Here is a 72,089-nt window from a genome sequence, read left to right as displayed (position 1 = left end):
CGCTAACGATCAGCCAACTATGCAAAATATCAGCTAAATAAAATATGACACTGGAAAAAGAATTCGGAGGACAATTCGGAATTTCGTGAAATTCCACTTGTATATTAACAGCAATTTTTACTGTGTAATTACATTCAGAAAATGTGTCCTTTTTAAATTTTATGTTATACTAAATAAAAAAATATGTCTTTCTGGTAGTGGCGTTAGTTGCAAGACGAAATTTTAATTGCATGTATTGAATAAGAGCTATTGAAAGTGACTCAACCTTTTTAATACAAACTTTCCTCAACTGACGGTTTCACAGAGGTTTATACACATAGGAAACTAGTACAAATTTGATATTCAAATTTTTTCTCTACTCCTAATGGTGACAAGTCAAGGGCAGTTACATTTTATTAGTCCTCATGTTTATATCTAAGGATCCAATTTATTATGTATATTTCTATCAGTGACCTGATAAAAGGATTAAATTAATGAAGAAAAACTTGTCATATACAGGTCAGATTTTCAGTAAATGACCTTAGTACTGCAAGTTTTCCCAATAAGTGTATTTAAGTGCATGGGTGCTTATATAGATTCACATAATAAAACACTGAGAGAAGGTACATGAGAGAAGCCTGGGGATGCGAATAGGTTGACTTTTGCCGTTGTGAAAGCCCCAAGCCTCTGTGCCAACAAAGCCTTTGCTGTTGATGCCACTTAACAATGGATGGAAACTCGTCTAAGATCAATACAACAGATGGCGAGTCGAGTTGTCTTTGTGAATTATTTACAGATGGGCTGGAAGAGCTATTCTAGCCATTTAACGTTTACAGTTTACTTGGTGTTTTTTAGTTCTACAGTTATAACCATAACTTCTTAAATTGAACTGCACTCTAAACAGGATTTTAGAACTCTTGATGAATATTGTATGCATTGTTTTGCTACATAAAATCCATTCAGAAAATGTAACATTAAATGTCCATCAAATTTTATGTATAATAATGCAGAGTTACCAGAATCGTTCACTTTATGCCCCTTTTGTAATATTTACTCACAAAATATAGGGTAATATAAATTTAAGCGCTGTTTTTTTAACACTTTGACAGCAATCCAATATTATGAAGTTGTTATATGAAGAAAAACGAAAGGATAGAAAGATTTCTGATTTTTGCCATTTTTAAATGTACAAAAAAGTATAACCATAAGGTGCGAGGATTGAAATCTACCCACGTCTTTAGGTGTAAATAAGATTTTAAGACATTAAACACTAAAATATTGGAAATGGGAGCAAGGGACTGCCATTTTAAGTTAAAATTAAGTGATTCGTGACGAGCTATATGAAGTCCAGACTGGAGAGAATGAACCCAAGCGATTTCACTGAACGGGAACCATTAGCACAAACACCTCACACCCGAACTAAAGAAGCTTAAGCAATCAAGAGAAACTCAATATCTATAAAATATAACAATGGCAAATATAAGAAATCATATTGTCCTTTTAAACTTTCCATCGTCAGTAGCAAATTTCAAAAAAGAAAAAAAATGGTTTAATGAACAGTATCTAACATTACTTAGTAAAATCAAAATAGTTAAACAGAAGTATAAATATAACTATATCAGAATTTCAAGGCATTCTAGGATAAGTACGGAAAAATATTCGTTTAAACCTTGTATCTAGACACATTAACTCCACTGGATAAATAATCAAACATAACACTTATAGTCAACATGCGGCGAGTGCCGCTATAGATTTGAATTTGGCGCGCGTAATCCTTCAGTAACCGCGAACGCGATTGCCAGCTGCGCCGACCTCTAGCTCTTAGCTTGAACAATAGGAGCCTCCTACCATCCGGAATTCTTCTGGACAGGTTCTGGTAGGGGGATTCCTGCTAGGTTAGCAAGCTGAGACCGGAGGTTGTGCGGGAGTCGTTGTGCAGCGATCGGGTGGAGTGGACGGTAGAAGTGAGTGTACGTGGCCTGGGACTTGGTATAATTGTTAGGGAACCTTTCGGAACTATATCCAAATTCCGTTAATCTTTAGTTATCAAAGCTGGTTAGGTTTTGGATAGAGGGAATCTAGTGGCGGATCCACGGTTATTATTCCTCTGGAAGGTGCCCCCTTCCGGTCGCGACGACACGAGGTTGCAAACAATAATTTTTAATTTCCTTCTACAGATTTATTATAATTACTACATGAAATTAAATTGTGGCTTCATAAACCTGTAAAATGGTCTAGTTTTCTAATAACTGGTACGTACATCAACAGCTACAAAAATGTTTGCGAAGTAACCGGTATTGTTAATAGTTCAACATATTCATAAACAAATACACAAACTTGTACAGTTTTATACGCAATGGCGATGTGCACATCAACGTCGTTTTGTTGGGAGGTTACCGCACATTGCTCAGCAAACAGGCACGGTCAGAACACCTATTCTTGTGGTAACTTAAACTACCTCGACCCTATGAAAGGAAAGGAACTATCGTTTAATTTAAAACGCAGCTTATTAGGGTGTTTGATTGTTCCATACAAACGTGAAACGTCCACAGGTTTATCGTGTTAGTTAAAATAGCTCATCCGGATCGGTTGGATAGTTTCATGATGTATTCAAAAATGTAAAATTTAATCTTATGTATCTGAAACCTTTGGAATTAACAAGAAACATAATTTTATTGTAAAAGTATAAAGAATAATGTATATATCAATTACGTGAAGCATGCGGCTGTAAAAGAGTAGTCAAGACAACGAATTTTGATTATATTTGAGAAACATGAAGAACAACTTTTTTATGGAGCTGCCAAAAAATCCTTTTGGGACTTTCTTTAGAATTTCACAGAGGACAAAAAAGGATTAAAAGCTCTAACTATTTCCTAATATGAAATTAGTTATGTTTTTGAGGAATCAAGATTCTGCCAAAATATTTAGGGTGTTTCATGTGAAATTGGCACTACAACAGGAAATGACATTAGACTTAGAAACTAGTAACGAATTGATATGAACATATCTTCTATCTAGTTTCGTTTAGTGTTATATTTCAATATGCGTTAAAAAATACATTTTTATAATAAATATCAAAAACACTTAATGCGAATACCTACAGCAAATACCTTTCCGTTTTCAAAATGGCGACATCAAATGCAGCGACATCCTCTTTGTTTAAATTAGTTCAAACACAAATAAAGTACGTCTATTTTAGTTGTTGATTGTTTATTGTCTTAGTGATTTCGAAAGGGTACTATTATATACGTATTTTTTACAAACATTAAACTGTGAAATTATCAATTTTCCTTAATGCGTGGTTTACTTTTTTCATTATAAAATTTATCAGATATAACGCGTTACGAGATCAAGAGGAAAACTGTTTATTTAAAGTATTAATAATAATAAGTTTAATAATTAATGTAACATTAAATAACAGTGGTAACACATTAATTAACAGTATTATTAAATAACATTGTTTTCACAGACAGTTAATTGGCAATGTAAACCGACACCACTATTAATCTGATGTTAGCCCTCACTGGATGAGAGAAGAATGCAGTATACGCAATATCCAGAAAATTTTAACATTTAGCGGTGTACTATAGGAGGTCTATTTGCTGGACACTTACGTTATTTATCGAGGAATGAAACTGCTATTTGCCTAAACAGTTATATTCACACAAAAAAGTACATTTTCCCTCGTCTTTCAGCCCTCTGGCGTGTAATTACTCACATAGGAACGCAGTAATCCTAAAGGTACGAGGAATCGTAAAAGCAATTAACTTGACTCATATATTTTAAAGCCGTATAGGGAACAGAAACATTCAGTTAAACACAATAGATTTCCTGCTTTACAAGTGTTTGCAAGCATATGATTTTAGATATCTGTATTCTGTTGTTAATACACTTATATATAGAACTTTTGTTATTCCATAAATTATAGGTTTTATATTTTCATAAATGTGTCATTTATTTAGAACTTAAAATTAATTTCACAATTATTTTTTTCATTCCTTTAATTTTCATTGGTCTAGTTTCTATTTCAAAACAAACAAATCACTACCCGTATTTGTGATATTCCCATCCACAAGCCACTTAAGTTACGTGTAAGAATATTTGTACGAAGCGATATAAATAAAGCGAGGGTTTAGATCCGTAGAAGAATGTTTCTATAAAGTGGTATAAATAAAGCGAGGGTTTAAATACATATAGAATATTTCTATAAACGATTTAAATAGACAAAAGGTTACGATCTATGTATGAATATTTTTATAAAGCAACATAAATAAACCGAGGGTTGAAAACGATGTGAGAATATGTCCATAAAGCGATATAAATAAACCGAGGTTTAAGATTCCTGTAAGAATATTTCTATAAATGAGATAAATAAACCGTGAGTTAAGATATATGTAAGAATATTTATATATAAACTATATAAATAAACCGAGGGTTGAAACCGATGTGAGAATATGTCCATAAAGCGATATAAATAAACGAGGTTTAAGATTCCTGTAAGAATATTTCTATAAATGAGATAAATAAACCGAGTGAGTTAAGTTTCCTGTAAGAATATTTATATAAACTATATAAATAAACCGAGATTTAAGATTCCGATGTAGGAATATTTCTATAAATGAGATAAATAAACCGTGAGGTTTAAGATATATGTAAGAATATTTATATAAACTATATAAATAAACCGAGGTTCAAAATTCAAGTGAGGACATTTCTATATTTCTTAGTGATATAAATAAACATAGAGCTGAGATCCATGTGAGAATAATCCATTAAAGTTTCATAAATCAAAATAACTGTAGAATACGGATTTAATGTAAGTCAATGATTTTTAATATCGGTGTTTCAAACACCGCTTATAAAGTTCCCCAATAATTAATGAAGATATAGAGCTGTTTAAGTAACTTGAGTAAATAAGTGATTGATATAAAATCAATTTTTAGTGGTATTATTATCTTGGTATCTAAACATATACAATTTTATAAAACTAATGATACACTATAGACGTAAAGAACAACTGTGCGGTAAAAACAACAGTTTTTGGCGAAAATGTAACAGACGTGAGTTGAGATAAACCAGAACAGTGCTCAGGAAAATTGGCAGAAGCCTCTACTCCTCAGTACTTTAGCTTTTCCTATCTCCATAAATACTAATATTTCTGCAGTGGACAAGCCAAAGCTAAGCACTTGGAAATAATACAATAAAAAGTCAGAATTGGTAGCCATTTTTAAATATATGTAATTCGTATTTTCCCTAAATTAAACTGCTATTTCAGATATATCTTTCAATCCAAATCGGTCTATTACAGTTGTCTCATGGTTGCACTTGTGGTTAAATTCAAGGTAACTACACCGAATATAAACCCCAAAGCACAAAACAACCTCCAGTTCACATGAGAACTATCCCATAAAAAGTACAAATAAATTGAAAATTGGTACAATAAGCGATTTTTTAATATTTCAGCTAAGTTAATTGGACAGCTTGGCACGAAATTTCGTTCCAGTATGGTTTTTATGTGAAATTTAAAAACTTCTCAACGCCGTTTTGAGCTTACATAAAAAATTAATTTGTACAAAATACATAGTAGGAGTCCTGTTTTTCTAAATTGATATATTTATAATTATTATATTTTCGTGTTTTAGTATATTTCACCGTATTAATAATACAGTTTTTACAAAATAATATTTTTTAGACAGAGCCGGAACACCTATTTTTATAATGTATTCATTCACTTGAGGCAATTATAAGTAACTGAAGATTGTTCCACAGAAAGATGCAAGAGAAAATTATAATTAAATTGTGTCGTGATTAACTCTTACATCCTTTGATTGTGTCAAAGGGAACGAAATATTCTGTAGGAGTCACCTTTGTGACTGGAATTTAAATTAGAATCCCGAAATTTACCTTACTCTATGCAGTCTCTAGAGTAATAAGAACTGTTATTAAAAAGAACAGTAGGAGTGAAATTAGATCTTATAGAATAAAATAAGTGTGGAGCATTTTCAATATATGCACCATGTATCCAGCGTAATTTATAAACCTTTCAATTTATAAAATCTGTGCGTCAATTGATTGCATTTTATCTGTAGCCTATATAGTATTAGTGGCCTTAGTCTAATATTTAAATTTATCAAAACACTAATTGACTTTCTGTTTCAATTCAAGACCTCCTAACCATATTGGTAGCATGCATACATGGTTTTTCTGATTGGAATGGACCACTGATACCATATGGAGAGGCACGTTTTTAGGATTATATTATGATAGAATGGTGCGTGAAATTATTGTATGGAGTGTTATAATAAAACTATATTATACGATATAAAACTTGAGAACAGTCCCGGTTTCATCTATAGTTCTAAGGGGCAATGTACTGTGTCAGATGGACCATCTGGAAATACATGCGATCGTTTACGAAAATTAAATTGGATCGGGTCAGTGTTTTTCAATGAAGATATTGAAAAATAAATTTAAAGAAATAATAAAAGAAAAAATGTATTGACAATCATCAGTCTTCTGTAGGATTACGTTGATTTAAAAGAAAAAATTCCAATCTGAATCTCCGAAGCTAATTTTGAATTAATTGTCTTCACAAATAAACTTGTATACATTATGCAATAATTAAACATGAGGTCATTAAAAGTCTGAATTAATTACGGAAAATTAACACAGCCTTATAAGTTTACAGAACCTGTAGGCGGTTTTTGATTAAGCACATTTTATGGCTTTGATTACTTTTTAAAGAATATTACTGCCAATAAAACTTTAACACCAGAAAAACGTAGTTTTGAATATATTTTAAACATTTAGCGTTTATGTGCTTTGATTATCTTGGGTGTGAAGCTATACAAAATGGCATCGAAATCTCACTTTTTAAATTTGTATCATCTCAAATGATACAACTTTGGCTTGTCCACTCCAGAAATATGGGTATTTACAGAGATAGGGAAAAGCTAATGTACGGAGGCTAATGTAATGAGGAGGATAGACACATCTGCCAAGTTTCCGAGTAGAGTTCTGGTTTATCTCACCTCACGTCTCTTGCATTTTTCACGAAAAACTGTTCTACCGCACAGTTTTTCTTCACGACAGAACCTTATAATCGGTTTTATAAAATTATAAGTGTTCAAACACCAAGGATATAAAACCACTATAAATTGAGTTTACGTGAATCACTTATAAAAAATGCTAAAGATACATAAAGCAGCCCTATATCTTCATAAATTATTAGGTAGCTGCTATGCGGCATTTGAATCACCGAGATCCGAAATAATGGACTCGCAATGAAATCCATTTAGTACAGTTATTTTAATTTAAACGCTTTATGGTGCCTTTCTTACATGGATCCTAGCTTTATGTTTATTTAAACCCCTTTATTAAAATATTCTCACATGTAGGTTTACTGTACAATAGGTAAAGTAAAGAATGTCTTATTTTATTAGGCAAAGTTACTACTAAGATGCACTGTCTAACACTTAATCTGAGTACCAAGGGCTTGCAAGTGACTTCTGACCTACCACCAATGGCCGGGCAGCAGAGCTGCTTGCGAGAACAGGATCGCTCATCGATCACTACTCTCAGCAGCAGCCACGCTCGACGTTGCTTAATTCGGTTATCTTGCGATAACCGCTGTATCCATCACACTCCGTCGTTATACACTGATTTGTGCATAGGAATAAGTCACTTGTAGATGGTTATTTTTCGGAAACGTAAATTCAACCACAAAAAATTAGAATAAATACATTTTGAAAATTAATAAAATTGAAAATTATTGACGCAAAAAAATTTAATAAATATAAAAACTATAATTATGCAATCAATATAGTTAATACAATATATTATATAATACAACAGAATTTCTATAAATAAAATTTGTTTGTTAACACTTGTGAAGCTCGGAGCCTATTTCCTTAGCTTGAATGTTTCTGTTTTCGGGGCGGGATTTTAAATATTATAGTCAGGTTAACTGCTTTTACGATTCCTCGTCCTTTAAAATTACTACGTTGCTACTTAAGAAATTACATGTTTAGACTTAAGAGCCTATTATTTATGTTTCTGTTCATGGTTCGGGATTTTAAATATATGAGTCAGGTTATTTGCTTTCACGATTCCTCGTACCTTAAAATTACTACGTTGCTACTTAAGAAATTACATGTTTACACTTAAGAGCCTATTATTTATGTTTCTGTTCATGGTTCAGGATTTTAAATATATGAGTCAGGTTAATTGCTTTCACGATTCCTCGTACCTTAAAATTACTACGTTGCTACTTAAGAAATTAGATGTTTACACTTAAGAGCCTATTACTTATGTTTCTATTCATGGTTCGGGATTTTAAATATATGAGTCAGGTTAATTGCTTTCACGATTCCTCGTCCCTTAAAATTACTACGTTGCTACTTAAGAAATTACATGTTTACACTTAAGAGATTATTATTTATGTTTCTGTTCATGGTTCGTGATTTTAAATATATGAGTCAGGTTAATTGCTTTCACGATTCCTCGTCCCTTAAAATTACTACGTTGCTACTTAAGAAATTACATGTTTACACTTAAGAGATTATTATTTATGTTTCTGTTCATGGTTCGTGATTTTAAATACATGAGTCAGGTTAATTGCTTTCACGATTCCTCGTCCCTTAAAATTACTACGTTGCTACTTAAGAAATTAGATGTTTACACTTAAGAGATTATTATTTATGTTTCTGTTCATGGTTCGTGATTTTAAATACATGAGTCAGGTTAATTGCTTTCACGATTCCTCGTACCTTAAAATTACTACGTTGCTACTTAAGAAATTACATGTTTACACTTAAGAGATTATTATTTATGTTTCTGTTCATGGTTCGGGATTTTAAATACATGAGTCAGGTTAATTGCTTTCACGATTCCTCGTACCTTAAAATTACTACGTTGCTACTTAAGAAATTACATGTTTACGCTTAAGAGCCTATTATTTATGTTTCTGTTCATGGTTCGGGATTTTAAATACATGAGTCAGGTTAATTGCTTTCACGATTCCTCGTACCTTAAAATTACTACGTTGCTACTTAAGAAATTACATGTTTACGCTTAAGAGATTATTGTTTATGTTTCTGTTCATGGTTCGGGATTTTAAATATATGAGTCAGGTTAATTACTTTGACGATTCTTCGTCTCTTAAAATTACTACGTTGCTACTTAAGAAATTACATGTTTTAGACTTAAGAGCCTATTATTTATGTTTCTGTTCATGGTTCAGGATTTTAAATATATGAGTCAGGTTAATTGCTTTCACGATTCCTCGTACCTTAAAATTACTACGTTGCTACTTAAGAAATTACATGTTTACACTTAAGAGATTATTGTTTATGTTTCTGTTCATGGTTCGGGATTTTAAATATATGAGTCAGGTTAATTACTTTGACGATTCTTCGTCTCTTAAAATTACTACGTTGCTACTTAAGAAATTACATGTTTAGACTTAAGAGCCTATTATTTATGTTTCTGTTCATGGTTCAGGATTTTAAATATATGAGTCAGGTTAATTGCTTTCACGATTCCTCGTACCTTAAAATTACTACGTTGCTACTTAAGAAATTACATGTTTACACTTAAGAGATTATTGTTTATGTTTCTGTTCATGGTTCGGGATTTTAAATATATGAGTCAGGTTAATTGCTTTCACGATTCTTCGTCTCTTAAAATTACTACGTTGCTACTTAAGAAATTACATGTTTAGACTTAAGAGCCTATTATTTATGTTTCTGTTCATGGTTCAGGATTTTAAATATATGAGTCAGGTTAATTGCTTTCACGATTCCTCGTACCTTAAAATTACTACGTTGCTACTTAAGAAATTACATGTTTACACTTAAGAGATTATTGTTTATGTTTCTGTTCATGGTTCGGGATTTTAAATATATGAGTCAGGTTAATTGCTTTCACGATTCTTTGTACCTTAAAATTACTACGTTGCTACTTAAGAAATTACATGTTTACACTTATGAGATTATTGTTTATGTTTCTGTTCATGGTTCGGGATTTTAAATATATGAGTCAGGTTAATTGCTTTCACGATTCTTTGTACCTTAAGGATTACTGTGTGGCTACTTAAGTAAAATCGTACCTGAGTAGAAAATGTACTACTTTCTCGAAAAAACACACATTGCAAATCTTAAGGTATGAATAACAATTAATCTATACATGTTTTTTGACTAAATATTACTAAAATAGGCTATTGTTTTAATATTTGATGAAATTTGAGAAATGTGTATATGAAAAGAAATATTTGAAAAGTTACCTAGAATAATTTAGAATTCGGAAAAAGTTATATTATTTATCAATCATAATTTTAATTTAACTAACTCTAAACATCTGTTAAAACTTCCAGTTGAAATTCGTTAAAAAGGCAGGTATGAGTAAATGGACAGAAATAGAGCTTAGTGTAAAATATCACTATATTTATATAGGTCTTTAGGACAGTCCTTAATCTAGAAATCATACAGATAGACGGACAGACACAAATAAATAGTCCCAGCTGCCCAAATTGCATAACGCTCAACAAATAAGTTATTTTTGATAAAAAATACCGGTACTAAACACAAATTTAACTAAAATGTAATTATTCTAAATGAGAAACCGTTTATGAGGAAGCCAACCAATCCAATTACAGAGCGTTGACTTTGGTTACTTCTCGTTGTAATTCAATTCTTGAGACGAAGTTAGTGATGAAGAAACAATCTCAAGGCGGGCAGGAGTGAAGGCAACGTAATTGGACGTAACTCAGTTGAGCAGAGATGTTACACGTAACTTGATGGTCTTTCTAATATATATTTAAAGTATTTCTTGATACACAGGCTTCCCTTCGTGGCAATCACTATTGCTTTGCCAGTATAAACTAGTAATAGATAGTAATCAACTAATTATTTATTCAGGCAAAAAATAACTTAAACAAATATACGTTGAGATAAAAAGCACTTCTACTATAAACAGAGATGTGTAAGGGCGGAGGTGCAGTACTCGTAGTAAGTTGTAAGCGCTTTGTAGTGTAGAGCCCAGCAGGTGTTTTTTTTAATATTTTCTTGGTTACAATTTTGCTATTAGTTTATAATTTGTAAATAAATTAATTTATTACAAGGGGTAGGCAAATCACGTAGGTGTTTCCCGAATCAGGTAAATAACGTTCTTAGTCTGAAAGACCTCCTCTTCCACTTTTTGATTTAGAGGCATCTACATAAAGAAATCTTACTTACTAAGTTTAACTGTAAATACCTCATGTTTTTGAAGGATTTATTGAAAACAGATGAAAAAACAGAGAAACACGAAATTTAAGCAGTCTTTTGTACTCTTGGAACATAAACAATAGTAAGGCTCTTTTTAAAATTACTTGTAATTACTAATAAGCTTTGAATCTAGCAGAATTTTTACGGGCATAGTAAATCTTGTTGCCGGACTGGAGAAGATAAACAAGATTGCTTACTTTGCTATTCAAAACAACAAACACATACAATTTAGTATCATTAAAGAAAACAATTAAGAATAAAATAAGATTTTAAGAACTATAATGTTATACAGTTTTAAGAAATTCCCTTGTGGTGAAAATTTAAGTATTATGTATAACGGTAGCTTTAATTAATTTCCAAATAAAAACTCTAAAAAAATATTTTATGGAGGAACAGAAAAATAATTTAAATCTACTATCTGCTGGATAGCTCGTGTGATTACTAAAACAATTTAAAATAATCCGTTAAGACATTCCATTAAGGATAATTGCTCACTAATACGTATCGTTCAATAATATTTTATACAATTTTAATTTATTTCATGTCGAATACAGAAAAATAATTCCAAGTAATTACATATCATTCTATTTTTATGACTTATTCTTTAGGTTTATCTATTTTAATTAAGAATTATAAATACTCCTATATATTTAATTTTCCTAAGAAATTTTAAGTTCAACTTCATATTCATGCAACAATTCAGGAGGCTTTTCCTTTTTAGTTTAATGAAGAAGATTTTATATACAATCTGTAAACAGGTCTATATAGTTTTGTGTCATCGGTATTAAGAAGACACTATGAATAGTTTTTAATGGTTTCACATAAATAGTTCATAAAAATTATTTAAAACCTTTTTTTTTTTTAATATTTATATACATTTTATTTATACAAATTTTTTGCAAATATAAGTAATTATAGCCCCTTAAACCCGAACACAAATGTTTTATATTGAGGGCACATGCTCGCAACAAAGCTTCCAGACTGTTTACTCTGTCTCACTACAGTGACAATGAAGCAATTATCCGAGGGCCCTTCGGAAAATAACCTCCATTTTCGTTTAGTGTGAGAAGCAGGGGAGAGAGAACTAAACGGTTCCTGTATTGACGTACACAGCCCGTCAGTAGCTCGACCTGCAATCAGAGAGCCACGCCACTCCCTACTAGCTTAGAGGAGCAAGTCAAAAATAAAATATAAATAAAAATCCCGTAAAATTTGTAGTCAGCTCATTTTAAACTTTTAACCAGCGGTAACCCACTTAACACATTTTTGACCATATATGTATATAGAAGATATTTTTATGAGTTATAACATTGTGTCATCTGTGTTATTTTTTTATATTTTTAACAGGGAAGCAGATATATAGTGGTAATAACGACAGCACAGAGGTAAACCATGTTCTTTGTCAATACAATTTTGGAAACTGGTGTTTTACAATATCTGAAATCTCATGACGGTTTCCACTGATACTAACATCTGTAATATTACATATCCATGCATGCCTGCGTGCGCCTGTTTTCGTGTGCGTGTATGTGTTTGTGTGTGGGTGTGTGTGTGTGTGTGTGTGTGTGTGTGTGTGTGTGTGTGTGTGTGTGTGTGTCTTACACTGACTTGAATGTAAACCAATTCTTAGTGGATTAAAAACGTCCGAAGGTTACACGCCACACGCCAGGTGTTTTATACGTTAACACCGTATATTCGTATTCTACAGGCGCCTAAGAACCTGGAAATACAAATTTCATTAGCTGAGCGTTAGCAATGCCTTTCACCCAAAACCTACACACAAAATTTAGCATGAAGCTTTATTTCTATATAGGAGCCATCGAGTTTAATGATGGAACTGTAACTCCAAGGGGTTTACCCGAGCTTTAGTAGAAATTTTTACATTTTTCTCATAAATAATCATAATATTACTGTGAAAACCAGTTGAATAAATACACTTAACAACAGAGAACCATTATTTGAAATTTTAAAATGTGACATATTAACAGATAATGAATTAGATTGGCATTTTTGCCTACGTCTACGGCAAAGATTGTTTTTGCCACAAGTTTTGTCTTGTATTTTTCAAATTCAAATTCAAATTCCTTTAATGTCGTAAGACAACTTTTGTTGTATGACAGAGTCAAGTACATGCTGTATATACATAGGTTATAAAGTAAAACAATAAAAATACAATGGTTTATACAACAGTAAATATTATACTAAATATATTTTTTATTAGTCTACATAATTATAAATTATTGTAAAAAAAAACTTAAAATTTAAAACGAGTCACAACTTTACACTTGTTAGTTTTGTGCCCGATTAAAAATAAGTTTACAAATTCCAACTAATAGTGCAAGAAAAACAAAACAAAAAAAACAAAAACATTATTATACTAGAAACTCTCACCACCGTGTAAAAACAACCCGTCACTAAATGCTCCTTTAATTTTCTTTTAAATTCTTCCTTATTTTGGATGCACTTTAGCGGTTCAGGAAGTCTCCAAAAGCACCTGGCACCGACATTGTGCGGTAAACTCGCCGCCCAAACGGTATGGTGTGGAGTTTGGCGGAGGTTTACCTCGAGCCCGGGTGTTGTGCTCGTGTACTGCGGATCCATCAGTAACTGCTACACTGTTAAATTTTGCAAACATTATTGTTTCAAAAAATATACAATGACGGTAGCGTTAAGAGGTTCAATTCTTTAAAAGCAATTTTGCACGATTCTCGTTTTTTCAGTCCAGCGAGTACACGAACAGCACGCTTTTGCAACACAAACACTCTATTAATTTGTGCTAGTGTAGCTGAGCCCCAGACCAGCAGGCCATATCTCAAGCGAGACTCAACGAGAGAGCAGTATACAAGTTTAAGAAGAAACTTGTTACGTATTTGGCAAGTTGGGACATTAGGAATACAGTCGAAGACAGCGACTGGCATACACAGTTGATAAGAGTACGCCAGCTGAGGTCATCATCTATTTGTACCCCCAAATATTTGACACACCTTCTTTGTTGTACTACTGAATTATTAATTAGAATAATAGTGAATTATCTTTCATACGTTTTGAAAATTTCCAAAAAAACTGTCTTTTTGAAGTTCAAATGCAAATTTAAATTATTTAAAAATTGGTACAGCTGTGTCAAAACTAAATGACTATTAATTTCTAAGTCCTCGACTGTCCCGCTAGAAAACCCAAGGGCTATGTCATCAGCGTACATAACAAGCTGGTTATGTGGGATCGCTTGGGGTAAGTTGTTTACATACAGGTTGTAGAGTACTGGTCCCCAAGATCGAACCCTGAGGGACACCAAAATTGACTGGAGCCCACGATGAACGACTACCCTCGACCTGCACACACTGCTCTCTCTGAGTTAGGTAAGAGTTCAACCACTGTAGAGCCAAGCGCCCCAGACCGAGACACCTTAGACACTCAGAAGCTGTGGGTGACCGACACAGTCGAACGCTTTTGTCAAATCCATCATAACCCCCACAGTCCGCCGATTTTGATCCAGCTCGGTCACAATATCCGACACGAAAAAACTTATTGCCTCTCCGGTAACTTTTAACCCGTCGTGAATCCAAATTGTTTCTTATGTAGAAGTTCATTCGAACTCAAGAAAAAATTTAATCGGCCAAGAAAAATTAGCTCGAAGACCTTACTAAAGGTAGAAATTTGAGAAATGGGACGATAAGAATCCAGAGTATTACAATGCCCCCCCTTGTGTATTGGAATCGCAACTGTGCTCTTCAGTGCCCGAGGGAACCGGCCCTGTCCGAAAGAAGCTGAAACTATGTTAGACAAAGGTTGGCTTATGATTTGAATGCAAGATTTTATTACTTTACTTGGTATACCGTCAATACCAGAGGATGTTTTGTTTTTCAACCTCTTCACAGCAGAGACCACCTCCCCCGGAGTCACCGGGTGCATCGATACTGGATTATCATGCAGGTAGTTCTGCACCTGGAACTGTAAAGGAGGTTCGTGCCGATTTTTATTCAAATTTTTCACCCACTGTCGTGAAATGTCTATTAAATGAGTCACAAATTTCTTGCTTGTTCTTTACCACACACGTCCCTCAATCTCAATTTCAAATTCAGAATTCGAACTCAAACCATTACTTACATTCGCTTGATGAGTTTCCAAGCGTCTTTGCTTTTATTGGAAGATAATAATGAGAGTGTTTCAAACATATATTTGGACTTAGCATTTTTTATAACTTTAGAGTAAAGCTTCTTATAGCATTTATAATGATTCTTTTTCTCTTGTGTTGGGCTTATTCTTAAATTGAAATGTAAAGATTTTAGTGTTTTGCTTGAAGTTACTATACCTTTAGTAATCCACTTTTTATTATTGTGATTATGTTTTAATTTAACTAATTTCTTAGGACAAGCGACTTCAAAATTATAACTAAAAGTTTGTAAAAATCTATCAAATGTATTATCTGCTGGCAGGAACTGATTTATGTCATTCCACGGCTCCCTGGATAACATGAGGTTCAACAAGCAAATGTTATTTGAGGTTAACTGACGGTTAGGACGTGTGTTGGCAACGACCGACCCGACGGTGCCAAATACCGAGACGAGCTGAGCAAAGTGGTCAGAAAGTCCTGTTCCGAACACCTCAACAGCCACCCTCCGGGTATAACATTTCTACCTTGTATATAGTAATATTATATCCTTGGGTTTTATAATGCGTTACTTTTTATCTCTGTGTAATTTGTGTAATCTTATACATGTTTTGAAATAAATAAAAATACGTCTTTTGTAATGGTTATGAAAGTCATTGGAAAAAGCTGATTTCTATCAAATATTGTTGTAATTACCACAATTAATTACATAATAATATTAAATCTTTATTGCGTTCACAATTTAAGCAAATTTTATACAATCGTCAATATACATGTATTAAAATAAATTAAACTTTATAAAAAAATGTAAATGCAAGTCATTTCAGTCATTAAAAAGTTTTCAGCTATGCTTATTACAATTTAGAACAGATCTAAAGGACTTTTTTATTTAAATTAACTTCAAATTTAATCAGTCAAACATATATGTTCTCGGACAGAAGTGTTAAAAAATAAGGGTTTTGGAATAGGAACACCAAATATATTTAGTTTGCCCTTTCAAAAAATACAAAATAAACTGTGCCAAATTCCTATAGTAGCACAAAAATAAACAAATGTTATAGCCGTCGGCTGAAAAGCACCTATTCCAAGAAATACCACCAAATACAATTTGACGAAACTGACTGTTATCCTACTTGCCCTTTTACAGTCCATGTCTCCCTCTGAAACGCCATTTCAGTTAATCCAACCTAAATAACCAAATGAATACAAGCATAAAGGACTTTGATGTAGCCTTTAAGTCCACCGTCAGACGAAAACTAATTATGTTACATTACTCTCTAAGGTCCAGTGGTTGACTCAATTAAACCAACGTAGCAATACCAGTCGAGTCCCTGACTTAGTCCAGTTTCATAGCAGAACATAGTTATCTGGACATGACGGAACAATGCAGTTGTTTTTACGAATTACACTGGCATCGGAGGAAAGAACGTAAATACCTGTATAGATGTTTTCACAAGCAGAGTGTTTTGACTCGTTAGTAAAAGAGATCTCTCCTATATGTATATTTCTATTACAAAAAACTCATTACTGGATTAGTTTTAATTCATTGAAATTTGTTGTTTTTTTTAGTTTGATATCAATTAAATGAAAATATTATTAAAAAGTAAAAGTATTAAAAGCGAAATTAAAAATATATTTCTAATACTTAGTTACATGAACATAGCTAATACCGTAACTATCAACTATAGAGGACAACCCTGCTATCAAACCCATCTCTTACTACTCGTGAAATTTCCTCGGTTTACATTGAGGTAGCTTAGGGTAATCACTAACAGGTTTATAACTAATCACTTAATAGATAATTCCTAGTTTCTCTCGGGGCTATGTGGTCACCTCATAACAGTAGCGTAACTAGGAATAGGCTTTAAGCGGGGGGCGGGGGTTGTAGGTCACAGCACACCGAGAGGGATGGAGTAAACGTTTATAAATCTAAATAATATAAAATAAATAATAAAAGGCGTAATTCACAGTAAAACATTTAACTGCTATATTTCAACCAAGGTGTATTTTATGGTTATATTTTTTAACGTTTTAGGGCTTTTTGGGAGAGGAGGGTTAAAGAGACCTAATCACCCCTAAATACGACACTATACCAGATTGCTTGTGCGTGGCGAACACTTTTTTATACATTTATAGTGTACTTTTTATTACTAAAACGAAACTTTAATATTTTAATTATTACAATATTTTAGTCGTATGAGTTTTGTTTTACAAAGATTCTAATATAGTTTAAAATGTGTATTCATAACATATCGGATACATTAAAGCAACTTTAAACTAGAAACAGTCATTAGCCCACCTTTTAGGGACTACTCTTCTACAGCGTGTCTGTAACAAAACGTTTCGTAGTTAGCTCCTGAAATTTAGTTAGTAAAGATTGGATCCTAGGCTTAATGTTATAGCTGACATTTTTATTGTATCTTAATAGTTAAAAAAATTATGGTTGCCTGTAAAGTCGGTTTTACGGGCGAAGATTTTACGTGACAACGTCTTTTTCTCGGTAGAATATTTATTGATATGAATATTATTAAATTGCACAATAGGAACAAGGAATTGAATGAAAATAAGAATTGCACAAATTTTAACTATAGAAATATATTTTGTTTACTAAAACATTGAAATAATTTGAGTATTATTTGAAACTAATTACATAATTTGAAATTAATTAAAATTTGTTATTGTAGATGGTAAAGTTGAATAAAACATTTACTAAAATTGGAATTTGAAATTCTTGCTAAACACAGTTAAATTCTAACTCCGCGCGTGGTGATTGGTCGGTTTAGTTCGTTTGTTTGGTCGCACTGTTATGACAGGTTAGAGGTTATAATTTGTCATTTTAAATGTTTGACTAGCAATACGCGCTGTTTCTTCTCAATCGACTGAATTACGATTGATTGCAGAGTGATTTAAACTAATAATTTACTTAACACTATCAACATTTGTCAATAGTATGACATAACCTATAAACTCAGTTTCTCAACTTTTGTGTCAATCTAACAATTAATCAATCAATCATAGTTTACGATAATGAAATATCAGTGTACAATTATTTACCTTTATTGTTGTAGTTGTTGTAAATGACGAATCTAAGCACTCCACATTTTCACGAATAAACATAGTTATCTGCTTTATCCCGTGCGGCGAACCCATAGTTATCTGCTTTATCCCGTGCGGATCCCGTGCGGCGGACCCACTGGACGGGCATCGTAACGTTACCGGGCGTTACACTTTTTCATGAGTGACTCCGAGCCGCAACCTAATTTAAGACGTTGTCACGTCAAAATGCTTATTTATAATCCAATTTAAGCAATTAACTAACAATTACGTGGTGTATGATTGCTTTTTGGCTGGCTTAATGTTTTTTTAGTTTCTTATTATTTACAGCCATTTAATGGACTAGCTTCGAAGATAGTAAAAAACTTATATCACTTCACGAATAATCATATACATTTAAAGTAATCACCTAAGGCGACAAATTGTGTAACCAGGTTAAATGATAAAAACGTGGATGGCATTGCCATGATTTTTTGTGGTTGTTAAATTATTGTTCTTAATTATATTCTGTAAAATAATTACATCATCACTATCAGCCCATCGTGTCAGCTACATTGTGTAATGCCGCACTACATACACGTTACTTAGTCTTATCTGGTGGGAGGGGGTATGGACTGTTAATAGATAATGCAAATTTTATATAGCTACCAAATTAACAGAGCTAATTTTAAATTTTTCTGATATATATTTGCTGTGTCATTAAGACTTGTGACATGTAGTAAAAAAAGGAGAGATATTATTTTAAAAATTTAGTTTACGTTTAACATTTTTTATTGCATCAGAATCAGAACGTGTACGATACTCGTGCTAAATAAATCCTTTCAACATTAAAATAATTAAATAAAAGATCTAAACAAACAACTCAACTAACTTGTTTCCATCAAACAAGTTTTGGTGGAAACACCTAACATCTGCTTTTCTATTACAGTGCTATACAGTAATTATAAAATAGGTATATATATATATATATATATATATATATATATATATATATATATATATATATTGATTTTATTATTTGATGGATTCTAGTTACACAAATTCAGTACGAATAGATACCATAAATTCATATTCAGACACTTGACCCACAAAGACCTATTGTAGTAATGCAAACCCAAAGAAATCATGAACAAAATAATATATTGTGCGATGCGTAAATCTATTTTTATTGGCCTAAAACATTCCAAATTGTTGGGATAGATGCAGTAATTACATCCAATAAAGTGCGATGCGCCCTCCGAAACGTTAAATGAAAAGAGAAATGCACCCAGCTTAAATTTAACCACAGTTTTTGAGAAAGCATACAAGGAATAATCTATGCCAAACGATATATTCTTCAACTAACCAAGGAAGCAAGACATAAAAGAACAGCCTAGAAAAAGAAGAACAAGATCAGGAGTGAATGAATACACTTGTCCATGGTCCTGGTGAATTTTAAAAGGTATATTATATCCAGCTTTAACTTTCTTTTGTTCTCCTAAACTTTTAATCCTTTAAATTAATTAATTAGATCTACAGTAGAGCATTGGAGTTTTTGGCTGATATATAATAAATCGTATAAGTTTAGTAGTAAAATCAATGTATTTGGTTATCAACAATAACATAGTAAAAGTTTAATTGCTTAGCAACAAAACTTAAGAAAAAACCACATAAAAAGCACTATTTTATTTATAATAACCAATTAATTTGACTACAAGTGAACATCCATGCGTTTACAATCATGCGTAACATGTAGTAAACATTTGATGTTGATAGAAAAATCCTGAGTTGAGGAAATTGTTTCTAAAACATTACATGCAACGCTTATGGGAAGTCGTCTCATCTTAAAGTTATAGAACCTGAGAAGGAACATCAACTATTGCTTATGCCGAATATCATTGAATGTTAGTTCCATATAGGTTACATTTATCGCAATTCTCGTTGCCTAATAGCTCTAATATATATTTCGTTCATAACCACAAGCAAAGTTCCTATCGGAGAGAAATAACCTAATAACTCAAAGTTTTTGCTTTAAGTCGTTCTGGTATGCTCTGATACTCTGTATGCTTTCCAAATTGATTGTTTCTTACATACCAATCATTTCTTACAGTTTTTAGTTTTTAATAATTTTACAGTTTCGTACAAATTATTATCCTAATAAATTACAGTCTTAAATTAATTTAATTTGTATTATCCTGTTAGAAAATAAATAGGTTGGTACGTTCTGTAGAATACACAAAAGTGCGAATTTAATATGATAATTTAAATTTTACTGAATGTAAATATGATACTCATAAAAGACCTGGTATAACATCCGTAGCTATACCTGAGTGATGTTGAAAAGTGTATCAACCAAAGCTGCAATTCTGGGGTTGGTATTAATAGTTCCAATTATTAATTTCACGACAAGATTTCTTACAATGTGGCTATTATAAATTGGGAATATACGTAATGCTTTAAATACATGTGTATACCTTTTTATTTAGTGTTTATTTAATATTTTGTTACATAACTTTTTATTTTATTATTAAAACATTTGCTTTTATAACTTCACAGTTAGATAGTCTGAAAGCACAGTTCTTTGAAAATAAGTGGTATTTAAAACTTTGTATTTAAGTTACTATTTACATTTATTATAAATTTTACACTGAGAGCCTGAAGAACTCACAAGACAGGTGTTCATTTTACAAAATACGATGGACGCTCGGAGTTTTATATCGTACTTGTATACAATGATAGCGTGCAAATTACGCAAATAATTGGTTCTTACATTTCAATAGTGCCACACAATTCTTAGCTGTGGTTATTCAACATGAGGTAATTTATTTTTCAAAGCAATATGGTTTTACTAACGTTTACAGTTCGTTTGAAGTCAAAACTTAGCAGTTTCACGACGCGCAGTCACAATCTCTATAGCAGCCAAAGCACTACTTCTCGATCGATTGCTTTCCAGAAGTGATCTCAAACCTACACAGAATTTTTTCTCTTAATCGTAGCATATTGTATAGAAGATGCATCGACAACTTGCGTGTTTTCAAATTACTATACTAATACATTTTAAGTTTGAAGTTAATTTAATTTGCAATATCTCGTTAGAAAATAAAGTGGTTGGTTCGTTCAGTAGATGACACCAACGTAAAGGTAAAAAGTTACTCAAATAATCTTCCTTTTTAAATGTGTGTCATGTCCTTAGGTTAGTGCGATAACTCTTGAGAAAAAAGTGTCACAGACGTGGTAAATAAGTTGGTTTGATCCATGGAAGACCCTATTTATTTTTGGATCATGAGGTCAAATTGAAGTCTGTCTGTTTAAATATTACATCGTATGTGCAATAACTATTGACTGAAACCCCATAGAGAAATTAAACTTGATACATATTAAGTTACTCTAGGTTCAATGAGGAGCCTATTTATTTTAGGCTCTTAAGGTCAAAAAGCAGTCCGTCTGTATGTCCCACTGTGAGATAAATCTTTCGGTACGTTCTGTCATATATTTATATATATATATATATATATATAAAATATATATATATATAAAAAAATATAAAATATATATATATCAAGAATCTTTATTTCCAAAGTACATTACAATAATTTGTTCACACAAAAATTACATCAAAAATTAAATAAAAGTACAATGGATAGGCACCTCTGAGCTATTAGCTGAGTTGAGGTTGCCATCACTGATTAATTTAGGGCAGATGGGCCTGGCAGCTCCTCTTTCAGAGTAAAATACATAATTAGAGTAATGAATAAACCATACCAATATTTAAAACAAAGCACACAATTAAGTTGTATTTCATAATGATATTCAATACATTACATTACCACAACAAATAAAAAATAAAATTAATACATAAATTCACATACACATACATACATATACATAAATCCACACACATACACACATACAGATACATATACATCTATACACATTCACACATACATACAAATACACACACATAAACATAAATTTACAAACACATACATTACTGAAACATATAACACACATACAAACACACTACAAAGATACTGAGACACCATAGATAAAGATGTAACCATTACACACTCATACAATAAAACAAGTCTTCAACAAAATATCTAATTTATGAGTCGCTCTACATCAAAAATTGTAAAAAGCCATCATTTCAAACTTCGTATGAATGTACCCAATGTTTTCGACGAGGACACATCGAAAGGTAATTTGTTATAGAGCTTCGGAGCTATGAATGTATAAAAACGCTTGTAAACTTCTAATTTAGGAAAAGGAATAGTTACTCGGTTTAAAATTTGTAACCTAATCGAGTGAACATTTAAATTTCCCAGTGTGTTATATATATATTTAATGTAAATAAAAGTCGTTTGACAGGTATTTGGTTTTCCGATCATATGTTAGCTTGCTTATTTAAACGCATATGTGACAGATACGGCCAAATACAAAATAACTGAATCGGAAAAAGTAAGCGCTCTGTGGTGTAATGGTAGCACATTCACCCGGCAAGTGAGAGATCCGGGTTCGACTCCCGGCGGAGCAAGTACTTTTTGCGATTCAATGTTTATTGAAATTATATATATATATATTATATATATATATATATATATATACATATCTTGGTCTCTTTATTGGTCACTAATAAACCTTAAATTGAGCTCCAACTCTCTCGTTTATAAACTTGAAATCCATTAACTCGGAATCATTCCGGATATAGTAATGTCTTCCTAAGACCATCACGTACTTAAGGAATGCTTTAGATTTCATTCATATTGAAGCTATAGATAACAAAATGCTGTGAACCTAGTGTATTATTCACACCAATAACGTATCTTTATCTTAGTTACAACGCAATTTATTTTATATTTCAAATGCAAGATAACCCCATATATAATGTAGAAAGCACCCAACAATGGGGAGTTTCCCTTGCTAATGCAACGTGCACGTGCAGCATATAAATTAGAGAGGTAACCGCTTTTACAGTGTCCAACTGGGAAATGGTCAATGAGAAACTGACAATTTACTAGGCGAATACCCATTGTGGATTCAATTGTTTCAAAGAATAACACAATTGAGGTGAGCTGGGTTTGTTGGTATAAACACGAGGGAAAACATGAAAACTGTGTGTTTTGTTGCAACAATTATTTGTGCCAATTAGGGGACACACCAGGACGCCACGCAAGCCAACTCCAAGGAGCCACCTTTACTGAATGGGATAAACAATCGTTTCACATGTGTAAAATTTAGAAATAAAAAATGTTTTAATAATATATATATAAATTATATTTATATAATAGCAAGTATTACTTAGTTTTTAAATATATAATAATACATTTTTATTTACTGTAATGTACAGTAATTATAGTCCATAATTAATTAGCATTATAATTATTTAGAAATCTTGCTCTCAAAATTAATAACGTGCTATTAGTATATTGAAATTACTGAATGTGGGTTATTTTCTTAAATGATTGACTCAGATATGTTATTTTTTTTAATCCGTTGTATTTTATTAGGTAGGAGTATGAAACACCACATTTCGCGTAACGTAAAATAAATTGTTTCAGGCTTCTGAGAGAAAAGATTCTACAATTCAAGTTCCATGGTTGGACATGACAAAACTACGTCTTATTCTTTCCCAAGTAACATTGAAGTTTCATACAAAATTTAAAGTTAATAGATGAAATATTTGTAGTGAAATTATGCCAACGAAATACTCACAATTTTTTTTGTTACATTGGGTTTTATAACAGTGTTTAAATAGTGACATTCTACACCCCATGTCACCATAAAATGGCGTTTTATGTGTTATCATGGACGTGGGATAATTGGCCAACATTTGTTAATAAGGTTACTTTTTTAAATATCTTATGAGTATAGTAATATACCGTTAAAGAATATACTGATACTTATTATTATTATTAATTAGTTTGTTTACAACTGCATTTATTCTGATATTTTTTCGATACTTATAAGACTAACGTAAACATTCGCTCATCTAAATCCTATGGAATGACATGCGCCATGATCAAACCCTGTTTTAAATCTAGTGATCAGTTCCTCTTCTAGATATTTTGTGGATAGACAGAGATGACACTATTACAAATTCAATAACGCTCATCCAATTAATTTTAGTTTACAATCATGGCCATGTTATGCAATTAGACTATAGTTAGGATGCATGTCTTGTTCTTGATCTTACCCAGTTTGTTTACAAATTTACTTATTTTCTTATTTTTACGTTGTCATTTTGGTTACACATAAAATAAATGTAAAAATTTCGCTAACGCTCAGCCAAATCCTATTAATGGATTTTCCTTTTTCATGAATTCTATAATTTTTTTTCTTAAGTAGCCTAGGCCAGTAATACTGTATAAAGGAAATTGTGATTAAATACAATGGTAAAGTGGATAAACTGCATTATATAATTTAACTAAACATTATATATTAATTTCTCCGGATTTAAAAATTAAAATTATAAAATTAAAAATAAAACAGACTCAAAAGATTTGTAACTGCTATCATTTACAGTTGAATTGTATCACATGGCGTGTATACAAAGTCTTGGTATACAGTGGAAAGTTTCATTCAGCAAGAAATATTGCCGTACATGTACGGACTGCTAGTATTTCTCGCTTTTCCAGCAATAAGCAGTGCGGGGTTTACAGCGGCCCTGAGTGTTAGTGTTATAGCACTCCCCCTCTCCCACCCACTGCTGATGGATTACCCCTCCCCGCCATCACAACCCTCGCTTCCCTGCAATCCACCGCGGCCTGTTGAACAGACCCATGCCACTGTACTGATGGAGATATTAATCTCCGCCACATAATAGACCTCCTCGACTACGTCTCGCGAAAACATTCCTTTCTTAATGTAGCTTAAGAGTTGTAATTTCTCATCTGTGTTTTTGAAATTTGTCTCTATCATTCAATAAAAGTGACAGTTCTGGTTTATTAACTAATCCAACGCTCTATAACGATAAATAATTATTAAACAAATAGCTTCAAAAGTTCATTTAGATAACCGACGCTTTTGTACGAATACCAAGGTAACGAATAATAAATGTTGTACAAGAAACAAAAGGTTAATTTCTGGAATCAGAACCAATTCTGTGAAATGAGGAAAACTTTGGCGTGATACCAAGCTATGAGACAAAAGGTTAGCTGATGAGATAGACAATGAGTCATTTAATATTCTTTGTCAGTGGTCTTTGAATCGATCTTTCATTATGGGTTCTGTTGTCAATGAACAGGATTTCAAAGGTCTGTCCGTTTCAAACAGTTTTAATTGAGATTTGCTATTATTTTATTTATTCAGTATTGTTATCATGAATATAAAGGATCGTGTTTATATTCCAGATTGTTTGTTCTAAAATACGTATGGAAATTCAAAATACGATGGATTCTCTTTAGTGCATCTGGAGCATTTTCCCAGGTCATACGCATAAACTGCCGGCCTGTTTTTTGTATATTTGTAAGCTTTTGGGAAAAAGAATATGAATGTGAATACATGCTGTTTTTTAAGATTTTTTAATTAATATTCATAAAAAAGGCCATGACAGAGTGAACAAATTTCATCCCTTGTAAGATTTTTACTGACAATAAAACGAGTTAAAGTGACTTAACTTAAAATTATAAGGTTTAGTAAGACCGTGATTACGATAAAGGTATTCATTTTATTTTCATGGTTTATTAATAATAAATATAATATAATAAAATGTTAAACCAAATGGAAAAATCTTTCCTATTATTTCCATGGAATTTAATAATACAAAATTACGACATTTTTTGTATAAAAACAATTATCTACTTTTTAAAATAAAGGTTTAAAGTATTGTTTGTTGTATACATATGTTATATTTGTACAGTTGTAACATGATAAAAGCCATTCGGGAACCCAAATACACTTAAATGTATCTACCTAATACTTTCCTTGTTTCATAATAAAACGATAAATACCTGATGAGCCACATTAAAATCAAATAAAATTGAAAAAAAAACGCCTTTTGGTATTCCACTAGGGGATATAGAAATTAGTCAAGAGTTATAACTGTAATCATATTGTAAAAAAACCAAAAACACGTTTACTGCTCCACGTTAACAATTTAAATTTTTAATCGAAACCAAATAATCTGGTGGGTGATACCCTATTATATCCAAAATGTATAATATAAAACTAAATTAGCTACATCAAATTAATTCTTTGAGAAGAAAAGGCTACAGAAAATGTTAAACTTATAACTGGAGAAGACTGTTAATTCTAGCAAGAGCAACAGATGTCGATTGAATATTCGATGAAAATTTTCAAGTGAAGAAGAAAATCAAGGCTACGCTTCAGCAGACTAATGGTGGGACACGAACATATTGACAGCTCTCACATCTGAGTGTAAACTTGTCAGAGCTTATTAGAGTTAGCTTACTAGATTGGATTGATTGATGGATGGAGAGATGGCAACAGTTTGTGTCGTCGATTCAGAGTCTACGTGGAAGATAACAGAATAATGTATTAAACAGTAACCTTAATCAGTTTACGAGAACCTCAAAAATTTGTGACAACAAACTGTTGTTACGTCTAATTTTTTTCTGGAATTAAATTAAATAATAATTTATTGGACCAAAAAGACAATCTACAAAATATCCGTTACTCATATAAATAATGTATACGTTTGTATTATTGTCTAATGGAGGTCCTAGTTTGAATCATGTATTACAGAGTCGTTTTGTTTTAAAATTTTCATACATTATAAAATAAGTTTTCAACACGTATTTTATTTTATTTTATGTATTTTAGATGAATAAAAATTGGTTAAAGTAAAACATACAAAACACCTTTCAATAAGGACTATAACTAATAAGGACATACACATAAGGACCAATCAAAGGATCACACCTACGAGGGATATACCTATTACTTTAAAACTGATATAATCTCTACAATTGTTACCAAATTAAATAAAAGTCTAGATCATTAAAGTTATATCAATGTCAATATGCATAGATCATAACTTTGCTAACTTATAATGAATTAAAACATTAATCCTTTGAGTGCTGCAGCGTCACTAATTTTTACGGTACGAAAATTGTATAAAGTGCCGACTTTGCTTATTTTGACGTATCGTATTTCGATATTTTATATAGAACAAGGCTATTTTAGCCAAGTAACCAGGTTTATTGAATAAGTTCCAAACTATCAATAAATACGAGTTTTACGTTATTCACCTTACTCTTTTATCTATGAAACGTGTTGTCTGGGTACTTTGGTATTTTCCAGACTCCATTATTTTTGCAAACGTTTTCCTTATTGTGAAGTCCAATAAACTACAGTAGTAAAAAGAACTTTATTTAAAATATTTTGAAATTACAGGCCACTACGACAATCAATGAAAATAAAAACTAAAAGAACAAACTTTCAATTATTCGACAGTGACAGGTGACTCGTGTGTCTAGGCCTATTTGCAGGAGATTTGGTGAAAGGAAGTATGATTCATCGAATATTTTTCGATTCATTATGAAACAAGGAAAGTACTAGGAATATATAGTGAAGTTTATTTTGGTTCCCGATAAGGAAAACTCGTCCAAAAGTAGTGGGTTGCGATAATACCAAAATACCTATGCCATGAGTTTTTCTTCCAGTTATGACGTATCGGAAGAGTATCGTGTTGCGTAACGGGCATTCTTGTTGTTTATGTGCTGGTAACCAAGAATTTGTGTAAATGCAAACTACAATAGTTACTTATAAAGTGTTTTACCGTATTTCTTTATAAATGTGATGTAGTGATTTGAATTGTGTTCAAGCGGACAACATGACTTTTGTGTAATTATAATAGGATTATTTTGGCTTTTACAAAGCTGCTGACACCTATAAAAAATAAATGTAAACAATTTATTCGTCTCTACATTTATCTATCATATTATAGTGTGTTATGTTGACATTTTATTTGATTTTTATTGTACTGTAAACACTTCACTTTTACTGTGTAATTTCGAAACTGTGACAAATGAAGTACTATTTATAAACTATTGGCGGTACCGAGCAGCACTTTGCTTACGGACATAATGCTGTTTGTTTTTATTGTTAAGTCATATATTATACATGAATTTTATTTACAATTACTTGGATTTTATCATGACACAACTGGAAAAACCTAAACCTTTTATTATTAAAAAGTGTGGGATTGTTTTTCATATAAAGAAATGTTGTAATTTTCTATTATAAAAACCCGTGGAAATAATAGCCTGCAATTATTTATTTTATTTGTAACAATTTATTTCATAAGCCATGGAAATTAAATAAATAGCTTTGTCGCAATTGTGTTTTTACTGAATGCTTGTAATTTTAAGTTAAATGTTACCTTTGGTTGTCACCTTAAATGTTTTTTGTCAAGAAAAATGTTGTAATGTATGAAATTTGTTCAGAATGTTGTCATGGCCTTTCACATGGAATATAGAAAAAATCTTAAAAATGCCGTATACTCTCAAATTAGGTTCAAACTTAACTTTCTATAAGAAAGTAAAACACTCTTTTGTAAAAAAACTGAATTTTTTTATTGTTATAAAACAAATTTTGTGTGTAATGGCCTGTCTCATATTCTTCTTTTAATAAAAAAACAACAAAGTTATAAAAATATTTTCCCAAAACCAATATACACAAAAAAAATACAGGCCGGTACTTTATGCATATGACTTGAGAAAATTCCAGCGGTACTCAAATAGAATCCTTCGTATTTGAATTTCTTTAAGTATTTTGGAACAAAAATCTGGAATATAAACACGATCCTTTATAATAGTCATTATAACAAAACCGAATACATTTAAAAAATCACAATACTCTCTTAAAACTGTTTGAAGTGAACAGATCTTTGAAAGCTTGCTCACTTACAATAGGCCTCATTAAGAAAGATTGATTCAAAGAACACGGACAAAGAATATCTAATAACTTATTATCTATCTCATCAGCAAACCTTTTGTCTCATAGCTTGGTATTACGCAAAAGTTTTCCTCATTTCACAGAAGTGGGTTTGATTCCAAAAATTAACCTATTGTTTCTTACAAAACATTTATTATTCGTTACATTAGAATTCGTACAAAACCGTCTGTTAACGAAAAGAGCTTGTGAAGGTATTTGTTTAATAATTAGTATCGTTATAGAGTGTTGGATAAGTTAATAAATCAGAACTGTCACATTTATTGAATTGACAGATACAAATGCAAAGATCACAGATGAGAAAAACTGCTGTTAAGCTATATTAGAAAGGGATGTTTTCCGAGGCGTAGTCGAGGAGGTCTATTATGTGGCGGAGATTAATATCTCCATCAGTACAGTGGCATGGGGCTGTTCAACAGGCCGCGGTGGATTGCAGGGAAGCGAGGGTTGTGATGGCGGGGAGGGGTAATCCATCAGCAGTGGGTGGGAGAGGGGGAGTGCTATAACACTAACACTCAGGGCCGCTGTAAACCCCGTACTGCTTATTGCTGGAACAGCGAGAAATACCAGCAGCCCGTTTATGTACGGCACTACTCCTTGCTGAATGAAATTTTCCAGTGTATACCAAGACCTTGTATATATGCCATGGGATGCATTTCAACTTTAAATCACAGCAGCTACATATTTTAAATTTGGTTATCCACTTATTAAGTATTTATGTGTCTCACACTCCTAATAAAAAATATATCCTGAGTGCCACTGGACCGGTTTTAACAGTTAAAGTGTCACTGCGAAGCTCTCTTAAAATCCTTTCAAAGTAGAACTTTATATTCCACATGGAAAAAAAGTTTTCAGCAATAAATACAGTGAAAGCAATTGAAACATTTTTGATCGCAGAGATTGCAGTTAAATCAGATTATTTGTCCACGGATATTTTTGACTGGAGTTATCATACGAAACGTTTTTGAATTATAACAAATATCAATTGTATTATACACAAGTAAAACTCGAGCCTATATTATAAAAGTTGTATATAGCATACAAGTTGGTAAAGTTGTTTTCCTGGATCTCTGTAATACAAGACTGTAATAGAAGATGTTTAATACTAAACAGAACTAAAATGACCCCTTGTATTAACGCGGTCGCATGTCTCCCACATTGACAACTTAAATCCCGCGTAATTTGAAAAACCGAAAAGATAACCGTAATTTGGTTAAAGTTTATAACTTAATTCATCTCCTAAACCATTGTATTTACTACAATTGGCTCTACAGTATTACTAGCCTACTTAAGAAAAAATATATTTTAGGAATCATGCAATCAAATGGGAAACCCATGATACCAACTCATTGGGATTTGGCTTTGCGTTAGAAAACCTTTTTACGTTGGATTTATGCGTAACCATAAAGGAAACGTATAAATCACAAAATGCGTAAATTTGTAAACAAACTCAGTATGCTTATATAACATTTCAACGTGCAACAGAGTAGGACATGCAGCCTTACTATAAGCTAACTGCATAAAATAGCTAGCTATGATTTTAAGGTAAAATCAATTGGATGAGCGTTATTGAAGCTGAAAAATTTCATCCGTCTGTCTGTCTATCCGCACAATATCTAGAAAAGAAATTGATCTCTGCTGAGCAATACCATGAGCCGGGCACCTACAGCGCTACTCACGTGTTTACACGTTCCGATGCGTCGTGCCCTCACTGCTACTCTCGTGTTAAATCGTTTCTGAAAGACGGCTGGTTGTTGTTTATTTCTGCCTGCCTACGGAGCATTGACTGCACTCTGGCAGCTATTTTCAGTACTACAATGACTGTAGCTCCCCTTGACAAGTGTCTCTGCGTGGTTTATATTTTTGGTACTACTACGTCGGTAGCACGTGTTCACATCAACAAAATATTAGTTTGTGTCTAACCACACTTTATAAACGTAGTGAGTTTTGGGTTGTGACTGTACATAGTGTAAATAAACAATAATATAGTATACAAATGAACAATACAACTTTATTCCATTTAAACAGTATCAGAATATGCATTTAGTAAGAATTCTTTACAGTTTGTTATTGTTTACTGTACCGGTATTTTATCAGCAACTAATGTACATGTACACTTGTTATTGTTCATAAAATACGGAATCTTACAACAATATAATATAACCTGTAATTTTGATCTGTAGAGCCTAAGCAGTTGTTAAAACAGCGTGCCGGCACAACGTGGACTATCCAACCTTGAATGTTCCGCGCTGGCTGTGCCGCAACTCTCCCACTCTACCGCGGTAATGGCTCTGAGCTACTGCACGTGTTAACACGTCTACAGCAGTTAAGGGGTTAAAACTGAATTATGGTGAAAGTCATTTCATGTGATTTAGTTCTTGGAATACGTTAGCCTATTTATAATATATTTATATCGAAAAAATAGCATAATAAATACATTTGTAATCAAACTGAATAATAATAATAAGTATCAGTATTATTAGTCTATTATTATACTCGTAACATATTAAACACCATTAACATATGTAGCCTAATTATTCCAAGTCCATCACATCATTTTATGGAGACACGGCGTGTAGACTTTCATTATATAAACAATGATATGAAACTAAATTAAACATATTTAAAATTAAAAATATTTTATCTGTCAATTTGAAATGTCTTATGAAACTTAATAGCTACATAGGCAAGAATGATTCGTATGATGTTGCATGCACAACCATGGAATTTGTTTGTGTATCGTAGAGCCTATCTCTTAGTATGCTGATACAAATTAGGTTTTATATTTTGGGAAATGTAAAAATTTGTTTGCCGTATGACTGTTTGCTGATTTATCTGTCATTAATAAATTTTGCTACAGGGGTGAAATTTTTCGTTCAATCCCAGCGAAGCCTGTTAAATAACATGTGGTGTGGTGTAATCCTACCTAGTTTGAAGGCTTACCACGGAGCATTTATGAACATAACCCAAATCGAGTACATACATTGTGGATTTATATTTATATTATCGCTATTTATAATAGCTATTAGCATATTATAAATTTATTTATGGTAAGATTTCTTAATGAATTATATTGTTAATTAATTACAGACTATAAATAAAACCTGAAGTTTTATCAAGCAAATAATACTTAATTTAATTAAAAAAATTTTAACTAACCTCTAATTTTATACATCAGCAAATGTTTATTCCGTTCAGTAAAGTTAGCGCTATGGAGTAGGCTTGCGTGGCGTCCTAGTGTGTCCCCTAATTGGCATAAATAATTGTTGCAACAAAACACACAATTTCCATTTTATCCCTCGTGTTTATATCAACAAACCCAGCTCACCTCAATTGTGTTATTCTACGGAACAATTGAGCCCACAATGGGTATTCAGCTAGTAAATTGTCAGTTTCACTTTGAACATTTCCCAGTTGGACACTGTAAATGCGGTTACCTGTGTAATTTATATGCTGCACGTGCACGTTGCATTAGCAAGGGGAACTCCGCAATGTTGGGTACGTTCTAGATTATATATATATATATCAGGTTATTTTGCGTTTAATATATAACTCCTGTTGTAACTCAGATGAGGATACGTTGTTTGCGCGAATCATACCCTAGTTTAAGTTTATTTTCTCTATGAGCTTTCAGTCAATAGTCATAGCACGGACGATCGGATATTCAAAGAGACAGACTATAATTTTACCTTATGGCCCAAAAATAAGTAGTGTCTTCTGAGGACAAAGGCGAACTTATTTACCCCGTCTGTGACACTTTTTTCTCAAGAGTTATCGCACAAACCTACGGAAAATGGCCAAAATTCAAAAAATAAATACGATTATTGAAGCAAATCTTTATCGCAACTTTTATGTCTTCTACTGAAGGAACCAAGCATTGTAGTGTCTAACAAAATTATGAAAATTAAATTAATTTCAATCTTACAATGTATTAGTATAATAATTTAAAAATGCCCAGGTTATCAAAGCATGTTCTATAAATTATGCTACGAATCATCAAAGAGAAAAAACTCTCCGTGTAGGTTTGAGAACACTTCTGGAAAGCAATCGATCGAGAAGTAGTGCTTTGGCTGCTATAGAGAATGTGACTGCGCGTCGTGACACTGCTAAGCTTTTACTTAAAACGAATTGTAAACGTTAGACAAACCATCTTGCGATGAGAAAGAAATTACTTTATATTTAATAATCACAGCTAAGTATTGTACGAAATTACTGATATTATTGTAAGAAACAATTAATTTTCAAAGTGTGCAGATTATCGTTGTATACAAGTACGATATAAAGCCCCGAATGCTCATCATATTTTTGAAATGCGCACTGTTTCGTGAGGTTTTTTCAGGTTCCATTTGTAAAATTTGAAATAAATCTAAATAGTAACTCAAATATAAAGTGTTATATACCACTTATTCAAAAAAAACACTGTGCTTTCAGACTGTGTGACTATGAATTCGAAAAAACAAATTTCTTTATATTAAATGTAAAAAAAATTTTAACAAACATATAAAACAAAAAAACTTTTCCAAAAATATTATCAACTTTTATTTTAAACATTACACATATTTCCAATTCACCATAGACGCATTGCAAAAAATTATGTAGTGAAGAGAGAAATGTAAAATTTTGATCAAATAATATTAATCCCAGAACTCCAGTTGCATTCCAGTTGAATCCTAAAATCTTAGCCCTCAGGTATTGCTACGAATGATACAACAGCGATTTTTGTTGGATATTAAATTCACATTCTGTCATATTTTATCTTATCATATTAAATTCTTACTTTTACCATCAACTCAACGTACCAACCTATTTATTTATTGTCTAACAAGATATTGCAAATTAAATTAATTTCAAAATAAAAATTTATCAGGGGGATAATTGTAAGAAACTGTAAAATTATTTAAAGCTAAAAACTGTAAGAAATTATTGGTATGTAAGAACAATTAATTTGGAAAGCATACAGAGTGTCGTACAAATACGATTTAAAGCACACACTGAGCTATTAGACAATTTCTCTTAAATAGGAACTATTAGGCAACGATAAATTTGATAAATATGGAACTAACCTTTAACTATTGGTAGGGAATTACCTGCATATGCAATAGTTGATTTACCTTCTCAGAGTCTATACCTTTGAGATGAAACGACATTCCATAAGAGTATGTAATGTTTAGGAAGAAGTTTCTAAGATCAGGATTTTTCTATCAATATCAAATGTTTACCACACGTTAGGCATGTTAGAATGTGTGCTTGTAGTCAAATTAATTGGTTATCACAAATTGTTTTGTATTTGTTGTTTCTTTTTAAATGTTTTGTTACTAAGCAATTAAAATTTCACTTTGATATTGTTGATAACAAAACAAATTTATTGTACTACCAAAGTTAGATATTAAACTCAGAAATAAGCACCAAAAAAACAGTACTCTACTTCTAATTAACTTACAAGAGCAAAATTTTAGGAGAACCAAACAAAGTTAAAGCAGAAAAAAACACCTTTCTAAAATTCACCTGGGCCATAGGCAAGAGAATTCGTTCACTCAAAACCGCTGTTAATTTGAAACCGGGCACAATTCCTATTTTATTTAACCATTTTGAACGACCCATCGCACCTTTATTGCGTGTAATTACTGCATCGATCACACTAATTTAGAATGTTTTAGGCCAATTTCGATGGGTTTATATTTTAATAACAGATCTTTGTGATTCAAGTCTCTGAATATGAATTTATGGTATTATTAGTACTGGATTTCTGTAACTATAATCCATCAAATAAAAAAGTTATTATTTATTATATTTTGTATTATTTTTATATGACGTTGTAATAGAGAAACAAATGATATTTTGGTGGTTCCACTAAAACTTGTTTGAATGCGATCTTTTATTTGTATTTTACACATACTAATGCTCTTACAATAAAGAAAATGTTAAAAGTATATTTAGCTGTTTTTAATGATATCTCCCCTTGTTCTACTTAATGTCAGGTTATAGTGATACAACACATTTATATCGTAAAAATTTAAAATTATCGCTGTTAGTTTGGTAGCTTTTTAATGTCTATTTATTTATTTGTAACCCAACAGTCCCCCACCACCATCAGATAAGACAGAGTAACGCGTACGTAGATTTGTGTTATTAAAAATTAACAAATGGTCTGGGTTATTATGAAAATATTTAGAGATAACTTTAAATATTCAGTTGTATTATAAATAATGTTCAATATAACATGAATAATTTGAAAAATTAGAATGCAATTTTTACAAAGCCCCAATTAAAATTAACTTTTTTCTACAAATAGAGAACAGATTTCGCAGAAGCGAATATCAAAGTTAGTGGAATAATTGTCTTAAAGTTGATAACTCGTTCTAAGCAATGACAAAGCACAATATGATGCCGCTAGTCTTCTGCACTAATTATAACTTGAGAAAACTTTTGTCCATTTCGAAGGACCATGAAGTAAACTTATACGGGATAGTAGAATCGATAAAATTGTAAGCATTCGACTGCAATAGTTACTTCCATACTAGTCTGTTGCATACATAAAGTTATATTAAAACTTCAATTATATACTGTATATATATATATATATATATATATATATATATATATATATATATATATATATAATTGATATATATAGTTGGTGTAACAATTACGGATAATTTTATCGTATTGTCAAGGAGATTTAAATTTTTAAACTTACCTCATAAAAATTACTTTCTCATTATGATAGAAAATTCACATTTAAAATATCTTGAAAAGAATAGATACGTTAAACAAACATTATATACTTGACTATAAATACTCGTACTAGGTTTATAAAGAATATCGCTTTACACGGCTAAAAGACTTGATGAAAGAGTAACCTAAAATTAAATCTATGAAGAATTAAAAAAAATTACTAGGAATGATTGCAAAAAAGGTTTTTTAAAACTGGATATTTACATGTTTTTTTTAACATGGGTCTGTAATAAAAATATCACCCACACAATGAATCGTTTACATTTGAAAATTAAAAATAAGATCAGCTTACCTTTTTACATAAAAATGTTAGTAACATCTTCCACCAGCAAAACTCTGAGTGTTTTAATAAAAGTATTAACGTTAAAAACGTTAAAAATGGTTTGTCAGTCTTTATCGACTCAATTTTATTGTTTAAATTTAAACAATTTAAAAAGACCTGAGTGAAGGGATCAGCACTTTATATTCGAAACCAGAATTTTCAGTCTTATTCTATATGTTACCTAGCTGTCCACAGGAAATCTCGAGAATTAAATAAGCATTCTATAAATTTTACTTTGGAAGACAGTACTGTATCCGGAATGATTCCGAGTTAATGGATTTCAAGTTTAAAAACGAGAGGGTTGGAACTAAATTTGGGTTTTATTAGTGACCAATAAAGAGAACAAGAAAAACAAAAAAACACACACACACACACACACACACACACACACACACACACACACACACACACGTATATATTAAGAAAGTCAATATAAGGGATCAAAGAACGTACCGAAAGAGTTATCTCACAGTGGAACAGAGAGACATACGAATGAACTGCTTTTTGACCTTATGAGCCTAAAATAAATAGGATCCTCATTGAACCTAGAGTAACTTATGTACCAAGTTTAATTTCTCTATGAGGTTTCAGTCAATAGTTATTGCACATACATATAATATTTAAACAAGCAGACTTCAATTTGACTTCATGACCCAAAAGTAAGGGGTCTATAGCTTTAGTATGAGATGACATCCCATACGAATTGCATGTAATGTTTTAGGAACAAGTTCCTCAGATCATGATTTTTCAACATCAACATCAAATGTTTACCACATGGTACTTGTGGTAGCAAGAATGTGTACTTGTAGTCAAAATAATTGGTTATTATAAATAAAAATATGTTTTGTATGTGGCTTTTTTAACTTTTGTTGCTAAGCAATTAAACTTTCACTATGTTATTGTTGATAACCAATTACCTTCATTTTACTACTAAACATATATTTGTTATATATCAGCCAAAAAACCAAATGCTCTACATCTGATTAATTTATTTCAAGGAGTAAAAGTTTAGGAGATCCAAAGAACGTTAAAGCAGGATACACCTTAATTAAATTTTTCAGGACCATAGGCAAGAGTCTGATCTTCGTTCTTCCTTTTCTAGGCTCTTATTTTCTGCATTTCTTCCTTGGTTAGTTGAAGAATATCTCGTTTGGTTCTTTCCATTACCTGTGTGCTTTCTTATAACCTCTGACTGCTTTGAAAATGGGCACAACTCCCATTTTATTTAACAATTTTTGATCGACAATTTCTTCTTTACTGGATTTAAGTACTGCATCTATCACACCAATTTGGAATGTTTTAGGAAAAATATAAGATTTCGTCATCCCACAACATATTATATTGTTCAATATTTCGTTGCGTTTCCATTACGACAACAGGTCTTTTTGGGCCAAGTCTCTGAATATGAATTTATGGTAGCTATTATTACTGAATTTGTATAACTAGAATCCTTCAAATAATAAACTTACTACATGTTTTATAATCACTATATAACATTTTAATAGAGAATCAGCTGATGTTTTGGTGGTTCCACTAAAACTTGTTTGAATGCGATCTCTTATTTAACTATTTTAATGTTTAAAGGATTTTTTTAGCACATGTATTACACACATTTATGTATGTAATACATTCTGATACAGTAAGAAAATGTTAAAAGTAAATTTAATTTTTTAAATAATATCTCCCCTTCTATTAATTCACAGATCTTAGTGATACAACACATTTATATCAGAAAATATAACATTTACGCTGTTAATTTGGTAGCTATATATAATGTACATTATCTATTTGTAACCCAACAGTTCAACCCCCCTCCCCCCTCTTCATTAGATAAGACTGAGTAACATGTATGTATTGCGGAATTACTCAATAAACCGCTGATAGTGATGATATTATTTCTTTACAGAATATAAATATCAAAATTAGTTATATTCCATTTTAAATCTTGCCAACCACAATTTCAGATACAATTTAAAACAACTTCATTGCAATGCCATCCACTTTTTTATCATTTAACCTAGTTACAAAATTGCTACTAGTATCCTTTTACTATGAAACATTATGTATAATATTGAAAAATAAATAAAATTTATAAATGATAAATACAGATTTGTCTTTTATTTTGAAATTGGTTCGCTAGGTTTTAAAATTAGCTGAAGTACGATATGGACAATCCTAAAATTATAATATTATAATACGTTATAGATGAAAAATCCCTTTTAGCTTGAAACATAGATATGGTAATAAAAAACTTGCAATCAGTTAAAGTGTGTGTGTGTGTGTGTGTGTGTGTGTGTGTGTGTGTGTGTGTGTTTATGTCCAAAAGCAATGTGCATTTTTATTGTAAATAAATTGCTTACTTGTGTATGATGTTTTTGTACGTCGTAATATAAATGTCTAATGGACCTATATATGCATAATGGAACCAACCAACAATTTTTGGGAAATTGAGATATCACCGCCATCTTGAAGAGCTTGAAAGAATTTATACCCTGATTTTTTTACTTTAACTGGCTTTGAAACTACAAATGCAAAAAAAAATCATGAAAAAAACATCAAATGCTGTATGTCGGATTCAATATTATGAATAAGGGAACCAAGTGGCTTGGTTCTTTGTTTCAAAATTCAGAGACTGGTTTTGTAATATGCATAACAGAACCAACCAACTTGATTCTCTTTGTTGTGTAGTCTTCATCTTGATCAGCTGTTTTGCATACAGGAACCAAGTTTGAAGTTAGATAAACCTGCTTGCAATACAATAATAATAGAGTAACATAAATGATTGTTTTATGTCTGTATTGTGTCTAAGTGTTACAAAATGGATATAAAGAGAAGAACTTTGTTAATTATGGAAATGGCAAAAGTTCAAACCCCTGATTCTTCTGAACCAGATCATGAGCCTACGTTATTGGAAACTGATCAGGTAAGCACATAATTTTTAGGTTAAATAATAGGTTTTTGAGCCTTGACTAATAATTACTTATATTTATAATGAAATATTGTAATAATAATAAATATACATTAAAATAAGATGAAATTAATATTTTCCAGTAAAATAAATAATTAATTGCCTTTGTTTCAGGAGTCGACAAATATACAACAAGAGCATAGCTATGTCTGCAATGATAGTCCTATATCACATAAACCTACACAGAATGAAGGAGAAAACGGTGTAGATCTCAATGAAATGTTGGAAAATAACATGCCTGATTTGGTAAGTTTAGATTTGGTATAAACTTATCTGAAGGACAGATACAAATTTATTTCGAACATAACCTAGCCTATAACAATAGCTAACAAACTGGCAAAAGTTTAGGGTAGTGGTGTTAATGGCAGAAAGATTTTTTCTACACATTACTTGCAGTATTACGTACCAAAAACTGGCCTAGCCTTTATTTATGAACTTTTGGTATATATGCAGCAGTTGGTACTTGTGGAAAAATCAATATTTTTTACTAATTTCCATGTAAAATTACTTGCTGAACATGAATATGACGGTCTTTTTTGTCGGAAAAGTCGTTAAATGTTCCAAGGCAGCAGATTACAATCATTGAAATCTGTACTTTAAGTAGCATTTAAGTGAATTTAACAGCGTTTCCGACAAAAAAGACCATTATAATCGTGTTCAGCAAGTAATTTTACATGGAAAAATGTTTAAAAATATATATTTTTCCACAAGTACCAACTGCTGCATAGTTACCAAACTTTTTGTTTGGTATTGGATTTTTTAGTTCAATACTAGGCCTAAATTAAATACTAAATAAAAGGTTTCAAAATATCGCCTATTTGCTAATTTTTTCGATTGTCAGCGTGCAAAGCTGTTAGGTTATATTATTATAATTAGGATTGGTAAGCTACTATTCATGTTCATGACTATCTTATTTAGAAATTATGCCAAAAATGACAAAATACTTCTTTTAATCTGAACTACTTCAATTTACAACTTTATGTTCTGTTCTAGGATACAAGCTACCTGGATATTTCAAAAATGGAAATTGTGTACGACTTTCCAAATATTTCATTTGATACCAGCAAATCACAAGAACCTAGTCTAACAGATTCAATATTAGATGATGGTGATAGTGTTCAATTATCTGGTGCTATTGAAATTACAGATAATATTGGAAGAATGATGGTAGAAAATGGAACTAACCATGCACCAGATGATCTTAACTCTTTTCATATTGTTCCTCATCTGGAAATGGAAGAGCATGAGGTAAGAAAAAGGAATACAAATTTTAACATACATAAATTCTTTTCAGGTCCGTAAAAAATCTTCCAGTTATCTGGTAGAGATCTCTTAATGTCTTAAAATTATTGATCGTTTGTAACATATCTTTGCTCCGGCTCTTAGGCTATGGTACTGTCAATGTTGTATTTTATGAATAGATCATAACCAGAAAATCAGTCGGCTGTACTACTAACTCAACTAAAGATTTTTATTTTAAAGATGTTATGTCTAAAATAAATGGTTGAAAATGAATATTTATTAAAGTATACTTTATACCCAAGTAATATTTTTTACTCAAGTTTTACTGAAATGTGTTTAAAAAGAAAACTCATTCATTCTCACCCAGCATGTGATTGAGCATCCAAGTAATTAAAATCCATGATCTCTTAAACTTAAGTCCAAGACACTAACCATTAGACTAGCAAACTGCCTATTATGACCCTGAAGCTAATAATCTGTTTTTTTTTCAGAGTATGCAAGATGATGACCCCACTAATTACTGGAAATCAAAATAATTTAATTAATGTTGGTGAACTAAATACTGAAGAACCGAACATTGAGGATCAAGTAGTCGAAGTAATTGCTGAACCCCAGATTGATATAACAACAGAGCAGAAGTAGTAGACGAAACGCCTAGCATAACAGATGATAGCTCTTCTAGTGGTTCTGATTTTGAAGAAAATTGACAGTTCAGGAAGACCAAAGAAAGGTAGGAAGAGAAAGTATGCACATCAATCTAGAGATATCAGAAAAAAAAGGAAAAATAGTAATAAAAAATACATTTCTCAAACAGGAAAAGTTGTGTACCCTAAAAACTTCAGGGATTTTCATTGTGCTTGCAAGTGTAATGAGAAAGTGTCACTTGAAGTAAGAAAAAGCACTTTTAAGAAATTTTATGATTTGGGGGACTATAATGCCCAAAACATGTTTATTTGTGCATCAGTACAGGAAGAAAAAACAAAAAAGACCAACAGTACAACTATCTAAAAAGACAGTTTACAAGGAAATATACAATTAACAATACTGTTATTTGCAGGAATATGTACGTACAAACCTTAAGAGTGTCCACAAAAAGAATTAATACAGCTCTTAAAAAGCTTAAAAACGATAATGTGAAAGATGAAAGGGGGAAATGTGGTGGCAGTAACAAGATTGAAGACAAACGGATTGAAGAAGTCCGAAACCACATTAAAAGAATTCCAGCATACAAGTCCCACTACTGTAGAACGGACAAACAGAATCATGCTGGTTACCCCCTGATATGACATTGCCACGTATGTACAGTTTGTACAAGGCTGAAGTAGAGCATCCTGTGTCCCAATCAAAATATAATCAAATATTTTATGCAGATTTTTAACCTAAAACGGAAACCACTTCAGAAAGACACCTGCAGTACCTGTGACACACTACATGCCCTGGAAAATTCAACTACCAGTGATATAGAGAGAGATGAAATTAAAATAAAACATGAGGCTCATCTGAAATTAGTCGAAGAAGTAAGAGCTCAGTTCAAGGACGACTTTACTAACGGCAAAAAACTGTTGAATCAAAACAAACGCTGTCTTTTGATCTTCAAAAAACCCTACCATTACCCTCGTCTGCCGACAAATGTCATTTACTATAAACGACAAATCATGCTTTATAATCTGGGTATTCATTCGGGGAAAACTGGTAAAGGTCATTTTAATGTTTGGCTGGGAGAATACTGCTGGCCGAGGTACTCAAGAGGTTGGCTCTTGTTTGAAGAGGCATATTTTGGAAAAATTGTCCTGGGATTAAGGAATTGACCTTGTGGTCCGATTCATGTGGGGGGCAGAACAGGAGCATAAAAAATAGTTCTCCTCCTCAAACATGTCCTTAGCTTACACCCGACCTTGGAAAACATTGTCTTAAGGTACATGATTCCAGGGCATTCTTACCTTCCCAATGACGCAGAGTTTGGGGATGTCGAGTGCCACTTGAAGACACAACAGGAGAATGTACACAGATTCAGATTACATAAGTGTGATGGAGAATTGTAGGAGAAAGAACAAGTTTATTGTAACAAGAATGGAAAAAGAGGACTTCTTTAGCACATCAGATTTAGAAAAGAAAATAACAAACAGGAAAGAAGATGTAGATGGAATAAAAGTTGGATAGCTTAAGTTTCAGAGAAATTGAAATCTTTAAAGATAAAACCTTTCTCAATATTTGTAAGGACAAGTCTAGGTGGACTGCAACAAGAAATTGATATAAAGAAAAAGAAGAAGGTAGGAGCTAATACGTGCTACTTGCGATTAGCAGAAAATTTTAACCACTCCTATGGCCCAATGGAAAAGGGATTTCATTGCCTAAGTTAAAAGATCTCAAGTCAATCATGAGTTTAATCCCATCAGATGCGAAGGAATTTTACAAACAATTTTCCTCTGACACCAACGTACAAGATGATATTGATGGTTTCAATGCGAATCTGGATTTTGAACTAGAGGCTGAGGAAAATATCAATTAAGTGAATATAGCATTATGTTCTAGTTTTTTTAATTTGTTCTACTATAAAAATAAATACTAGTGATGACGTATGAGAGATGAAAAGATCCAACTTTCATCAACGATGTAACTGATTGTTATAACGTTTTCCACACACTAAAAAATAATACAAATAGATATTATGTAATTTTATTAGTAATAGATTTTTTAATAAAGTTATTTTTAAAATGAGGTGTATTTTTAAACCTTTAATTATTTAGATTAAACAAGATTGCAGGATAATAACAGACATTTGTATCAATTGGTTCCCTTGTGTTATAAAGCTCAAATCATATTATTTGAATTTAAGCATAAGGGAACCAACCAACAATTTCCTTAATATATCAACCAATATTATATTTCTTGCTGTGGTATTTTATTTAACAACTTAATAAAGCCTTTAATATGTTTATTAAACACATCTGGAATATATTTCTTTGTTACTGGGAATGGGGACCCACGCTAAACTTTTAACCTCTTTTTCTCAGTTAGACATCATTGTGGGTTGGTTCCATTATGCATACATACGTCCCTAATGTAAGTCTATAAAATATTCCAAATATTATTTTTACTTGAAATATAAGGTATTTACCATTATTAAAAATTATTTAGCTTTTAAAAATCTACACGTTGACGATATGTCTAATGAAATGAACATTGGATTTTCGAACAGAAAACGTTTAACGTGAAATGTCTACATTTAGTGTTTTAAGCAATAAAGAAAAAGCAAGAGTGTTATTTTAGCATCTGCGAAACAAGCACTAGAAGCTAGGGAACTTTCGCAGGTGTTCCAATAGAACACATCACAGATAATGTTATACGCGTGTTCCTCCCACCTTCACCTCCCTCTGTCCATGTCCTCCCCTGTCCTTGCCGTAAGTATAACATTATCGTACAATAAACCGAGTACGCTTACAAACAGTGTAACGTTGCGTAAAGCTTACTTAGTGAAAAATACATTGCATACACATTCTATCCGACGGGTTCCTTAACACAGTAATAAAAAGGTTCAATTTTGTTTGTTGGAATTGATCCTGCTGAAAAAAGGTATTATAAGATCATTAGCAAATTGGTGAAAATCCAACAACCCCCAATTAACAATTCTAAATTTAAATGATGGATTCACTGATTATGATTGTTTTATTCATGTCGAATACATACAAATAATTCCAGGTAATTATAGAGCATTCCAACCCCCTTTTTGCTAATTTAAGTGTAGTCATTTAATTGCATCTAGTAACAGATAATAATATGTGTTTCTAATTACAAAATATAATATTTTATACGTATTTTTAATAACTTATTCTTTAGGTGTATCAATTTTTAATAAATTATACAAATTAATTGCCACAAGTTGAATTTTTATATTTATGCAACAATTCAGGAGGTTTTTTTTATCTAGTAAAAGAAACACAACATATTGTTATGTTTATTGAAGACGATTTGACCTGCACCCTTCAAAAAGTGTATCTAAAGAACGGTAGGTAATTTCATTATTCTAATCCCTATAAACAGGTCTGTATAACTTTATGTAATCGGTATAAAGAAGACACTATGAATTGTGAATGATTTCGTGTAAATAGATCATAAATATTATTAAAATTATTATAAATTTTTATATTATTCGTAAAAAATGTTTTCAAATAAAAGTAATTATAAAGGAAACTAGGTTTTTCCGGACATTTGCCATCGTTCGAACGCTGCAGATCTAGGCAAGAACGATGGCAAATGTCCGGAAAAATCCTGTTTCCTTCACAATCCTTCCATCGTCAAAAATAACCTTCAAACAAAGAAGTAATTATAGTCCCTTAAATCAGAACACAGATGTCTTTAAATTGAAGCAACTAGTTCGTAAAAAAGCTCCCAGACTGTTTACTCTGTTTCAGTACAGTGACAATGAAGCAATTATCCGAGGGCCCTTGGGAAAATAATCTCCGTTTTCGTTTAGTGTGAGAAGCAGGGGAGAGAGAACTAAACGGTTCCTGTATTGACGTACACAGCTCGTCAGTAGCTCGATCTACAGTGAAGAGAGCCACGCCACTCCCCACTAGCTTAGGAGAGCCCGTATAAATGAATATATAAATTAAAATCCCGTAACATTTTAAGTTAGCTCATTTAAAAGGTTTTTACCAGAGGTAATCTCCTTAAAACTTTGTATACAGAAAAAATTTCATGAGTTATAATATTGTGTCATCTGTGTTATTTCTTATGAGTAATGAAGCAAATATCTAGTGATAATAACGACAGCGCTGAGGTAAACCATTTTCTTTGTCAATAAAATGTTGGAAACCAGTGTTTTACGATATCTGGAATTTCGTTAGGATTTCCACTAAAATTTGTAATATCAGATATTTATGCGCGCGCGCTCACGCGTGTGTGTGTTTGTATGGGGTCTAATTGGGGAACATTGACTTGAATATACGGTCAGTGGATTGAAACGTTCTAAGGTCACATGTCACACACCATGTCGTCTATACATTAAGACCGTATATCCGTCTTCTACAGGTCTTCTAACAACCAGGAAATACAAATGTCATTGGCTGAGCGTTTGCAAAGCCTATCACTGAAGGGTGTTGAAAATAACTAGTTTTGCATGATGCTTCATTTCTATATTGGGACCGTCTAGTTTGATGATGGAACATGTCACTCAAAGGGTTTTAGCTGAGCGTTAATAAAGATTTGTATATTTGTTTTATGCGCAATCATGATATTACTGTAAAAACCGCTAAATAAAAAAAACTTGTAAACAGATTATAATTATTTGAGATTTTAACATGTGACATATTAACAGATATAATTATAGATTTGAAATTTTTGCTTACGAGCATAGCAAAGCCTGTTTTGCTACAAGTGTTGTGGCGTATTTCTACCTTGTATATGGTAATATTATGTAATTGGATTTTATAATACGTCACTTTTCTAGCTCTGTGTCTATGTGTATAATCATATACCTGTTTGTATAATCAATTAAAATATGGGCATATTTTGTGGTGGTTATGCAAGTCATTGTAAAAAGCAAATGTCTACGAAATATAGTTGTAATTACCAAATTTACTTACAGGTATGTTCATGGACCGACGTGTTCAAAAACGATATTTTTCCCCTTTGCACCAAAAACACTTTTATAAATTATGCCAAAGTCCTATAGTAGCTAAAAAATCAATCAATGTTGTAATGGTCGTCTCTAAAGCAACTGTTCCAAGAAATACCACCAAATACAATTTGACTAAACTGATTGTTATCTTACTTGCCCTTTTTACAGTGCCACGTCTCCCTCTGAAACGCAATTTCGGTTAATCCAACCTAAATAACCAAGTGAATACAAGCATAAAGGACTTTGATGTAGCCTTTAAGTCCACCGCCAGATGAAAACTAATTATGTTACATTACTCTCTAAGGTCCAGTGGTTGACTCAATTAATCCAATGTAGCAATATCCGTCGAGTCCCTGACTTAGGCCAGTTTCATCGCAGAATACAGTTATCTGGACATGACAGAACAATGCAGCTGTTTTACGAATTACACTGGCTTCGCAGAAAAGAACGTGAATATAATTAAGTTGTTTTCAAATGCAGAGTATTTTGACTCGTTATTAAAAGAGATCACTCATATATGTTTATTTCCATTACAAAACAATCATTACTGGATTAGTTGTAAATTCATTGAAATTTGTTTTTGTTGTTTTTTTATAAATTACATGGCAATATTATTAAATCTGAAAAAATATTCAAATCGATATATAAAATAATATACTTCCTATACTTAGTTGTCTGTAAAATAGCTAATACCATTACTAACAACTATAGGGTACACCCCTGCTATCCTACCCATCTTTCACTGCTGTATAAGATATAAAATAATGTACTTCTTATACTTAGTGGCCTGTAAAATAGCTAATACCATTACTATCAACTATAGGGTACACCCCTGCTATCCAACCCATCTTTCACTGCTCATGAGATTTCCTCGGTTTTCGATTTCAAATATTGAGGTAGCTTAGGGTAATCACTAACAGATCTAAAACTAATCACTTAAAAGGTAAAAGGTAGTCGTTTATCTCGAGGTTGTGTGGTTATCTCATAACAGTGGCTTGACTAGGAGTAGGCTTTAGGATGAGGGGGGTTGAATAATCTGATTGAAGAGCACACCACATCAAGAAGGATGGAATAAATTTTAATAAATTTAATTATAAACAGTAAAAAAAATAATACAAGGCTTAAATCACAGTAAACTATTTAACTGCTATATTTTAAATAAGGTGTTTTCATGCTAATATTGTTTTAATGGTTTAGGATTTTTTTTGGGGGGGGGGAGGGGTAAATCCCCCTCATCACTCCTAGTTACGACACTGTACCAGAGTGTTTGTGTGTTGTGGCGAGCATCAACACTTTTTATAGTACTGTACTTTTTATTACTGAAATGAAATTGTAATGATTAATTAACCATTAAAATACAGTACTTTTTTGGTTGTAGGATCGTTGCTTTACAAAAACTCTAACATAGTTTAGAATATTAATTCATAACTAGCTACATTAAAGCTACTTTAAACTAGAAAGAGTCATAAGCCCACCTTTTAGGGCCTACTCTTCAACAGCGTGTCAGTAAAAAAACAAGTTTCATAGTTAGTTAGCTGCTGGAATTTAAGTAGTAAAGATTGGATACTATTCATAACGTTATAGCTAAAATTTAAATTGTATCTTAATAGTTAACAAGGCCTAAGGTAGCAATTTTGTAACTAGGTTAAATGATAAAAAAGTGGATGGTATTGCAATGAAGTTGTTTTAAATTGTATGTGAAATTGTGGTTGGAAAGATTTAAAATGGAATATAACTAATTTTGATATTTATATTCTGTAAAGAAATAATATCATCACTATCAGCGGTTTATTGAGTAATTCCGCAATACATACATGTTACTCAGTCTTATCTAATGAAGAGGGGGGAGGGGGGTTGAACTGTTGGGTTACAAATAGATAATGTACATTATATATAGCTACCAAATTAACAGCGCAAATGTTATATTTTCTGATATAAATGTGTTGTATCACTATGATCTGTGAGTTAATAGAAGGGGAGATATTATTTTAAAAATTAAGTTTACTTTTAACATTTTTTTACTGTATCAGAATCAGAATGTGTGTAATACATGTGCTAAAAAATCCTTTAAACATTAAAATAGTTAAATAAAAGATCGCATTCAAACAAGTTTTAGTGGAACCATCAAAACATCATCTGATTCTCTATTAAAATGTTATATAGTGATTATAAAACATGTAGTAAGTTTATTATTTGAAGGATTCTAGTTATACAAATTCAGTAATAATAGGTACCATAAATTCATATTCAGAGACTTGGCCCAAAAAGACCTGTTGTAGTAATGGAAACGCAACGAAATATTGAACAATATAATATGTTGTGGGATGACGAAATCTTATATTTTTCCTAAAACATTCCAAATTGGTGTGATAGATGCAGTACTTAAATCCAGTAAAGAACAAATTTAATTGTCGATCAAAAATTGTTAAATAAAATGGGAGTTGTGCCCATTTTCAAAGCAGTCAGAGGTTATAAGAAAGCACACAGGTAATGGAAAGAACCAAACGAGATATTCTTCGAGTAACCAAGGAAGAAATGCAGAAAATAAGAGTCTAGAAAAGGAAGAACGAAGATCAGACTCTTGCCTATGGTCCTGAAAAATTTAATTAAGGTGTATCCAGCTTTAACGTTCTTTGGATCTCCTAAACTTTTACTCCTTGAAATAAATTAATCAGATGTAGAGCATTTGATTTTTTGGCTGATATATAACAAATATTTATGTTTAGTAGTAAAATGAATGTAATTGGTTTATCAACAATAACATAGTAAAAGTTTAATTGCTTAGCAAAAAAAAGTTAAGAAAACGCCACATACAAAACATATTTTTATTTATAATAACCAATTATTTTGAGTACAATTACACATTCTTGCTACCACAAGTAGCATGTGGTAAACATTTGATGTTGATAGAAAAATCCTGAGCTGAGGAACTTGTTGCTAAAACATTACATGCAATTCGTATGGGATGTCATCTCATACTAAAGCTATAGACCCCTTACTTTTGGGTCATGAGGTCGAATTGAAGTCTGCTTGTTTAAATATTATATCGTATGTGCAATAACTATTGACTGAAACCTCATAGAGAAATTAAAATTGGTACATAAGTTACTCTAGGTTCAATGAGGATCCTATTTATTTTAGGCTCATAAGGTCAAAAAGCAGTTCATCTGTATGTCTCTCTGTTCCACTGTGAGATAACGCTTTCGGTACGTTCTTCGATCCCTTATATTGAATTTCTTAATATATATATATGTGTGTGTGTGTGTGTGTGTGTATGTGTGTGTGTGTGTGTGTGTGTGTGTGTGTGTGTGTGTGTTTCTTGTTTCTCTTTAGTGGTCACTAATAAACCCCAAATTTAGTTCCAACTCTCTCGTTTTTAAACTTGAAATCCATTAACTCGGAATCATTCCGGATACAGAACTGTCTTCCAAAGCCGATCAAGTACTTCAGGTATGCTTTGAATTCCATTCATATTGAAGCTATAGATAAAAAGATTCTGGAAATCTAGGGTATGATTCGCGCAAAAAACGTATCCTTATCTTAATTGCAACATGAGTTATTTTATATTTCAAACGCGAGATAAACCTATATATAATGTAGAAATTACCCAACAATGGCGAGGTTCCCTTGCTAATGCAACGTGCACGTGCAGCGTATAAATTACGTAAGTAACCGCATTTACAGTGTCCAACTGGGAAATGTTTAAAGGGAAACTGACAATTCACTAGCTGAATACCCATTGTGGATTCAATTGTTTCGTAGAATAACACAATTGAGGTGAGCTGGGTTTGTGATATAAACACGAGGGATAACATGGAAAACTGTGTGTTTTGTTGGAACAATTATTTATGTCAATTATGGAACAAGTCAGTATGCCACGCAAGCCAACTCCATAGAGCCAGCTTTACTGAATGGAATAAACAATCGTTCATGTGTAAAATTTAGAATTAAATAATTTTTTAATAAAATATATACAAATTATATTTATATAATACCAAGTATTACTTAGTTGTTAAAATATATAATACATTTTTATTTACTGTAATGTACAGTAATTATAGTCCATAATTAATTAGCACTATAATTTATTTAGAAATCTTGCCCTCAAATTTAATAACACGCTATTAGTATATTGAAATTACTGAATGTGGGTTATTTTCATAAATGATTTGACTCAGATATGTTATTTTTGTCATCCGCTGTGGTCTTCTAAGTAGAGGATGAAGCATCACATTTTGGGTAATAGGCTTCGCTGAGGTTCAACGCAAAATTTCACCCCTTTAGCTTATTTGATTATTGACAGATAGAACAGCAGCAATCATATTGCAGAGCAATTTTTACTTTACCCAAAAAACGTAAAATAAATTGTTCCAGCCTTCTCAGAGAAAATTTTCTACAATGCACCACCAAGTTCCATGGTTGGACATGACAAAGCTACGTCTTATTCTTTGCTAAGTAACAATGAAGTTTTCATACAAAATTTAAAGTTCACAGATGAAATATTTCTAGTGAAATTATGCCAACGAAATACTCACAATTTTGTTTGTTACATTGGGTTTTATAATAGTGTTTAAATAGTGAAAGTCTACACGCCATGTCACCATAAAATGGCGTTTTATGTGTTATCATGGACGTGGGATAATTGGCCAATATTTGTTAATATGTCACTTTTTTAAATATCTTATGAGTATAGTAATATACCGTTAAAGAATATACTGATACTTATTATTATTATTTAGTTTGTTTACAACTGCATTTATTCTGATATTTTTTCGATACTTCTAAGACTAACGTAAACATATTCGCTCATCTAAATCGTATGAAATGACATGCGCCATGATCAAACCCAGTTTTAAGTCTAGTGATCAGTTCCTCTTCTAGATATTTTGTGGATAGACAGAGATGACACTATTCAAATTCAAAATAACGCTCATATAATTAATTTTAGTTTACAATCATGGCCATGTTATGCAATTAGACTATAGTTAGGATGCAGTCTTGTTCTTGATCTTACTCAGTTTGTTTACAAATTTACTTATTTTCTTATTTTCACGTTGTCATTTTGGTTACACATAAAATAAATGTAAAAAGTTCGCTAACGCTCAGCCAAATCCTATTAATGGATTTCCCATTTTCATGAATTCTATAATTTTTTTTCTTAAGTACGCCAGTAATACTGTATAAAGGAAATTGTGATTAAATACAATGGTATAGTGGATGAACTGCATTATATAATTTAACCAAACATTATATATTAATTTCTCCGGATTTAAACATTAAAATGTTATAAACTACAATTAAAACAAATTCAAAAGATTTGTAACTGCTATCATTTACAGTTGAATTGTATCACATGGCGTGTATGCAAAGTCTTGGTATACAGTGGAAAGTTTCATTCAGCAAGGAGTAGTGCCGTACACAAACGGGCTGCTGGTATTTCTCGCTGTTCCAGCAATAAGCAGTACGGGGTTTACAGCGACCCTGAGTGTTAGTGTTATAGCACTCCCCTCTCCCCATCCGCTGTTGATGGATTACCCCTCCCCGCCATCACAACCCTCGCTTCCCTGCAATCCACCGCGGCCTGTTGAACAGCCCCTTGCCACTGTACTGATGGAGATATTAATCTCCGCCACATAATAGACCTCCTCGACTACGTCTCGCGAAAACATTCCTTTTTTAATATAGCTTTAACAGTAGTTATTTCTCATCTGTGTTCTTCCTATTTGTCACCATCATTCAATAAATTTGACAGTTCTGATTTATTAACTAATCCAACGCTCTATAACGATAAATAATTATTAAACAAATATCTTCAAAAGTTCATTTAGGTAACCGACGCTTTTGTACGAATACCAAGGTAACAAATAATAACTGTTGTACAAGAAACAAAAGGTTAATTTCTGGAATCAGAACCAATTCTGTGAAATGAGGAAAACTTTGGCGTGATACCAAGCTATGAGACAAAAGGTTAGCTGATGAGATAGACAATGAGTCATTTAATATTCTTTGTCAGTGGTCTTTGAATCGATCTTTCATTATGGGTTCTGTTGTCAATGAACAGGATTTCAAAGGTCTGTTCGTTTCAAACAGTTTTAATTGAGATTTGCTATTATTTTATTTATTCGGTATTGTTATCATGAATATAAAGGATCGTGTTTATATTCCAGATTGTTTGTTCTAAAATACATATGGAAATTCAAAATACGATGGATTCTCTTTAGTGCAGCTGGCATTTTCCCAGGTCATATGCATAAAGTGCCGGCCTGTTTTTTGTATATTTGTAAGCTTTTGGGAAAAAGAATATGAATGTGAATACATGCTGTTTTTTTAAGATTTTTTAATTAATATTCATAAAAAAGGCCATGACAGAGTGAACAAATTTCATCCCTTGTAAGATTTTTACTGACAATAAAACGAGTTAAAGTGACATTTAACTTAAAATTATAAGCTTTAGTAAGAACGTGATTACGATAAAGGTATTCATTTTATTTTCATGGATTATTAATAATAAATATAATATAATAAAATGTTAAACCAAATGGAAAAATCCTTCCTATTATTTTCCATGGAATTTAATAATACAAAATTACGACATTTTTTGTATAAAAACAATTATCTACTTTTTAAAATAAAGGTTTAAAGTATTGTTTGTTGTATACATATGTTATATTTTTACAGTTGTAACATGATAAAAGCCATTCGGGAACCCAAATACACTTAAATTTATCTACCTAATACTTTCCTTGTTTCATAATAAATCGAAAAATACCTGATGAGCCACATAAGGGGACCTGTCAGTGAAAAAAACAAATTTAAAACAAAAATTTTTTTTACTTATTTTAATTCCCAGTAGCTCTTCTGAATACATTGATACCAAAAACATGTTATTCTGTGCACTTATTCACATTAAAAATTAGTTTTATTACTAAGAGTACACGAAGCCGAAAATGACATATGTTGGCCACTTCATATAGTATACAGTGTTATGGATGAAAAATCTACATAAAGCATTTTTTGGATCATTGGCAATCAGCTGTTTTTATTTCAGCTACAATCCAGTTAGCAAACATAAACCTCAAAAATTGTAAGTCAAATTGTTGTTTTTGAATAATATTTACTGTTTATTGTCTTAGTGTTTTTGAGAGATGGCTAGACTAATAAAGTTTGGAAAAAGGGCGTAATATTTCAAAAACTAAAACAAATAGTAGTGTTGTAAATAATAGTGTAAATAGTAGTGTTGTAAATAATAGTGTAAATAGTTGTTCTTCTTCAAATAATGTAAGTAGCTCTACTAGCAGTGAATCTTTTCATAGCAAAATGGCCTATGCCTGTCAATGAAGGTAGGCCTAGTATACCAAGTTCTTCAGCAAAGAAGCTCAAGAATATAAAACTATGTGCAGAAGAGCCTGAGTATTATGGACATAATTTCAAGGATGGTAAATGTTTTAGTAAATATTTTCAATACTAAACAAACAAACTGTCAAAATTTGCGGTTTGTAATCAGTGTTTTCTCTGAACTTTCAATTAGAACTGTTTGAATATCCAGAAAAAAACGGAAAGGAATAGTGTCTAGATTATCAACTCATATGCAATAACTGTGATGCTAATGTAGATTTTATGACTTCTGAAAAAACTGGAAGTGGTTGTTTTGAAACAACAAATTAGGTTAGTGTATGCGATGAGAAGTATCGGCAAAGGACGTTCAGCGGCACAGACATTTTGTTCGGTAATGAACTTACCCCAACCCCCCTTGAGATTTGATAGTTACAATAAGGAAACTGAGTAAATGTATTTCTGAAGTAGCTAAAGAAAGCATGCAAATTGCAAAAAAGAGAAGCTGTAAATGAAAATGACGATAACAGTGATCTTAGCGTAATATTCGACGGAACCTGGCAGAAGAGAGGTCACTCATCATTGAATGGTGTGGTCACCGTGACAAGTGTAGATACGAGTAAGGTACTTGATGTTGAGTGTATGTCTAAGTATTGCAATATTTGTAAGGGTAAGCAAGTTCTTAGCCATGAAGGATGTCTTGCTAATTATAGAGGAACCAGTGGAGGGATGGAAATAAATGGTGTTGTCAAAATATATGAGCGCTCTGACAAAGGTAATATTCCTACACGTTATGTGAATTACTTTAGGCGACGGAGACAGTAAAGCCTTTGAGGTTGTAAACAATAGTAAACCGTATGGACCTGATATTACAATACAGAAACTTGAATGTATTGGACATATCCAGAAACGTATGGGTGGTAGGCTCCGAAGACTGAAGGAAAAGTACAAGGGTTGTAACATTACCCGATGGCAAGCTTTATCAGGAAAAGGAAGGTTGACTGATAATATAATAACAGAGCTACAAACTTATTATGGAACAGCCATTAGACAGAACTGTGATGATGTAGATAAGATGAAACAAGCAGTATGGGGCTACTTTTTTTCATAAGTTGTCTACTGCAGACAAACCTCAGCACGGCCTATGCCCAGCAGGCACAACTTCGTGGTGTAAGTATAATCGAAGTAAAGAATTGAATGTTGAACCACCATTACCAAAGAACAATATACCATCTACAATCATGGAAGTAATCAAGCCCATCTATCAAGACTTAGCTAATCCTACCTTGCTAAAAAAATGTGTCCATGGAAAAACACAAAATCAGAATGAATCATTCAATAATATGATTTGGACGCGAGTTTCAAAAAATAATTTTGTTGGATTAGAAACATTGAAAAATGGAGTGTATGATGCTGTTATATGTTATAATGAGGGGAGTTTTAGGAAAGGCAAAAGTTATGGAAAAGGTATGTGGAAAATCTGGTGCAAACTGTATTGTGGGACTAAAACGTCAAGATTTGAAACGGGTCTACGAAGCTGAACAGGCTATGAAAGAAATTGAAAAAAGGGCTCGTGCGGCAAGACTAAATGTAAAAAGAAGACTTCAAGACAATGAACAAGTATCCGATGATCCAGACTATGGATATGGTGCTCATTAGTGGGTATAAGTGCGATTATTGTGAGTTATAATCAATAATTTTTTTTTATTTTTGAATTTCCGAAGTTGTGTATTTTATTACTTAGGTACCAATATTCCTAAAGTATTTATTGGTTTTTTATGAAACTTTCACAAGTTATTTATAGTATTATTAGCAACAATAATAAGCTTTTTCTAGAAGATTTGAATAAATATGAAGTTTTTATATAAGAGTTTTCAATTTAATTGTATTGATTTATTTATTTGATATAAAATACATGACATTAAAAAAAAACCCATGCTACCAAAAACTATTTATATTCCTTATTATTTATTTTTAAAGAAACTATACGACATCAGGTTTAAAATTTCATGAGGTTTTATGCATTAGTTGCTGAGAAAAGTGTACCACAATATGTGTAATTTAACATGGGCGAGATAGGCACTGACAGGTTCAATCAAATAAAATTGAAAAAAAAAACGCCTTTTGGTATTCCACTAGGAGATATAGAAATTAGTCAAGTCAAGAGTTATAACTGTAATAATATTGTAAAACAACCAAAAACACGTTTACTGCTCCACGTTTACAATTTAAATTTTTAATCGAAACCAAATAATCTGGTGGGTGATACCCTATTATATCCAAAATCTATAATATAAAACTAAATTAGCTACATCAAATTAATTCTTTGAGAAGAAAAGGCTACAGAAAATGTTAAACTTATAACTGGAGAAGACTGTTAATTCTAGCAAGAGCAACAGATGTCGATTGAATATTCGATGAAAATTGTCAAGTGAAGAAGAAAATCAAGGCTACGCTTCAGCAGACTAATGGTGGGACACGAACATATTGACAGCTCTCACATCTGAGTGTAAACTTGTCAGAGCTTATTAGAGTTAGCTTACTAGATTGGATTGATTGATGGATGGAGAGATAGCAAGAGTTTGTGTCGTCGATTCAAAGTCTACGTTGGAGATAACAGAATAATGTATTAAACAGTAACCTTAATCAGTTTACGAGAACCTCAATAATTAGTGACAACAAACTATTGTTACGTCTAATCTTTTCTGGAATTAAAGGAAATAATAATTTATTGGACCAAAAGGACAATCTAAAAAATAACCGATCTCATCAAAAGAATGTTTACGTGTGTATTATTGTCTAATGGAGTTCCTAGTTTCAATCATGTATTACAGAGTCCTTTTGTTTTAATATTTTCATACATTATAAAATAAGTTTTCAACACGTATTTTATTTTATTTTATGTATTTTAGATGAATAAACAATTGGTTAAAGAAATATATACAAAACAACTTTCAATAACTATAACTAATAAGGACATACACATAGGGACCAATCAAAGGATCACTCCTACGAGGGATATACCCGTTACTTTAAAACTGATATTATCTCTACAATTGTTACCAAGTTAAATAAAAGTCTAGATCATTAAAGTTATATCAATGTCAATATGCATAGATCATAATTTTGCTAATTTATAATGAAATAAAACATTAATCCTTTGAGTGCCGCAGCGTCACTAATTTTTACGGTACGAAAAGTGTATAAAGTGCCGACTTAGCTTTTTTTGACGTATCGTATTTCGATATTTTATATATAGCAAGGTTATTTTGAACAATTAACCAGCTTTATTGAATAAGTTCCAAACTATCGATAAATAAAAGTTTTACATTGTTCTCCTTACTCTTTGATCTATGAAACATGTGTTGTTTGGGTATTTTGGTATTTTCCAGACTCCACTATTTTTGGAAACGTTTTCCTTATTGTGAAGTTCCAATAAACTACAGTGATAAAAAGAACTTTATTTAAACTGTTTTGAAATTACAGGCCACTACGACAATCAATGAAAACAAAAACTAAAAGTCCAACTTTTAATTATTCGAAAGTGACAGGTGACTCGTGTGTCTAGGCCTATTTGCAGGAGATTTGGTGAAAGGAAATATGATTCATCGAATATTTTTCGATTCATTATGAAACAAGGAAAGTACTAGGAATATATAGTGAAGTTTATTTTGGTTCCCGATAAGGAAAATTCGTCCAAAAGTAGTGGGCTGCGATAATACCAAAATACCTATGCTATGAGTTTTTCTTCCAATTATGACGTATCGGACAAGTATCGTGGTACGTAACGGGCATTCTTGTTGTTTATGTGCTGATAACCAAGCGTTTGTGTAAATACAAACTAAAATATTTACTTATAAAGTGTTTTACCGTATTTCTTTATAAATGTTATGTAGTGATTTGAATTGTGTTCAAGGGGACAACATGACTTTTTTCAGTGTAATTATAATAGGATTATTTTGGTTTTTACAAAGTTTCTGACACCTTTAAAACAGAAATGTAAACAAGTTATTTGTCTCTACATCATCAAGCATATTTATCTGTTATGTTGACATTTTATTTGATTTTTATTGTACTGTAAACACTTCACTTTTACTATGTAATTTCTAAACTCTGACAAATGAAGTACTATTTATAAATTATTGGCGGTACCGAGCAGCACTTTGTTTACGGACATAATGCTGTTTGTTTTTATTGTTAAGTCATATATTATACATGAATTTTATTTAAAATTACTTGGATTTTATCATGACACAACTGGAAAAACCTAAACCTTTTATTATTAAAAAGTGTGGGATTGTTTTTCATATAAAGAAATTTTGTAATTTTCTATTATAAAAACCCGTGGAAATAATAGCCTGCAATTATTTATTTTATTTGTAACAATTTATTTCATAAACCATGGAAATTAAATAAATAGCTTTGTCGCAATTGGGTTTTTACTGAATGCTTGTAATTTTAAGTTAAATGTTACCTTTGGTTGTCACCTTAAATGTTTTTTGTCAGGAAAAATGTTGTAATGTATGAAATTTGTTCAGAATGTTGTCATGGCCTTTCACATGGAATATATAAAAAATCTTAAAAATGCCGTATCCTCTCAAATTAGGTTCAAACTTAACTTTTTATAAGAAATTAAAACACTCTTTTCTAAAAAAACTGAATTTTTTTAATGTTATAATACACATTTTGTTTGTGATGGCATGTCTCATATTCTTCTTTTAATAAAAAAAACAACAAAGTTATAAAAATATTTTCCCAAAACAAATATGCAAAGAAAACAGGCCGGTACTTTATGCATATGCCTTGAGAAAATTCCAGCGGTACTCAAATAGAATCCTTCGTATTTGAATTTCTTTAAGTATTTTAGAACAAAAATCTAGAATATAAACACGATCCTTTATATAGTAATTATAACAAAACCGAATACATTTAAAAAATCACAAAACTCTCTTAAAACTGTTTGAAGTGAACAGATCTTTGAAAGCTTGCTCATTTACAATAAGCCTCATTAAGATTGATTCAAAGAACACGGACAAAGAATATCGAATAACTTATTATCTATCTCATCAGCAAACCTTTTGTCTCATAGCTTGGTATTACGCCAAAGTTTTCCTCATTTCGCAGAAGTGGGTTTGATTCCAAAAATTAACCTATTGTTTCTTATAAAACATTTATTATTCGTTACATTAGAATTCGTACAAAACCGTCTGTTAACGAAATGAGCTTTTGAAGGTATTTGTTTAATAATTAGTATCGTTATAGAGCGTTGGATAAGTTAATAAAACAGAACTGTCACATTTATTGAATGACAGATACAAATGCAAAGAACGCAGATGAGAAAAACTACTGTTAAGCTATATTAGAAAGGGATGTTTTCCGAGACGTAGTCGAGGAGGTCTATTATGTGGCGGAGATTAATATCTCCATCAGTACAGTGGCATGGGGCTGTTCAACAGGCCGCGGTGGATTGCAGGGAAGCGAGGGTTGTGATGGCGGGGAGGGGTAATCCATCAACAGTGGGTGGGAGAGGGGGAGTGCTATAACACTAACACTCAGGGCCGCTGTAAACCCCGTACTGCTTATTGCTGGAACAGCGAGAAATACCAGCAGCCGGTTCATGTACGGCACTACTCCTTGCTGAATGAATTTTTCCAGTGTATACCAAGACCTTGTATATATGCCATGGGATGCATTTCAACTTTAAATCACAGCAGCTACATATTTTAAATTTGGTTATCCACTTATTAAGTATTTATGTGTCTCACACTCCTAATAACAAAATATAACCTGAGTGCCACTGGACCGGTTTTAACAGTTAAATTGTCACTGCGAAGCTCTCTTAAAATCCTTTCAAAGTAGAACTTTATATTCCACATGGAAAAAAAGTTTTCAGCAATAAATACAGTGAAAGCAATTGAAACATTTTTGATTGCAGAGATTGCAGTTAAATCAGATTATTTGTCCACGGATATATTTGACTGGAGTTATCATACGAAACGTTTTTGAATTATAAAAATATCAATTGTATTATACACAAGTAATACCCGAGCCTATATTATAAAAGTTGTATATGGCATACAAGTTGGTAAAGTTGTTTTCCTGGATCTCTGTAATACAAGACTGTAATAGAAGATGTTTAATACTAAACAGAACTAAAATGATCCCTTGTATTAACGCGGTCGGATGTCTCCCACATTGACAACTTAAATCCCGCGTAATTTGAAAAACCGAAATAATAACCGTAGTTTGGTTAAAGTTTATAACTTAATTCATCTCCTAAACCATTGTATTTACTACAATTGGCTCTACAGTATTACTAGCCTAATTAAGAAAAAATATATTTTAGGAATCATGCAATCAAATGGGAAACCCATGATACCAACTCAGTGGGATTTGGCTTTGCGTTAGAAAACCTTTTTACGTTGGATTTATGCGTAACCATAAAGGAAACGTATAAATCACAAAATGCGTAAATTTGTAAACAAACTCAGTATGCTTATATAACGTGCATCAGAGTAAGATATTGCAGCCTAACTATAAACTAACTGCATAAAATAGCTAGCTATGATTTTAAGGTAAAATCAATTGGATGAGCGTTATTGAAGCTGAAAAATTTCATCCGTCTGTCTGTCTATTCGCACAATATCTAGAAAAGAAATGGATCTCTAGACTTAAAACTGAATTATGGTGAAAGTCATTTCATGTGATTTAGTTCTTGGATTGCGTTAGCCTATTTATATGCCTATATATTTATATCGAAAAAAATAGCATAATAAATACATTTGTAATCAAACTGAATAATAATAATAAGTATCAGTATTATTAGTCTATTATTATACTCGTAACATATTAAACACCATTAACATATGTAGCCTAATTATTCCAAGTCCATCACATCATTTTATGGAGACACGGCGTTTAGACTTTCATTATATAAACAATGATATGAAACTAAATTAAACATATTTAAAATTAAAAATATTTTATCTGTCAATTTGAAATGTCTTATGAAACTTAATAGCTACATAGGCAAGAATGATTCGTATGATGTTGCATGCACAACCATGGAATTTGCTTGTGTATCGTAGAGCCTATCTCTTAGTATGCTGATACAAATTAGGTTTTATATTTTGGGAAATGTAAAAATTTGTTTGCCGTATGACTGTTTGCTGATTTATCTGTCATTAATAAATTTTGCTACAGGGGTGAAATTTTTCGTTCAATCCCAGCGAAGCCTGTTAAATAACATGTGGTGTGGTGTAATCCTACCTAGTTTGAAGCTACCACGGAGCATTTATGAACATAACCCAAATCGAGTACATACATTGTGGAAAATTTATATTATGCATAACATATTATAAATTTATAAAAAGCATATTATAAATTTATTTATGGTAAGATTTCTTAATGAATTATATTGTTAATTAATTACAGACTATAAATAAAACCTGAAGTTTTATCAAGCAAATAATACTTAATTTAATTAAAAAAATTTTAACTAACCTCTAATTTTATACATCAGCAAATGTTTATTCCGTTCAGTAAAGTTAGCGCTATGGAGTAGGCTTGCGTGGCGTCCTAGTGTGTCCCCTAATTGGCATAAATAATTGTTGCAACAAAACACACAATTTCCATTTTATCCCTCGTGTTTATATCAACAAACCCAGCTCACCTCAATTGTGTTATTCTACGGAACAATTGAGCCCACAATGGGTATTCAGCTAGTAAATTGTCAGTTTCACTTTGAACATTTCCCAGTTGGACACTGTAAATGCGGTTACCTGTGTAATTTATATGCTGCACGTGCACGTTGCATTAGCAAGGGGAACTCCGCAATGTTGGGTACGTTCTAGATTATATATATATCAGGTTATTTTGCGTTTAATATATAACTCCTGTTGTAACTCAGATGAGGATACGTTGTTTGCGCGAATCATACCCTAGTTTAAGTTTATTTTCTCTATGAGCTTTCAGTCAATAGTCATAGCACGGACGATCGGATATTCAAAGAGACAGACTATAATTTTACCTTATGGCCCAAAAATAAGTAGTGTCTTCTGAGGACAAAGGCGAACTTATTTACCCCGTCTGTGACACTTTTTTCTCAAGAGTTATCGCACAAACCTACGGAAAATGACCAAAATTCAAAAAATAAATACGATTATTGAAGCAAATCTTTATCGCAACTTTTATGTCTTCTACTGAAGGAACCAAGCATTGTAGTGTCTAACAAAATTATGAAAATTAAATTAATTTCAATCTTACAATGTATTAGTATAATAATTTAAAAATGCCCAGGTTATCAAAGCATGTTCTATAAATTATGCTACGAATCATCAAAGAGAAAAAACTCTCCGTGTAGGTTTGAGAACACTTCTGGAAAGCAATCGATCGAGAAGTAGTGCTTTGGCTGCTATAGAGAATGTGACTGCGCGTCGTGACACTGCTAAGCTTTTACTTAAAACGAATTGTAAACGTTAGACAAACCATCTTGCGATGAGAAAGAAATTACTTTATATTTAATAATCACAGCTAAGTATTGTACGAAATTACTGATATTATTGTAAGAAACAATTAATTTTCAAAGTGTGCAGATTATCGTTGTATACAAGTACGATATAAAGCCCCGAATGCTCATCATATTTTTGAAATGCGCACTGTTTCGTGAGGTTTTTTCAGGTTCCATTTGTAAAATTTGAAATAAATCTAAATAGTAACTCAAATATAAAGTGTTATATACCACTTATTAAAAAAAACACTTGTGCTTTCAGACTGTGTGACTATGAATTCGGAAAAAACAAATTTCTTTATATTAAATGTAAAAAAAAATTTAACAAACATATAAAACAAAAAAACTTTTCCAAAAATATTATCAACTTGTATTTTAAACATTACACATATTTCCAATTCACCATAGACGCATTGCAAAAAATTATGTAGTGAAGATAGAAATGTATAATTTTGATCAAATAATATTAATCCCAGAACTCCAGTTGCATTCCAGTTGAATCCTAAAATCTTAGCCCTCAGGTATTGCTACGAATGATACAACAGCGATTTTTTTCGGATATTAAATTCACATTCTGTCATATTTTATCTTATCATATTAAATTCTTACTTTTTGAATAATCAACTCAACGTACCAACCTATTTTATTTATTGTCTAACAAGATATTGCAAATTAAATTAATTTCAAAGTAAAAATTTATCAGGATAATAATTGTAAGAAACTGTAAAATTATTTAAAGCTAAAAACTGTAAGAAATTATTGGTATGTAAGAACAATTCAATTTGGAAAGCATACAGAGTGTCGTACAAATACGATTTAAAGCACACACTTAGGGCTATTAGACAATTTCTCTTAAATAGGAACTATTAGGCAACGATAAATTTGATAAATATGGAACTAACCTTTAACTATTGGTAGGGAATTACCTGCATATGCAATAGTTGATTTACCTTCTCAGAGTCTATACCTTTGAGATGAGACGACATTCCATAAGAGTATGTAATGTTTAGGAAGAAGTTTCTAAGATCAGGATTTTTCTATCAATATCAAAATGTTTACCACACGTTAGGCATGTTAGAATGTGTGCTTGTAGTCAAATTAATTGGTTATCACAAATTGTTTTGTATTTGTTGTTTCTTTTTAAATGTTTTGTTACTAAGCAATTAAAATTTCACTTTGATATTGTTGATAACCAAACAAATTTATTGTACTACCAAAGTTAGATATTAAACTCAGAAATAAGCACCAAACACAAACAGTACTCTACTTCTAATTAACTTACAAGAGCAAAATTTTAGGAGAACCAAACAAAGTTAAAGCAGAAAAAAACACCTTTCTAAAATTCACCTGGGCCATAGGCAAGAGAATTCGTTCACTCAAAAACCGCTGTTAATTTGAAACCGGGCACAATTCCTATTTTATTTAACCATTTTGAACGACCCATCGCACCTTTATTGCGTGTAATTACTGCATCGATCACACTAATTTAGAATGTTTTAGGCCAATTTCGATGGGTTTATATTTTAATAACAGATCTTTGTGATTCAAGTCTCTGAATATGAATTTATGGTATTATTAGTACTGGATTTCTGTAACTATAATCCATCAAATAAAAAAGTTATTATTTATTATATTTTGTATTATTTTTATATGACGTTGTAATAGAGAAACAAATGATATTTCGGTGGTTCCACTAAAACTTGTTTGAATGCGATCTTTTATTTGTATTTTACACATACTAATGCTCTTACAATAAAGAAAATGTTAAAAGTATATTTAGCTGTTTTTAATGATATCTCCCCTTGTTCTACTTCATGTCAGGTTATAGTGATACAACACATTTATATCGTAAAAATTTAAAATTAACGCTGTTAATTTGGTAGCTTTTTAAAATGTGTATTATTTATTTGTAACCCAACAGTCCCCCACCACCATCAGATAAGACAGAGTAACGCGTACGTAGATTTGTGTTATTAAAAATTAACAAATGGTCTGGGTTATTATGAAAATATTTAGAGATAAAATTAAATATTCAGTTGTATTATATATAATGCTCAATATAACATGAATAATTTGAAAAATTATAATGCAATTTTTACAAAGCCCCAATTAAAATTAACTTTTTTCTACAAATAGAGAACAGATTTCGCAGAAGCGAATATCAAAGTTAGTGGAATAATTGTCTTAAAGTTGATAACTCGTTCTAAGCAATGACAAAGCACAATATGATGCCGCTAGTCTTCTGCACTAATTATAACTTGAGAAAACTTTTGTCCATTTCGAAGGACCATGAAGTTAACTTATACGGGATAGTAGAATCGATAAAATTGTAAGCAGTCGACTGCAATAGTTACTTCCATACTAGTCTGTTGCATACATAAAGTTATATTAAAACTTCAATTATATATATATATTGATATATATATATATATATATATATATATATATATATATATATATATATATATAGTTGGTGTAACAATTACGGATAACTTTATTACGATACGATACAATACGTTGTCAAGGGGATTTAAATTTTTAAACTTACCTCATAAAAATTACTTTCTCATTATGATAGAAAATTCACATTTAAAATATCTTGAAAAGAATAGATACGTTAAACAAACATTATATACTTGACTATAAATACTCGTACTAGGTTTATAAAGAATATCGCTTTACACGGCTAAAAGACTTGATGAAAGAGTAACCTAAAATTAAATCTATGAAGAATTAAAAAAAGGAATGTTTGCAAAAAAGGTTTTCTAAAACTGGATATTTACATGTTTTTTTTAACATGGGTCTGTAATAAAAATATCACCCACACAATGAATCGTTTACATTTGAAAATTAAAAATAAGATCAGCTTACCTTTTTACATAAAAATGTTAGTAACATCTTCCACCAGCAAAACTCTGAGTGTTTTAATAAAAGTATTAACGTTAAAAACGTTAAAAATGGTTTGTAAGTCTTTATCGGCTCAATTTTATTGTTTAAATTTAAACAATTTAAAAAGACCTGAGTGAAGGGATCAGCACTTTATATTCGAAACCAGAATTTTCAGTCTTATTCTATATGTTACCTAGCTGTCCACAGGAAATCTCGAGAATTAAATAAGCATTCTATAAATTTTACATGGAGCTTCAGCAAAGCCTGTTTCGCGATGTTGTGTGGTGTCCATTTATAACAAATGCTGATAGTACATAAAATATATATATTTTTTAATAACTTTACAATTCATAGTGTTGAATCTCTCAGGTGCATAAGCCTAAATTTTAGTTATTATATACTTTGAATGTTTGAGTTTATTCTTCAACTCCTAGTAATGTTACAAGAATGGGAAACCGTCTGGCAGAGAATTTTCAGGACATTCTCCAGAGATGAGAAAGAGCAATCTCGTTAACGAGACAATCCTACAAACAGTGACACAAACTTTGCACTTCTCCATCTTAGTAAAACATACTGATTGCTTGATTACAATCTCACACTTTACATTGTTAACTCTGACCCGGATCTCCTAGTTCTGTGTTCTATAATGAACAAGAAGATACACTAACACCCCCACTCCAAACAAATCCTTTCTTCACTGTCAAACGCGATATATATATATATATATATATATATATATATATATATATATATATATATATATAAAATTTCAATAAACATTGAATCGCAAAAAGTACTTGCTCCGCCTGGAGTCGAACCCGGATCTCTCACTTGCCGGGTGAATATACAGGGTGTATATTATGTCTGGAAACACCCAAATATATCCTTTAATAATTTAAATATCAATTTGAAACCTCTTACAATCGTGATAGAGATTGGGCATTCTACTTTTTGGAACAATGTTTTGTTATGTCACACCAACGGGGGACGTCCTGCCGAGAGGGTATCGTGAATATTCTTAATGGAAGCCTATACCCTTGTGATACATAATTTTAAAGGTAATAGCTTACTGAATTGAATGCCACAAACCGCATCTCAAAGGAAATTATTCTATCAGAAAATAGAGCATTTTTAGTATTGAAAAATTTACTGATGTTCAACAATGTAATTTTTAAACATGGTTCTTGCCACAAAAATGTGTTACACTAATTTTTTAGCATTTTTTTAAATGTTTCAATTAATATAAAATAAACAATTTATTTTTAAGCTGGTTTCATTAGTACAAATTTACCAGTTTTTATTACAATGAATAAAACTTATGAGTCACTTTCTCTGATTACTTATGAATCTGTACTTGGTGTTTTCCAGTCAGCAGGAAGGTTTAAAGAGACAAAGGTCACTAGCCTATGAGAAACATTAATGTGTTTTTAATCATCTGGTCTACAGGTTTCAGTTTGGTTGGAGCATGGAGCTTTCACTAGACAGGTCTAAGCTTGGGAATTACAAATGGACAAAGGTTCCATATCATTCCTGTCGAGTTAATCAGTGTCTCTGAAGCATTGCTGTCAACAAGTTATCTAATTACAGTAGTTCAGTTTTTTATTTGGCATTTTAAATGGAATTGTCTGAAAGAGAACGAATTACTCTGTTGATGATGCGAGGATATGGTGATCGTCAAAGATCTTATCGGGAAGTTTGTAATTTGTTTAATGACACTTTCCCAGAAAGGAATCCCATAAGTGTTTCAACAATATCAAAAACTATTGAGCGTTTTTGAAAATGACAGGGAGTGTACGTAATCGGCCAAAGTCGGGTAGGATACAATCTGCAACAGATGAAGGAAACATGCACTAGATGTTTTGCAACAAACATTTATTGAAGACCCACATACATCGCTCAGAAAAGCTGCACAGCAACATTGATATGCACCCTATGTCTGTGAGTAAGATTTTGAAAATTAATAAATACAAACCATTTAAAGTTCATTTAGTCCAACAGTTAAGTGAGGATGATTACGACAGAAGAGTTGAGTTTTGTGAACTTGTGATGCGCGCAAATGTGATGACAATAGAGATTTTCTGACCAACATACTATTTTCTGATGAGGCAACTTTTTTTCCTAAATGGCAATGTTAACAGGCACAATTGCCGTTACTGGGCTAGTGAAAAACCCACATTGGATTACTGAGTCCCATTCACAGCAACCACAAAAACTGGAACGTATGGTGTGGAATTTTAGGTAACAAAAATTGTTGGAACCCTTTTTTCATCAATGGAAATTTAAATGCCGAACTTTACTACAATATGCTCCAAAATGAAATAATCCCAGCTATTCAAATTGCATCAGGGAGAATACTTTGATAATGTATGGTTTTCAGCAGGATGGTGCTCCACCCCATTATGGGAGACAGGTAAGAGAGTATTTGGATTTAAGGTTTCCTCATAAATGGATTGGCCGAAGAGGAGAAATCACGAATGGCCTCCAAGATCTCCCGAATTGTTCATCAATCGATTATTTCCTATGGGGTCATTTAAAATCCAATGTTTATAGAAGAAAGCCTCATAATTTGGAAGACCTAAGAAACAGGATTATAGAGGAGATTGCTTTGATAACTGAAGAAATGTTAGGCAACTCTGTCGAATTATTTTACACAAGATTTGGCTCATTGTCAAACCGTAGAAGGAACACAGTTCGAACAATTGCTTTGACACCAAAATGCAGGTAAAACGTTTGTTGTAAGGACTTTTCTAAACAGCATACATTATTTTTTATTTGTAATAAGAAATCAATAACATAAGTATTTCCATAATTGTACTGTAATAAAAACTGGCAAATTTGTGCTAATAGAACCAGCTTGAAATGAAATTTTTGTTTTATTTAATTGAACATTTAAAAAAATAATGCTGTAAAAAACAAAACGGACTATAATTAACACTCATTTTGTGGCAAGTTATTATTCCAAATGTTTTTAAAAATTTTCACATTATTGAACATCAGTAAATTTTCCTCTGTCTGACATACGTAAAATGCTCTATTTATTTTCTGATAAATAATTCCCTTGACGGATAGCGGTTCTTTATCGTGGCCATTCAAACATTCAGTAAGCTATTACCTTTAAAAATCTATGTAACACAAGGTATAGGCTTCCATTAAGAATATTCACTTTGACTTTACCCTCGGCAGTCGGACGTCCCACGTCTGCTGTGACATACACAAAACATTCTCGTTCACACAGACGTAATTAAGTAGATGCCCAATCTTTCAAGCACGATTGTAAGAGGTCTGTACTCAAACGCCCTCTCTTTAATATTCCCTAAATTATTAAAGGATATATTTCATTGGGTGTCCTAAAATCCAGTGATGTTATTTATTTATAATTTACACCCTGTATATAATGTTATATATACACACAACAACATATAATTATATATATATATATTCATGAATTACTATATTTATAATTAATCTATAAATAATTAAACATACGATGAGTATAGGAAATGGTATTCAAAATTTCTTACATAGAATATACTATACTATATGAATAATTTTTATATTTTTTTGAAACGGAAGTAGTCATATATCAGTTGTTCATGGTTAAAAAAAAATCAGAGGGTAAGCAAAATTGCTAATAATTCTTCTTTCAGGTTTTTGCGCTTTTAAGTAATTCTGGTTCAAGTAAATTATACTTCCGGCGCCAAATTTTTAAAAATATACATATATATATATATATATATATATATATATATATTATATATATATATACTATATACATTTGTAGTGAAGTTGCATTCAAACAGTACCGTTTTGATAATTTAGTGGATATATATATATATATAAAATATACATATATAAAATATATATATATATTTATATATATATATATTTATTTATTTATATATATATATATATATATATATATTTTAAAATAGTTAATTACTTACATTATGTCGGTTATCGTCCATCCCATAATAGATCCCATCCAGATACAATTCTGTGATATATTTGGAATAAAATATTTAATTTTCATGGTTAAGAGGGTAGAAGAATATCAATAAATGGGATGGGTACTATAAACAATAATATTTACCAAAAAGTATTATGTGGAATATTGAAAAATAAATAATTCGTTATTTTTAGAGAGTCTGGATGTACATTAATAAAAGCACTTATGATGTAGCCTTTTTCATATACTTTCAGGTCTAAGATATTTCCAGTACTATAGTAGAAATATTACGGCCTATTAGGAAGAGTTACCTACTTACTATGTACTTTCGTTATAGCCTGAGGGGGAAATCCTTATTAAGGATATTCAAAATTCCAAAATATTCCATTATTAAAGTTTTGCGTTACATTTGTTTTGTGGACTGTAGCTAGAGAAAGAATGAGTCGTTGAGACATTTTTAGTATTCATTTCTCTGTTTTTCTATAAGCCAATGTTAAAATGCCATATTACAATACCAAGGAAGCCCACCAGTTTAAAGTAAGTTATGTGAAAACATTCATAACTTTGTTCATTAAGGTTTGTTACATAACAGTGTTTTGAATAATATTTGAAATGCATTAGGTGATTAAAATCCGTCACTGGAGTAAAATGTTTGATATTAATTTTTTATTTACTATTTGCATTACACTATTGATCAAGCAGTGTTTACTTCAATCAATTTTAAATGTAAACAGATGTTTCAGCCGATTTCTCGCACTATATCTGAAGGTGTTAAACAGCTGTTTAGTGCCAGTTTAATTCATCGATGTATAATAGCATCGATGGTTTAATTTGGATTATGAAACGTGAAAAATACATTTTTTCTGAATTGCAAAATATTCCAGGTAACTTTTCTTATATTTTTCTTCATAAAAAACCTTCCTCGGACTTCAATAAACATTTTACAAAATGAATTGGCCAAATTGGTCCAGGCGTTGTTGAGTTATGCGTTTACCAACAAATTTAGTGATTCATTTTTATATTATAGATAATACTTATAAAAGAATAATTTATATTAGGTTGAAGCATAGATACAGTAATACAAAACATGCAATAAGTTAAAAAGTCCACAAGCAATGTGTATTGCTACTGTAAATAAATTGCTTAATTATGTATGACCATTTTGTTGTATTTCGTAATAGTAAATTTCTAATGTAAGTCTATTAAATATTCCAAATATTATTTTTACTTGGAATATAAGGTAATCAAAATTTTTCTAAAATTATTAAGCTTTTTAAAATATGCACGTTGACGGTATGTCTTATAAATGAACGTTGGATTTTCTAACTGCAAATCTTTAACGTGAAATGTCTACATTTGGTTTTTGAAGTACTAAAGAAAAAGCAAAAGTATCATTTTTGTATCTAAGAGGAACACTGGAAGGTAGGGAACTTTCGCAGGTGTTCCAATAGACCACTTCACAGATAATGTTATACGCGTGTTCCTCTCTCCTTCACCTCCCTCTGTCCATGTCCTTCCCTGTACTCGTCATAAGTACAACATTATCGTACAATAAACCTAGTACGTTTAAAAATATTGTAATATTGAGAACAGTTTACTTAGTGAAAAATACATTGTATAAACACTTCTATTCAACGGGTTCCTTAACAACAGTAATAAGTAGGTGCTATTCTCTTTGTTTAGAATTATTCCTGCTTAAAAAGAAGTATGTACAAGAGCATTAGCAAATCGGTGAAGACTTCAAATCCCGAATCTAAATGATAGATTGTTTGTTATATTAATGTTATTATGTAAGTAAAACACAAAAAGTGGCATAAACCAAGATATTTGAGGGTCTCAATTGAGTCAAGCCTGCTAGTTTAGTTTTTAAACATTGTAAGATAATCAAAAACAATTAATAATAATATCCTAGTGGTTTACAAGCTGCATTAAATTTTTATGTGTTCAACATTTACAGGCTTCTACATAAACTTAAGTTTGGTGAACCCGCGTTTAACTGCCAGGCAGATAGATTAATTATTCTGCTAAAATAAAACCATTAATAAAGAGTATCGTGGTGAAAAACAAGTGTTTAAAATCATATACTGAATCTAAATTTGCTTTAACAAGGATTGCAACACGCGGCAGGACGTTCACCAGTCGTTGACAAGTTACAAGTTCCACATGGGCCAGAGTAATGTTCGCCTTTCACTCCTACCTCCCTTTGCTCTACAGAACTTGCAGATCGTAATTACACGCTTAATCGTGACTCTAGCGCTGTGATTTACTTCCTCCCCAACCCCTTAATCATCTATTCCCCGCCGCCACCATCTTCATTCTCCCTTCTCACATACAAACACAGCGCTCTTATTTCGTCTTTGACAACTTACTACAGGCGCATCTTTTATCCTATTCAATACAACCCAACCAGTAGTTCATACAAATTTATAAGTGTAAATATATTTTATATAAGTATATTTTATATTTTGCAAAAGCTATAACAATTAGATCATAACGTTCAGATGGGAAGTTACTGAACACTGGACACGCATTCTCAATTTTGCTCTTCCAAACTTTAGAATGTCCAGTGTATTAAATACTCAAATGAGTTATAGTAGTGAGTTATAAATGCTTTAAAAGTCAAAGTGTGTGGTTTACGTCTGTATTAAAGTGGTATCTAGTGTTTTACTTCTTTTACATATCAGTGCATTAAACCTAACCTCAAAATGGCATTGTGTTGTGGTTTATGTAATAAAAGACTATAAAACCGGGGTAAAGGCTACTTGTTCAAACTGTGATAAATTTTTTCATAGATCCTGTGTAAATATGAGCGAAGCTGACATAGACAACTTGGCAGGGGCAGCAGTTTAAGGTTAGTATCTAAAGCTAACGAGGGAAGCCTTAACACTGGAGGATGTCATGAAGCAATTACTGAGCTAAGAGGTGAGCACAAAGCCTATATGAAGGATTTGAATGTAAATAATAAGTTCGGATGACAACACTAGTGCTTTGAAGCAAAAAACGGATGAAAAGAGTGAGTACATAACAAAATTATTCATTCTCTTACCAATGAAAATATAAAATTAAAGGAATAAGGTGCAGTTGTTAGAGCATTAAGTAGAGGATATAGACTAATATTTTAGAAGAAATTGTTGTATAGAAATACAAGGGAGTTCCAGCTAGTAATGATAAAATCTTAGATAGTGCAAAGAGTGTTGGTTAGGCTGTAAAAAATGGAAATAACAGAAT

The 72,089-nt window shown here is 31.6% G+C and overlaps 1 protein-coding gene across 1 annotated transcript; it reads left to right on the top strand.

The window, feature by feature from the left end:
* The first annotated feature begins 38,764 nt into the window (after positions 1 to 38,764).
* LOC124368304 lies at positions 38,765 to 41,101 on the top strand. The gene is made up of 4 exons (XM_046825577.1): positions 38,765 to 39,278; positions 39,438 to 39,569; positions 40,317 to 40,571; positions 41,057 to 41,101. Exons 1-4 carry the CDS (start codon positions 39,174 to 39,176, stop codon positions 41,099 to 41,101), a joined length of 537 nt encoding a protein of 178 aa, XP_046681533.1. The 5' UTR covers positions 38,765 to 39,173.
* Positions 41,102 to 72,089: the final 30,988 nt, after the last annotated feature.

This window comes from Homalodisca vitripennis, chromosome 8 (genome assembly GCF_021130785.1).
Source record: "Homalodisca vitripennis isolate AUS2020 chromosome 8, UT_GWSS_2.1, whole genome shotgun sequence".
Taxonomy (NCBI): domain Eukaryota; kingdom Metazoa; phylum Arthropoda; class Insecta; order Hemiptera; family Cicadellidae; genus Homalodisca; species Homalodisca vitripennis.
This window is presented reverse-complemented; position numbering and strand designations above follow the sequence as displayed.

Coding starts and splice junctions, on each gene's coding strand:
- LOC124368304 (XM_046825577.1), top strand. CDS start 39,174: ATGGATATAAAGAGAAGAACTTTGTTAATTATGGAAATGGCAAAAGTT. Junction 39,570..40,316: donor AAAATAACATGCCTGATTTG/GTAAGTTTAGAT, acceptor GTTCTGTTCTAG/GATACAAGCTACCTGGATAT. Junction 40,572..41,056: donor TGGAAATGGAAGAGCATGAG/GTAAGAAAAAGG, acceptor TTTTTTTTTCAG/AGTATGCAAGATGATGACCC.